Source organism: Piliocolobus tephrosceles, chromosome 21 (assembly GCF_002776525.5).
Source record: "Piliocolobus tephrosceles isolate RC106 chromosome 21, ASM277652v3, whole genome shotgun sequence".
Classification (NCBI taxonomy): Eukaryota; Metazoa; Chordata; class Mammalia; order Primates; family Cercopithecidae; genus Piliocolobus; species Piliocolobus tephrosceles.
The window spans coordinates 30,438,251-30,510,339 of record NC_045454.1 but is presented as its reverse complement, the minus strand read 5'-3'; the positions used below and the strand labels follow the sequence as shown (position 1 = coordinate 30,510,339).

Below are 72,089 nucleotides of genomic sequence, written 5' to 3'. Positions count from 1 at the left end.
CCTCTTGTTACCCAAGCTGGAGTGCAACAGCGTGATCTCAGCTCACTGTGACCTCTGCCTCCCGGGTTTAGGCGATTCTCCTGCATCGGCCTCCCAAGTAGCTGGGATTACAGGCATGTGCCACCACGCCCGACTAATTTTGTATTTTTAGTGGAGATGGGGTTTCTGCATGTTGGTCAGGCTGGTCTCGAACTCCTGACCTCTGCCCACCTTGGCCTTCGAAAGTGCTGGGATTACAGGTGTGAGCCACCAGACCCGGCCTTTTTTCTTCATTCATTTATCTGTCGCTATACATTTGAATTGATTCTATATCTTAGCTTTTATAGATAGTACTGCAATAAACATGGGAATGCAAATATCTTTTTGAAACATAGATTTTCTTTTTTTTTAGATATATACGCAGTAGTGGCCGAGCACAGTGGCTCACACCTGTAATTCCAACACTTTGGGAGACCGAGGCTGGCTGATCATGAGGTCAGGAGTTCGAGACCAGCCCAGCCAATATGGTGACAACCTGCCTCTACTGAAAATACAAAAATTAGCCAGCCGTGGTGGCACATGCCTGTAGTCCCAGCTACTCGGGAGGCTGAGGCAGGAGAACCACTTGAACCCAGGAGGTGGAGGTTGCAGTGAGCCGAGATTGTGCCACTTCACTCCAGCCTGAGGGAAACAACGAGACTCCGTCTCAAAAGAAAGAAAAAAGATATATGCCCAGTAGTAACATTACTGGGTCATATAGTAGCTCTATTTTTAATTATTTGAGGAACCTCCATACTATTTTCTACAATGGTCATAAATATTTACACTCCCGCCAACAGTGTATATGTGTTTCCTCTTTATTACATCCTCATTAGTACTTGTTTTATTTTTTTAATTATGGCCATTCTAATAGGAGTTAGGTTGTATCTTGTAGTTTGGGTTTGTATTTACCTGGTGATTAGTTTATGTTGAGCATCTTTTTATGTACCTGTTAGCCATTCATACGTCTTTTTTTGATAAATGCCTGTTAACATCTACATATTTTTAATAGATTATGTTTTATTTTAGAATTTTAAAGTTTCTAAGATAATTATGAATATTAATTGTCATATGTATAGTTTGTACAGATTTTCTGTCATATGTATAGTTTGTACAGATTTTCCTTCATTTTTTAGATTGTCTCTTCACCCTCATAATTATTTCCTTTTATATGCAAAAGCATTTTAGCTTGATGTAATCTAATTCGCTTAGTTTTGCTTTTGTTTCCTATGCTTTTGAAGTCTTATTTTAAAAATTATTTCCCAGTCTAATGTTTTAAAACATTTTTTCTATGTTTCTGTTTAATAGTTTCATATTTTGTGGTATTACATTTGAGTCTTTAATTCATCTTGAGTTGATTTTTGTATATAATGGGGGTAGGGATCTAGTTATATTCTTCTGTGTATAGATATTTGATTTTTCCTGCCATTTGTTGAAGAGATTGTCTTTTCCCCAAAGTGTGTTCTCACTACCATTGTTAAAAACTAGTGGGCTTTAGGTGCATGAATTTGTTTCTGGGCTTATTGGGCACATTGACTATGTGTTTGTTTTTATGTGAGTACAATGCTGTTTTGGTTACAATAGCCATGTAGCAAATTTTGAAGTCAGATACTGTGATGCCTTCAGCTTTGCGCTTTTTAAAAAATATATAAAAATATTTCCTAGACAAGTGGCAGATTACATTTTATAAACAAAACCGTCTTTGAAAATACTGGCTGATTCTTCTTTAAAACATACAAATAGGTCTTTTACGGCCGGGCGCGGTGGCTCAAGCCTGTAATCCCAGCACTTTGGGAGGCCGAGACGGGCGGATCACGAGGTCAGGAGATAGAGACCATCCTGGCTAATATGGTGAAACCCCGTCTCTACTAAAAAATACAAAAAACTAGCCTAGCGAGGTGGCGGGCCCCTGTAGTCCCAGCTACTTGGGAGGCTGAGGCAGGAGAATGGTGTAAACCCGGGGGGTGGAGCTTGCAGTGAGCTGAGATCCGGCCACTGCACTCCAGCCTGGGCGACAGAGCGAGACTCCGTCTCAAAAAAAAAAAAAAAAAAAAACTTAAGTTCAGGGGTACCAGTGTACGTTTGTTGCATTGGTAAACATGTGTCATGGGGGTTTGTTGTAAAGATTAAGCCTAGTACCCACTAGTTATTTTTCCTGATCCTTTTCCTCCTCCAACCTTCCACCCTCTGAAAAGCCCCAGTGTGTGCTGTTCCCCTCTGTGTGTCCATGTGTTCTCATTATTTACCTCCCACTTGTAAGTGAGAACCCAAGAAGTGGAGGTTGTGGTGAGCCAAGATCGTGCCATTGCACTTCAGCCTGGGTGACAGAGTGAGACTCTGTCTCAAGAAAAAAAAATAAAAGGAAAGTATTGCAATGTATCACTGAGACTGACACCTAGGTTATGATACTCTCTCCTGCCTGAGCCCTGCATAAATTGTATATTTTGATGTATCACTGCATTCAGCATATAGCTGATGCAACTCTAGCACATAGGCCCTGTTCATGGGTATATTAGGACATACATTTTTCTTCATCACCTACGTTATGTGAATCCTCTTCTTCCCAGATCCTGCCAAAAGGAAAGATTGTGACGTATCACTGGAACCAGCACTTAGGCAGTATGACTCTTCTGCTCTGCCTGAGAACCACATTTTTTTGGTATTGTGACATTTCCCTGTGCCAAACACCTAAACAATGGGAGGCCCTGCCTCAGCCCTGTCCACAGGGGTTCTTGTGACATGTATCTGCATCCGTTACATAAAAAATGTGACTCCATTTCTACCTGTTCCCTGCTCGCAGGAAAGATTGTGACATAGTCCAGGGTCCAGCCACCAGGCGATGTGTCTCCTGTGTGTGCATTACTTTTAGGAAGAAATGGTAACATACCATTGATTGAGAACTCTGGTGATGTGACTCTCCTGCCTGGTCAGTGCCCTCAGGGAAAATTTTACATATCATTGGCCCAGCATCCAGGTGATGTGACAGTTCTGGGTACTTTCTGTCAACAAGTAGGTTGGTAACGTATATCTTAGTCCAGCTCACAGGTGTGATGATGACTCTAATACCTTGTACCAGCCAATGGAAGAGATACTGTCTGTCACAGCTGGGCTTAGAAAAAGGAGTAAAATCCTGGGTCTCCTCTCTGTTTGAAGGTTGTAGAGAATTACTGTGCTCTCGCATATTGTGTAAAGCCCTCAGATGGTACAGAGAGTGTCATCATAGGACAAAGCAAACAGATTAGATCATGTTTCTTGTAAGCACACTCTGTCAATGTTTAGAATTACCACTATGACACAGAGACAGAACCCACTGAGGAGTTCATGATTCTCATGTGCAGATGCAGTCCACAGTTAAGATTGTGATATCATATGTGAACATCTGACCACAGTTGAGATGGTGACTCATTTCTAAACCCAGCTCATAGGCAGGTGAGGACTCTCCTCTCTGGACCCAGCCAATTGGAGAATGTTGACTCTCATACTCAGAGCCACATAAGATCGTAGATCCATAGCACCACAAAAATCTCAGAGCAGATTGTGACTCACGCATACCATATAAAGCCCTCAAGTGATACAGAGAGTGTCTTGACAGGGCCAAGCACACAGGTGAGATTGTGACACTCATATTCACACCCAGTCAACAGCAAAGATTGTCATTCGCTTAAATAAACACAACCCTCTTCTGAGGTTCTGAATCTCACATTGGGAGGCAGTTGGAAAATGGACTCTCGTGTGTGGATTCTGTCCACAGTTGGGTTGGTGACTCTTTAACCAAAATTCGGCACACCTTTGTGGCTGTAAGTTCACCAAGGCACAGGGTTTACAAGAGAAATTGAGGCTCTCATGCACAAATCCATTCCACCACTGAGATTGCGACTTCTTGTACTTAGACCCAACTTGCAGGAGATGTTGAGTCTTATTCCTTGACTCAAGACCTTGTCATTTTTAACGTCACCAAAGGACCTTCTTATAGGTGTGATTGTGACATGTGCCTCTACCCAGCATCTGAGTTATTTGACTCTCACCTGGGCCCAGTACCCAGTGACATATTAGGGGACACAGAGCTTTGGTAATGTCACTCTATTCTACCTTGATACAGCCCACAGGAGGTATTGTGACATATCACTGGGCCTTGCCCTCAGGTGATGTGAGTTTCCTCTTCTTGGTGATGCCTGTAGGTGTATTGTGACATATTGTTGGGCCTAAGTTATGTGACTCTCTTGCTTGTGTTCTTCCCACTTAGGCTATTGTGACATATGTCTGAGGCCAACACCCAGATGATGTAAGTCTTCATCCTGGACCCTGTGTACAGAAGTCATTGAAATATATGCCTTCACCAATCACTGAGGTTGAACTCCCAGTGATGTGACTCTCCTTCCTGGTCCATGCTCTCAGGGAAGATTGTGACATACCCCTGGCCCAGTACGGAGTTAATGTCACTCTTGTGCTTGCTCACTACACACGGGTAGGATTGTGACATATATTGTGGCCAAGCACAAAGATGTAATGATGACTGTCATACCTCGAAGAAGGCAGTAGGATAATGTTGCTCCTCGATAGGCTTAGGAAAATGAAGAAGTCTTCTTTCTGTACAAATCTCACTCTCTGACATATATAAAGCCCTAATATGTTACAGAGAACATCATAACAGGGCCCCATCACACAGGTGAGATTGTGTTCTATACACAGCCCACCAATCTTTAAAATTGTCACCCTCACACATGGACAGAGCCCACTGGTGAGGTCCTGAATCACACATGAATGTAGTTCACAATTGGAATTGTGACTGTCATCAGTGAACATCTGGCCACAATTTGGATGGTGATTCTTTTTTTTTTTTTTTTTTTTTTTTGAGACAGCGTCTTGCTCTGTCACCCAGGCTAGAGTGCAGTGATGCAATTTTGGCTCACTGCAACCTCTGCCTCCTGGGTTCAAGCAGTTCTCCTGCCTCAACCCCCTGAGTAGCTGTGATTTCAGGCACCTGCCACCACGCCCAGCTAATTTTTGTATTTTGAGTAGAGACAGGGTTTCACCATGTTGGCCAGGCTGGTCTCGAAATCCTGACCTCGTGATCCACCCACCTCGGCTGGGATTACAGGTGTGAACCACCATGCCCGGCAGTGATTCATTTCTAAACCCACCTTGTTAAAAGGTGAGGACTCTTCTATCTGGAATAAACCAATTGGATAGATGTTGATGCTCATATCTGGGCTTGGAACCACAGGAAAGATTCTGGATCTTCTTGGACAAAGGTCACAGAGGATTGCCACTCTTACATATTGTATAAATCCTTAAGTGAAACTGTATCATAAGAGAACATAGCACATGGGTAAGATTTTGTGTTTTGAATGCACACCCAGGCAACAGTAAAGATTGTCATTCTCCCATAAACACATCTCACTGTTGAGATTCTGAATGTCAGACACAGAGACTGTCAAAAGTTGAATAATTGACTCTCATGTGGATGTGGACTACAGGTGAACTGGTGACTCTCAGAGCAAGATACAGCACACATATGAGTCTGTGACTTCACTGAAAGGACAAACCTGCAGAAGAAATTGTGGCTCTCCTGCTGACATTCTGTCAACCATTTATATATGACTTACATACTTAGACCCAACATACAGAAAGTGTTGACTCATACCTAGAACCTAGACATATATGGAATTTCTACTCTAATTCCTGGACTTTTCTGCAGGTGTGATTGTATGCATCCACTAACCACCTTAGTGATTTCACTTTCCTACTTGGCCCAGCCCACAGATGAGAGTGTGACATATTGCTTGACTCTGCACCTTGATGGTGCAATCTCCACTCACTCCAGCCTCTGCCTCCTGGGTTCAAGCGATTCTTCTGCCCCAACCTGCTGAGGAACTAGGATTACAGGCACGCACCACCACACCCAACTAGTTTTTGTATTTTTAGTAGACGCAGGGTTTCACCATGTTGGTCAGGCTGGTCTCGAACTCCTGACCTCGTGATCCGCCCGCCTCAGTCTCCCAAAGTGCTGGGATTACAGGTATGAGCCACCATGCCTGGCCTAGCTGGGCCTTTCACCAAGGTGATGTGAGTTATTTTTCTTGCCTTGGTACTGCCCAAAGGGTACATTGTGACATATTTCTAAGCCCTTCACTCATGTTATGTGACTCTACATTTTGCCTGTGCCCTATTTATAGGCCCAACACCTATAAAATGAGAGGCTCTAGGGGGCACGCCCAAGATGGCTGAATAGGAACAGCTCCAGCCTCCAGCTCCCAGCGTGAGCAACACAGAAGATGGGTGATTTCTGCATTTTCACCTGAGATACTGGGTTCATCTCACTGGGGTGTGTTGCACAGTTGGCGCTGGTCAATGGGTGCAGCCCGACCAGCGAGAGCTGAAGCAGGGTGAGGCATCGCCTCACCTGGGAAACACAAGGGGGAAGGGAATTCCTTTTCATAGCCAAAGGAAATTGAGACACACAACACCTGGAAAATTGGGTAACTCCCACCCTAATACTACACTTTACCAAGGTTCTTAGCAAATGGCACACCAGGAGGTTATATCCCACACCTGCCCCAGAGGGTCCCATGCCCACGGAGCCTACCTCATTGCTAGCACAGCAGTCTGAGATCTAACACCAAGGCGGCAGCAAGGCTTGGGGAGCGTCTGCCATTGCTGAGGCTTAAGTAGGTAAACAAAGCTGCCGGGAAGCTCGAATTGGGTGGAGTCCACCGCAGCTCAAGCAGACTGGCCTGCCTGTGTAGACTCCTCCCTTGGGGACAGGGCATAGCTAAACCAAAAGCAGCAGAAACCTCCGCAGAGGTAAATCTCTCTGACAGCTTTGAAGAGAGCAGTGGATCTCCCAGCATGGAGATTGAGAGCTGAGAATGGACAGACTGCCTGCTCAAGTAGGTCCCTGACCCTTGAGTAGCCTAACTGGGAGACATCCCCCACTAGGTGCAGACTCACACCTCACACCTCACACGGTGGGGTACACCCCTGAGACAAAGCTTCCAGAGAGAGAATCAGCAACACTCGCTGTTCAGCAATATTCTGTCTTCTGCAGCCTTCGCTGCTGATACCCAGGCAAACAGAGTCTGGAATGGACCTCAAGCAAACTCCAACAGACCTATAGCTGAGAGTCCTGACTGTTAGAAGGAAAACTAGCAAGCAGAAAGGACACCCACACCAAAACCCCATCAGTATGTCACCATCATCAAAGACCAAAGGCAGATAATACCACAAAGATGGGGAAAAAACAGTGCAGAAAAGCTGGAAATTCAAAAAATCAGAGCGCATCTCTCCCTCCAAAAGAATGCAGCTCATTGCCAGTAACGGAACAAAACTGGACAGAGAATGACTTTAATGAGCTGAGAGAAGAAGGCTTCAGTTGATCAAACTTCTCAGTGCTAAAGGAGGAACTACGTACCCAGCACAAAGAAACTAAAAACCTTGAAAAAAGAATGGATGAATGGCTAACTAGAATAATCAATGCAGAGAAGACCTTAAAAGAACTGATAGAGATGAAAACCATAACATGAGAACTACGTGGCAAATTCACAAGCCTCAGTAAAGTAACCAACTCGATCAACTGGAAAAAAGAGTATGAGCGTTTGAAGATCAAATGAATGAAATGAAAGGAGAAGAGAAGTGTAGAGAAAAAAGAGTAAAAGGAAATGAACAAAGCCTCCAAGAAATATGGGATTTTGTGAAAAGACCAAATCTACGTCTGATTGGTGTGCCTGAAAGTGATGGGGAAAATGGAACCAAGTTGGAAAACACTCTTCAGGATATCATCCAGGAGAACTTTCCCAACCTAGTAAGGCAGGCCAACATTCAAATTCAGGAAATACAGAAAATGCCACACAGATATTCCTCGAGAAGAGCAGCTCCAAGACACATAATTGTCAGATTCTCCAAAGTCAAAATGAAGGAAAAAATGTTAAGGGCAGCCAGAGAGAAAGGTCAGGTTACACACAAAGAGAAGCTCATCAGACTAACAGCAGATCTCTCAGCAGAAACTCTCCAAGCCAGAAGAGAGTGGGTGTCAAAGTTCTTTTTTTTTTTTTTTTTTTTTTTTTTTTGAGGTGGAGTCTTGCTCTGTCACCCAGGCTGGAGTGCAGTGACCAGATCTCGGCTCACTACAAGCTCCGCTTCCCGGGTTTACGACATTCTCCTGCCTCAGCCTCCCAACTAGCTGGGACTACAGGCACCCGCCACCTCGCCTGGCTAGTTTTTTTTTTTTTTTTTTTTTTTTTTTGTATTTTTTTAGTAGAGACGGGCTTTCACCATGTTAGCCAGGATGGTCTCGATCTCCTGACCTCGTGATCAGCCCGTCTCGGCCTCCCAAAGTGCAGGGATTACTGGCTTGAGCCACCATGCCCAGCCTATTCAACGTTCTTAAAGGAAAGAATTTTCAACCCAAAATTTCATATCCAGCCAAACTAAGTTTCATAAGTGAAGGAGAAATAAAATCCTTTAGAGTCAAGCAAATGCTTAGAGATTTTGTCACCATCAGGCCTGCCCTACAAGAGATCCTGAAGGAAGCACTAAACATGGAAAGGAACATCAGGTACAAGCCATTGCAAAAACATGTCAAAATGTAAAGTCCATCGATGCTAGGAAGAAACTGCATCAACTAGGGGCAAAATAACCAGGTAATATCATAATGACAGGATCAAGTTCACACATAACAATATTGACCTTAAATGTAAATGGACTAAATGGTCCAATTAAAAGACACAGACTGGCAAATTGGATAAAGAGTCAAGACCCATCAGTTTGCTGTATTCAGGAGACACATCTCACATGTGGAGACATATAAAGGGATGGAGGAAGATCTACCAAGCAAATGGAAAACAAAAAGCAGGGGTAGCAATCCTAGTCTCTGATAAAACAGATTTTAAACCTTCAAAGATCAAAAGAGACAAAGAAGGCCATTACATAATGGTAAAGGGATCAATTTATCAGGAAGAGCTAATTATCCTAAATATATATGCACCCAATACAGGAGCACCCAGATTCATAAAGCAAGTCCTTAGAGACTTACAAAGAGACTTAGACTCCCATACAATAATAATGGGAGACTTTAACACCCCACTGTCAATGTTAGATAGATCAACGAGACAGAAAGTTAACAAGGATATCCAAGAATTGAACTCAACTCTACACCAAGCGGACCTAATAGACATCTACAGAACTCTCCACCCCAAATCAACAGAATATACATTCTTACCAGCACCACATTGCACTTATTCCAAAATTGACCACATAGTTGGAAGTAAAGCACTCCTCAGCAAATGTAAAAGAACAGAAATTGTAACAGACTGTCTCTCAGACCACAGTGCAATCAAACTAGAACTCAGGACTAAAAAACTCAATCAAAACTGCTCAACTACATGGAAACTGAACAACCTGCTCCTGAATGACTACTGGCTATATAACAAAATGAAGGCAGAAATAAAGATACTCTTTGAAACCAATGAGAACAAAGAGACAACATACCATAATCTCTGGGACACATTTAAGCAGTGTGTAGAGGGAAATTTATACCACTAAATGCCCACAAGGGAAAGCAGGAAAGATCTAAAATTGACACCCTAACATCACAATTAAAAGAACTAGAGAAGCAAGATCAAACACATTCAAAAGCTAGCAGAAGGCAAGAAATAACTAAGAACAGTACTGAAGGAGATAGAGACACAAAAACCCTCCAAAAAATCAACGAATTGGGGAGCTGGTTTTTTGAAAAGATCAACAAAATTGATAGACCGCTAGCAAGACTAATAAAGAAGAAAAGAGAAAATAATCAAACAGATGTAATAAAAAATGATAAAGGGGATATCACCACAAACCCCACAGAAATACAAACTACCATCAGAGAATACTATAAGCACCTCTATGCAAATAAACAAGAAAACCTAGAATAAATGGATAATTTCCTGGACACTTAAACACTCTCCCAAGACTAAACCAGGAAGAAGTTGAATCCCTGAATAGACCAATAGCAGGCTCTGAAACTGAGGCAATAATTAATAGCCTACCAACCAAAAAAAGTCCAGGACCAGATGGATTCACAGCCAAATTCTACCAGAGGTACAAGGAGGAGTTGTTACCATTCCTTCTGAAACTATTCTAATCAATAGGAAAAGAGAGACTCCTCCCTAATTCATTTTACGAGGCCAACATCATCCTGATACCAAAGCCTGACAGAGATACAACAAAAAAAGAGAATTTTAGACTGATATTCCTGATGAACATCATGCAAAAATCCTCAATAAAATACTGGCAAACTGAATCCAGCAGCACATCAAAAAGCTTATCCCCCATGATCAACTGGGCTTCATCCCTGGGATGCAAGGCTGGTTCAACATACACAAATCAATAAACATAATCCAGCATACAAACAGAACCAAAGACAAAAACCACATGATTATCTCAATAGAAACAGAAAAGGCCTTTGACAAAATTCAACAGCCCTTCATGCTAAAAACTCTCAATAAATTCAGTATTGATGGAATGTATCTCAATAAGAGCTATTTATGAGAAACCCACAGCCAATGTCATACTGAATGGGCAAAAACTGGAAATATGCCCTTTGAAAACTGGCACAAGACAGGGATGCCCTCTCTCACCACTCCTATTCAATATAGTGTTAGAAGTTCTGCCTAGGGCAATCAGGCAAGAGAAGGAAATAAAGGTTATTCAGTTAGGAAAAGAAGAAGTCAAATTTTCCCTGTTTTCAGATGACATGATTTTATATTTAGAAAACCCCATTGTCTCAGCCCAAAATCTCCTTAAGCTGATAAGCAACTTCAGCAAAGTCTCAGGCTACTAAATCAATGTGTAAAAATCACAAGCATTGTTATACACCAGTAACAGACAAACAGAGAGCCAAATCATGAATGAACTCCCATTCACAATTGTTTCAAAGAGAATAAAATACCTAGGAATCCAACCTACAAGGAATGTAAAGTACCTCTTCAAGGAGAACTACAAACCACTGCTCAGTGAAATAAAAGAGGACACAAACAAATGGAAGAACATACCATGCTCATGGATAGGAAGAATCAATATTGTGAAAATGGCCATACTGCCCAAGGTAATTTATAGATTCAATGCGATCCCCATTAAGCTACCAATGACTTTCTTCACAGAATTGGAAAAAAACTGCTTTAAAGTTCATATGGAACCAAAAAGGAGCCCTCACTGCCTAGACAATCGTAAGCCAAAAGAGCAAAGCTGGAGGCATCATGCTACCTGACTTCAAACTATACTACAAGGCTACAGTAACCAAAACAGCATGGTACTGGTACCAAAACAGAGATATAGACCAATGGAACAGAACAGAGCCCTCAGAAATAATACCACACATCTACAACCATCTGATCTTTGACAAACCTGACAAAAACAAGAAATGGGAAAAGGATTCCCTGTTCAATAAATGGTGCTGGGTAAATTGGCTAACCGTAAGTAGAAAGCTGAAACTGGATCCTTTCCTTACTACTTCTATGAAAATTAACTCAAGATGGATTAGAGACTTAAATGTTAGACCTAAAACCATAAAAATACTAGAAGAAAACCTAGGTAATACCATTCAGGACATAGGCATGGGCAAGGACTTCATGTGTAAAACACCAAAAGCAATGGCAACAAAAGTCAAAATTGACAAATGGGATCTAATTAAACTAAAGAGCTTCTGCACAGCAAAAGAAACTACCATCAGAGTGAACAGGCAACCTAGAGAATGGGAGAAAAATTTTGCAATCTACTCATCTGACAAAGGGCTAATATCCAGATCCTATAAAGAACTCAATCAAATTTACAAGAAAAAAAAACCCCATCAAAAAGTGGGCAAAGGATATGAACAGACACTTCTCAAGACACATACATACAGCCAACAGACACATGAAAAAATGCTCATCAATCATCACTCGCCATCAGAGAAATGCAAATCAAAACCATAATGAGATACCATCTCACACCAGTTAGAATGGCAATCCTTAAAAAATCAGGGAACAACCGGTCCTGGAGAGGATGTGGAGAAATAGGAACACTTTTACACTGTTGGTGGGACTGTAAACTAGTTCAACCATTGTGGAAAACAGTGTGGCAATTCCTCATGGATCTAGAACTAGAAATACCATTTGACCCAGCCATCCCATTACTGGGGATATACCCAAAGGATTATAATCCTATGCAGATGCATGCACACATATATTTATTGCAGCACTATTCACAATAGCAAAGACTTGGAATCAACCCAAATGTCCATCAATGACAGACTGGATTAAGAAAACGTGGCACACATACACCATGGAATACTATACAGCCATAAAAAAGGATGAGTTCATGTCCTTTGTAGGGACATGGATGCAGCTGGAAACCATCATTCTCAGCAAACTATCACCAGAACAGCAAACCAAATACCACATGTTCTCACTCATACGTGGGAATTGAACAATGAGATAACTTGGACAGAGAAAGGGGAACATCACTCACCGGGTCCTATTGTGGGGAGGGGAGGAGGGATAGCATTAGGAGATATACCCAATGTAAATGATGAGTTAATGGGTGCAGCATACCAACATGGCACATGTATACATATATAACAAACCTGCACGTTGTGCACCTGTACCCTAGAACTTAAAGTATAATTTAAAAAATAAATAAATAAATGAGAGGCTCCATCCTGGGCCCTGTCTACAGAGGGCCTTGTGACATATCTCTGCATCAATTACCTCGGAAATGTGACTCCGTTTTTGCCTGCACTCTGTCCACAGGAAAAATTGTGACTTATCACTAGGCCAAGGTACCAGTTGTTGTGTCTCTGGTAATGAGCCTTGACCACAGAGAGAATTGTTACTTATTGCTGGGCTCAGCCCCTATGTGGTGTGACTATACTGTCTGTGTCCTGCTTTCAGGAGAAGGCTGTAACATATTCCTGGTTGAGTATTCAGGTGATGTGACACTCCTGTGTAGTCCCTGCCTTCAGAAAAGATTGTGATGTATTCCTGGCCAAAACCCCAGGTGACGTGACTCTTATCTCTCCCTATTCACAGGTAAGGTTGTAAAATGCCTTGGTCTAGCTCACAAGTGCGATGATGTTGATCTTTTTTTTTTTTTTTTTTGAGACGGAGTCTCTCTGTCACCCAGGCTGGAGTGCAGTAGTGTGATCTCAGCTCACTCCAACTTCTGCCTCCTAGGTTCTAGGGGTTCTCCTGCCTCAGCCTCCTGAGTAGCTGGGATTACAGGTGTACACCACCAATCCTGGCTCATTTTTGTACTTTCAGTAGATACTTGGTTTCACCATGTTGGCCAGCCTGGTCTTGAGCTCCTTACCTCAAGTGATCTGCCCGCCTCAGCCTCTCAAAGTTCTGGGATTACAGCATGAGCCACCGTGCCTGGCCACAAGTGTGGTGATGACTCTCATACTTCAAACCAGCCAGTAGAAGAGATCCTCTTTCTTATAGCTAGGCTTAAAATCATGAGTATGATCATGGGTCTTCTTGTGCGAAGGTCCTAGAGAAATACCACTTTCTTTTATGCTATATAAATCTCTTATTATACAGAGATTGCCATTCCAGGGTTCAGAACACAGGTGAGATTGTGTTTCTCATATGCATACCCCAGCAACCATTAAAATTGTCATCTTCACACACAGACAGAGCCCACTGGTAAGTCCTGAATCTCACACAAGGAAAAAATCCACAGTTGAAATTGTGACTGTCATATATGAACATCCAGGCAGAGCTGAAATGATGAATCATTTCTAAATCCAGTTTATAGGCAAGTGAGAATTTTTCTATCTGAACCCGAGAGAATAAAAGATTGTTTTGAATTAGACAAAATAGAGCTAAAACTTCAAACAAGTGGTGGAAGGATTGTAAAAATCTTGCAAAGAATTCCATGTGTGGATATATTGACTAAATTCAAAAAGGTACTACATGGTTTTTCTGTAAATAAAAAATTGAAATCAAAGCACAACAAGGTACTCGTAATGCACTAATCTGCTTTTCAGCAAAATTTGTTAAAGGTTATGAAAGATTGTTGCTTCTTTAAAATTTCTGAGTCATTGTAACAAAATGAGTAATTTACGATAATCTGAAATTCTATTTTATAATATCAAGTGTTTCAAATCTCTAACACTTAACATGCTTCTCAAAATCAAACTTTAGTTTCAAGCTTGCCTTTCCTGATTCCTGGCTTTTCAATGCTTCAGAGGGTCCCTGGAGTATCCAAAAGAGAGGTAAACAGAATTATTTGACATATATAGGTACATGAGATTGGCAAAATGGTGTTTATTCAATCTTCTTTGGTTTATATTTTGGTGAATAATACTAATATATGTTCCAAAATTATTTGGGATTTCTAAAATTCTAATATATGGTATCAATGATAATAAAGGTTGTAAAGTTACTGTAAACCACAGAGATAGCCAAACTTCTTTGTCAATTGTGTTTCTAACTATAACTAACCTAGACATTTTGTTATTCACTGACAAGTGTTGTCTTGTTTTAATCCTTTTTAAAAGATGGTTTATATTAAGGTATAGAATGTTCACAGGTGCTCTCAAATACAGGTTTCTGATAGCCTTGGAGATTGTGACATTGGAATAAAGGAAAAAAGGACAGGATTCAGGGCCAAGTGTGGTGGCTCAGGCCTGTAATCCCAGCACTTTGGGAGGCTAAGGCAGGTGGATCACAAGTTCAGGAGATCGAGACCATCCTGGTTAACACGGTGAAACCCAGTCTCTACTAAAAATACAAAAAATTAGCTGGGCATGGTGGCTGGCACCTCTAGTCTCCACTGCTCCGGAGGTGAGGCAAACCTGGGAGGCAGAGGTTGCAGTGAGCCGAGATCGTGCCACTGCACTGCAGCCTGAGTGACAGACAGACTGTCTCAAAAAAAAAAAAAAAAAAAAAAAAACACACAGGACTCATGAGGAGCTAAAATGTTCAGGTATATCAAGCAAAACAAGAGTTAACTAAATGAACTGAAGTCAGAAAACTAAAGCAACCTTTTTGACTTTTGCTTGGTATATTGCTGATTCTTGTTTCATTTTTTAGAGTCAAGGAAACTTGTTTTTAACTATTTTTGGCCTTCAATTATTGAGTAAAGTATACTCCTATGAAGAAAATTTGGAATATGTTTGTTTTTCTCTGCCTGTTTCCTCTAGAATTTGGAAACTATCTGTCAGTATTCTTAACTTATGGCAATATAGTTGTTCGTATGAGTGCAGTAAGAATCCATTTTCTTTAGCAACAGGATGAAATTGGAGAAACTGTTTTTTGTTTGTTTGTTTATTTTAACCAAGACTCTGACTGAAAGGGTATGCTTCCCTTTAAAGAGTCAAGCTTGACTTGCAGAGATGATAAAAACCCCTTGAAAAAACTGCCCTCATATCCTAGTCTACACAGTCTCTGTACAGCCTTCCTGATCTGTGATCAGTGAAAAATATCACTTTTTAACAGGCTTAAGAGCTGCAAGTTTATCTTGGGACCTTAAGAGGAAAGGATTACCCAGCCTACAGGTATTTGAGGATACAAACACATGGCTGTGCTCAGCTTTAGAAGGTCTTATTCCTTGTGGAATAGATTTCCATCAAAGCCAATCTAAAAGACCTATGTAGAGATAGTCATTTTTGCTCTACCTTATGCAAATAATCAGGGCAAGTACGGGACTAAAGTCTATGTTGCAAACAACTCAGTCCTGCTATGATTTTTTTTTTTTTTTTTTTTTAGATGGAGTCTCGCTCTGTCGCCCCGGCTGGAGTGCAGTGGCGCAATCTTGGCTCACTGCATCCTCCGCCTCCCAGGTTCAAAGGTTCAAGCAATTCTCTGCCTCAGCCTCTTGAGTAGCTGGGATTACAGGCGTCTGCCACCATGCCCTGCTAATTTTTGTATTTTCAGTAGAGACAGGATTTAGCCATCTTGGCCAGGCTGCTCATGAACTCCTGACCTTGGGATCCACCCACTTTGGCCTCCAAAGTGCTGGGATTACAGGTGGGAGCCACTGTATCCAGCCAGAGCCCAATATATTCTACAACAATATTTTATACATTTATTTCTACATGGATTATATAAATTGGGCTTTCTAGCAGAAAAAGGAAAAAAAAAGCATATGTCTCAATGAGAGCACACAATTATGAGAATGGCAACCATGCAAAGAAAAATTGCAAGGACTTAGTCCTCGTGAGGATTTAGAGCAACTAAAACTAGAAATGTAAAACGATACAGTAACTTTGGAAAACAATTTCGTGGTTTATTGTAATGTTATATATATACATTTAAATGTTACCAGGATGTCCATTCCTAGGTCATTACTAAAGCAAAGTGAAAACTAATGTTGAAGTGAAAACTTTTTGTGGCTATGTATTGCTAACTTTACTTTTAATTGCAAAAAGCTAGATATAAACCAGATGCTTTTCAGCAGTTGAATAAATAAACTGTGGTGCATCCATAAAACAGAATCCTAGTTGTTAATATCAACAACATAAAACAAATTGTTGATCCACATCACAGTATGCATGAGTCAGAAATGCATTTCTTCCAGTGAAGGAAGTAAGATCCAAAAGGCTGCATACTATATGATCCAATTATATGGCATTGTAGAAAAAGAAAGTTACAGAGATTGATTATAATCAAGCTAGGCTTGATGGCTCAAACCTATAATCTCAGCATGTTGGAAGGCTGAGGTGAGAGACTTATTTGAATCAGGGATTTTAAGAGCAGCCTGAGCAATATAGCAAGACCTTCCTGAAAAAGAAGAAGAAGGAGAAGGGGAGAAGGAGAAATAGAAGGAGGAGAAGGAGAAAAGGAAGCAGAAGAAAAAAGAGGAGGAGGAGGGAGAAGCAGGAGGAAGAAAGGAGGAGAAAGAAGAAAAGTAGTAGTAGTTAGGACAATGAAACAGTTCTGTGTGATACTCTGAAGATGGGTATGTGACTCTAGACAGCTGTCAAATCTTATGAAACTGAACATCACAGAGAATAAATTTTCCTCTCTGCAAAACAACACAAAACAAAACAAAAACAAATGATTTGGAGTATGTTTAGATACAATGTAGAAAATTTTAAAAAGAGCTTAACCTAATAGAAATGTATTACCTAACCCTATTAAAAAAGGTTGGAATGAGGCTGGCGCAGTTGCTCATGCCTGTAATCTCAGCACTTTGGTGGGCCGAGGTGGGTGGATCACCTGAGGTCGAGGATTTGAGACCAGCCTGACCAACATGGAGAAACCCTGTCTCTACAAAAAATACAAAATTAGTCAGGTGTGGTGGCGCATGCCTGTATTCCCAGCTCTTCGGGAGACTGAAGCGGGAGAATCACTTGAACCTGGAGGCGGACGTTATGAAGAGCCAAGATCATGCTTTTTCACTCCAGCCTGGGCCACAAGAGTGAGAACTCCATCTCAAAAAAAAAAAAAAAAAAAAAGGTTGGAATGAAAGGTCTTAATTTAAATCACTTTGAAAAACAATGTTTTCATTGAATACTGCAAGAGTCAAAAACTATGTACAAACTGTATTCTTGTTGGTGTTTTTTCATAAGCATATAAGTTAGCAATTTTTAAAACTATATGTTGTCGTATACACGCACACACGTAGTAATTACTGCCTGTTTTTTGAACTTGAAAAATGTTAGCAACAAAGGGAGAATTTTAGAATAAATGATGTGATGCAGGACTGGAGTTGCACATGTTTTTGTTTTTGAGACAGAGTCATTGTCACCCAAGCTGTAGTGCAGTGGTGCATTCCTGGCTCACTGAAGCCTCCACCTCCCAGGTTCAAGCGATGTTCATGTTTGAGCCTCCTGAGTAGCTGGAATTACAGGTGTGTACCAACTTACCTAATTTTTGTATTTTAGTAATGATGGGGTTTCACCATGTTGGCCAGGCTGGTTTCAAAATCTTGGCTTCAAACAATCCACCTGCTTTGGCCTCCCATAGTGCTGGGATTACAGGCATGAGCCACCATCCCCACTAGGAATATTTGGATAAATGCATGTTTCATAATATCTTCATTTAGAGAGACAGAGAAAAAGAGATTTATTCATACATGAGTGTATATTAGTAAGTACATTGCCAAACTCTGTCTGCTGAAAGGTTTCAGAAGCAGTGACACCTCAGTATCAATGAGCATATCCAGCTCTCATATTATGGTTTCTAAGTACTATTCATCAATAAGGGGAATACCACTATTGTAAAAATAGGTAAGTCTAGCACTGGAATGGAAAATCCAAGTTAAGGTAGAGTATCTTGTGATGCCAGAAAGTTAAAAGTACTTTATGAACAACAGAAGAAGACATATCAAATGAAGCCAATCTGAAAGACTTTCTGGCAGCCCAAGCTAGAACAATGTGAGAAACAAAATAAATAATCATAGCCTTGGATTATAACTCTTTGTATAAAAGAAATGTCTGTGAGTCCATTAAACATATTGATTTTTTAAATATTGGATAGGAAAACATGGAAAGAAAAAAATCTACGAATTCCAAGTACTAATCAATGTAGATGGATACTGCAATATAGGAAATCAGTAGGACACCACAGTAATTAGTGTTGACAAGATGTGTTGGGGAATGCAGAAATTATGGGTTAAAATTAAAGGAGAAACAGTATTTACACAGCCTCAAAGTATCTGCATCCAAATATTTATAAATACCATTTATATATATATATATATTTGAGATGGAATCTTGCTCTGTCGCCCTAGGCTGGAGTACAACGACACAGCCTAGGCTCACTACAACCTCCACATCCTGGGTTCAAGTGATTCTCTTATCTCAGTCTCCTGAGTAGCTGGGACCACAGGTGTGTGCCACCATGCCCAGCCAATTTTTGTACTTTTAGTAGAGATGGGGTTTCACCATGTTGGCCAGGCTGGTCTCAAACCTCTGACCTTTTGATCTGCCCACCTTGACCCTCCAAAGTGCTGAGATTACAGGTGTGAGCCGCCACACCCGGCCTGTTTTTTTAATAAGACTTATGACTCCCACCTCAGACTTCCAAGTATCCTGGACCCTCTGGTGAGATCCTCTCTCTACTTTTAAAATCTACCAAAACAACAACAGCAACAACAGCAACAAAAAAAACAAAACAAAAACCACCATAGCTCTGTTTTTTGTTATTTTTTTAAAGTAGAGACATGGTCTTGCCATGTTGCCCAGACTGGTCTCGAATTCTTGAACTCAAGCCATTTGCCCTTTTTGGCCTTCCAAAGTGCTGGGATTACAGACAGTGTATTACTTGGTAAGAATTCATTGGCCGGGCGCGGTGGCTCAAGCCTGTAATCCCAGCACTTTGGGAGGCCGAGTCGGGCGGATCACGAGGTCAGGAGTTCGAGACCATCCTGGCTAACACGGTGAAACCCCATCTCTACTAAAAATACAAAAAACTAGCCGGGTGAGGTGGCGGGCGCCTGTAGTCCCAGCTACTCAGGAGGCTGAGGCAGGAGAATGGCTCAAACCCGGGAGGCGGAGCTTGCAGTGAGCCACTGCACTCCAGCCTCGGCGACAGAGCGAGACTCCGTCTCAAAAAAAAAAAAAAAAAAAAGAATTCATTAAGCTTTGCATGAATGAATTATTTCCACATATATTTCTGTATGCATGTTTTATATCAACAAAAAGTACATAGTACCTATTTGCCCAAAATGCTAACTCTACCTCAGAATAATGGCAACATTTTTTGGTTTGTTTATGGTGGAACACAGGACATGATCGTACAGATTGTAATATTCCAAGGGGAGTATTATAGCCCTACCCCTTGGGTGAAACTGTAGGTCTTTTTATATTTACCTCTGTCTGGTTCATGGTAAGTTTTTTATTTTAAGAGAATGCAATTTTTTTTGTTGTTTGTTTTTTCCAGAAAAATTTCCCCTCACAGCAATGATTGCCAATGCCAAGGCACCTAGCATAGTGCCTTGCTCAGTGGGTACTCAGTATATATGGAACTGGGTTGATTAAGGCACAAAACCAACAGCAAGATTGGTTCAGTGAAGAAGAATAGTTTAGTAATACTGGTTAGACTAAAAGGCCATGACTTAGCAGCAAACATTTTTACATTCATTTGAGAAATAATTTACAATTAGATCACCAAAAAATGTTAATTTACAGTGGTGGCATTTAAGCTTGGCTGCACTCTGTCATCACCTATACAGATTAAAATCACACTGTTGCTCAGGTTCAACTCAAGCAATTCTGATTTAATTAGGGTGTGGTAACGTGTGTTTAGGGGATTTTTTAACACCACCCCACCCCTCTTCACCCTATCGCTAGTGATTTTTACATGCAGTCTGGGATGAAAACAATGTGTTCAGGGTGAGGGATGGATTCACTGTGTGTGATTTCCATATGTGCTGCTGAGATTTGCCCCACGGCTGCTTCTGACTTGGGGATCTTGAAAAACAACACTGCCATTGTAAAAATCAAAAGACAACTTCAAGATGTACTGAAATACTTTGCTAAATTGCAACAGAATAAAATGCCTTCTTAGCAGATCCATCTATAGTCACTTGAATTCCAGGTAAGAGATTGTTTCAGGCACGGTAGTTTTAGTAAGTGTTGAAAATCATAAATAGCCTACACATATCAAGAAACTATTTTAATCCTTTGACATATTTGACAGGCTTTTCTAAATCAAATTTTAGCTTACAAATTGTCTCTTTTTTTTTTCTATTGTCCTGGCTGGAGCACGGTGGTGTGATCTTGGCTCACTGCAACCTCTGCCTCCCAGCTTCAAGCAATTCTTCTGTCTCAGCCTCCCAAGTAGCTGGAATTACAGGTGTGTGCCACCATGCCTGGCTAATTTTTGTATTTTTAGTAGAGACGGGGTTTTGCCATGTTGTCCAGGCTGGTCTCAAAATTCTGACTTCAGGTGATCTACCTGTCTCTGCCTCCCATTAAGTGCTGGGATTATAGGCATGAGCCACAGCAAACAGCTGAAAAAATGTGTCTTTTTTGACCCCTAACTTCTGGATGCTATAAAGAGCCAATGCCAATGCAGCACATAAAAGAATAATAAACAAAATTATTTTTTGTGTTGAGTTACATGGAAAGCATTGTCAAAAATGTTTGATCTTCAACTTAATATTTTAACACATGTTATTAATGTTTATTTCAAAATGTATGAAATTTCTTTCTTTTTTTTTTTTTTTGAGACAGAGTCTTGCTCTGTCACCAGGCTGGAGTGCAGTGGTGCAATCTTGGCTCACCTCTGCCTCCTGAGTTCAAGCGATTCTCCTGCCTCTGTCTCCCAAGTAGCTGGGACTACAGGCACACACCACCACACCCAGCTAATTATTTTTTTCTGTTTTTTTTGAGACGGAGTCTCCATCTGTCACCCAGGCTGGAGTACAGTTGCGAGATCTTGGCTCACTGCAACCTCCGCCTCCAGAGTTCAAGTGATTCTCCTGCCTCAGCCTCCCAAGTAGCTGGGATTACAGGTGTATGGTACCACACCCAGCTAATTTTTGTATTTTTAGTAGAGATGGGGTTTCACCATGTTGGTCAGGCTGATGAACTCCTGTCCTGACCTGGTTTTGAACTCCTGAGCCCACCTTGGGCTCCCCAAGTCCTGTGATTACAGGTTTGAGCCACTGCACCCAGCCTAATTTTTGTATTTTTAGTAGAGATGGGGTTTCACCATGTTGGCCAGGATGATCTTGATATTTTGACCTTGTGATCCACCCGCCTTGGCCTCCCAAAATGCTAGGATCATAGATGTGAGCCACTGCGCCTGGCCAATGTATGAAATTTCTAAAATTCTGATATATGTGAGTATATGCTAATTGTCATAATTATGGTTATTAGAATAAATAATTGTAGGCTGAATATACAATCCATTTATTTGTATTTGTTTCTTTATAACCATTTTTTTTTTTTTTTTTAAGACGGAGTTTCACTGTTGTTGCCCAGTCTGAAGTGCAATGGTGTGATCTTGGCTAAGTGCAACCTCCGCCTCCCAGGTTCAAGTGATTCTTCTGCCTCAGCCTCCCAAGTAACTGACATTACAGGCATGCACCACCATGCCTGGCTACTTTTTGTATTTTTAATAGAGAAGAGGTTTCACCATGTTGATCAGGCTGGATGGTCTCGAACTTCTGACCTAGGGTGATCTACCCACCTTGGCCTCCCAAAGTGTTGGGATTACAGGCATGAGCCACGGCGTCCAGCCTCTTTATAACCATTTTAAATCATTTCCATAGTTAATGGTCTATTTCTAATGTAGTTTCTCAAAACTCCAAAGGCTTGTGAAATTGTAAAGTATTGTGTCTTTAAGGAGGTTTATGAACATTTGAGTAAAGTCAAGTATAGGTTTCTGATCAGTTTGGGATTTTATTGTTTGGATTGGGTAAGGATTGTGAGAATCCTAATGAAGAGATTGATTCTTATAAAACTGCTAACCCAAGCAAAACAAAGATTAATTAAATATTAGAAACATATTCTGCCACATATTATGTTAAATCAGCCAGTACTGAAATTTTTTAGACATACCGTTTGAATTAACTCTGTGGCCTAAGTCAAATTACCTATGAAAACCCCTCAGTCATCAGTGCTATGCACCTAAATTGGAGAAACAAATCTGGTATTTAAGAGGATGGATTTATTGTTAAGTGTGGACTCTTGGAGAATCCAGACAGCCAACAGCCACTTGTTCATTCCTGAGTTCTTAAAGCTTCCATTATTAACAACTCTGCATTCCATTACTCACCACAGAAGAGAGAAAATAATCTAAATTAAATATAAATTAAGTGTGTGTCTGTTTGTGTGTGGTGACCCTTCTAAATTACTAAAATAGGTTAATACCAATTTTTTTTGTGAAACATATAATCCCACATTTCTGTTACCTGATGAGCCATTTAAGCATTTATACAGAAATTTTTTTTTGCCATTTTTAGTGCATGTTTTCTTGTATAAGTTTTCTCATGCAAGAGGATTGATGTTATAACAGTAACTAAAAGGATATTAGGATACTTGTTTTCTCATGGAACATTTCTGAAAATATCTTCAATGATAAAGATACTTATTTCTCTAGACAAGTTCTAAAACTGTTAAACAAGATATTAGTCTCAGCGTGGTGGCTCATGGCTGTAATCCCAGCACATTGGGAGGCCGAGGTGGGTGGAACACTTGAGGTTGGGAGTTCAAGACCAGCCTGACCAACATGGTGAAACCCTGTCTCTACTAAAAAATACAAAAAATTAGCTGGGCATGGTGGCGCATGCCTGTAGTCCCAGCTACTTGGGAGGCTGAGGCAGGAGAATTGCTGGAACCCAGAAGGTGGAGGTTTCAGTGAGCTGACATCGCGCCACTGCACTCCAGCCTGGCAACAGAACAAGACTCTGTCTCAAAAAAAAAAAAAAAAAAATAGATACAGTAGTATTGAGCAAAGCCAACTAAATAGACTGGATTGCTTTTGTAATTGCAGATTGATGACATATCAGATCCATTTAGAGTGGAAAAAATACACTGACCATTTAAAAATAGTAATTGAAATGCCTATGCACCTAAGAGAACTTCATGTATCTTCTGCTACTGAAGTCTAATATTACTAAATTCGACAAGGCTTTAATGCATTATGACAAAGCATATGAAAGCCTTAAGGTGAAGAAAACCTTACTAGTCTACTGACTGAGGACACTAAAACCCCTTTTTATCTAGAACCCAGAGATTGAGTCTGCCTGCCATCTACACTGAAGCAAGACTTCAAGACTTTGAGCACTGGGTTGATAATCTCACAACGGAGAAGGGCCCCTCTAAACTCTTTAATTGTAAACCCATAGGAGATCTTAAAGTAAAGCTAACCAGAAAGGTTTCTCCTAAAAAGCAGATGGACAACTATATGTAGATAGCTTTTTTTATAAGATCAAATATCAAGACACATATGGTATCATGATACTCTTAGTTAAGTCTGTTTATGGCTCTACAAGCAATAGAAATTTAAAAAGCATCTTTTGTGTGCACTCATTGGCTATACTCATATGTAGAGAATTTTGCAGCTGACATATATGGAAAAACATAACATCTTTTATAGGTAAAAAAATGAAACGTAGGCCAGGCACAGTGGCTCACGCCTGTAATCCCCAGCACTTTGGGAGGCTGAGGCCAGCAGATCATGAGGTCAGGAGTTCGAGACCAGCCTGACCAACTAGTGAAACCCCGTATTTACTAAAAATACAAAAATTAGCCAGCGTGGTGGTGCACTCCTGTAATCCCAGCTATTCAGGAGGCTGAGGCACAAGAATCGCTTTAACCCGGGAGGCGGAAGTTGCAGTGAGCTGAAATCACACCACCACTCTCCAGTGTAGGCTACAGAGTGAGACTTTGCCTCAAAAACTAGAAAAAAGAAATAATAATAATGGAAGGCCATTGTGGATGAGAAATTTTAATGGGACATTTGTTGTCTTGTAATATCAGAACCAGAATGTATGTCCACTGCTCTTAACCTGTTTCACAAGTTAAAGAGAACTTATTCAAGATAGGTTAAAGAGCATTGCCAGGGTGCTGTTACTTTTCTAAATGGGCATCCTTTGATAGGTCTTTTTTCCCCCCTGGTTTAGAGTAAATGAGGCAATGGTTAGAAATTTATCCCCTATCATAGGGCTTTATAGCAGATTACACTGTAAATTCTATGGTTACACAGTAGACTTTACATTTTTTACTAAAGTTGTGCTGAATAATAGAATATCTTTGGATTACTTACTATATAAACAGAGAAGTGTCTGCATTTGCTAATACTTGTAGTTGCACATGGAGAAATATATTGGGTATTACAGAGATGTAGTTGCAGGGGATTAATGAACAGGCTGTTTGATTAAAATAAGTAGACTATAACTAATTATTTTATCTCTTTAATGTTGATGGTTCATGAGGACCCTTGCTAAAAAGCATGTTTCAAACTTGGTATTATCCTCCTGATAGTCAAAATAGTAGTCTCTCTGCTGCACTGTATTCTCTCAAAAGTTGTAAATGTTTCCATACAGTCACCTGTAGAATATCAAATTGTCACTCCTTAACTGGAATGACAGAAACTCGAAGACATATGTGACTATGATGAAACCATAACCTGTGAATGATATAAGAACAAAGACCCTAAATAATGGAAACAGAGTGATACTAAGGCCCTGAGTTTTGGTTACACTGTGCACTGTTGACAATTTTTTGAACAAAATTATTAGAGACCGTCATTCTGGACTGAGCTTGTGCACTAGGTCCAAACAGAAAAAAACAAACCAAAATGAGTCACTCATGCTAACTGTGACATAATCAAACTGAAAATTTAAGGAAATAGGTAGATTCTAATACAGGCCAGGTTTTGTTTTTCTTCTGTAAACAGCAAATTTCAACACAAGGAGTTTCCCTCTGCTCAAACCTTTAAAAATAATAATAAAATAATAACCTGAATTTCTTGATTCCACTTTACAAAACCCACAGTTCTGCTGTTTCATGGTGGAATCTCAGATCAGGTGCATTTTTGATTTTAACACAGTGTTATCAATGTCTAAAGTTTTGGTCTATCAAAATTGAGAAGATGACCAAAAAAGGAGAAGTTGCTTAATTATACTCTAAATTAGCTACCCCCTTTCATGTTTAAGTTTGGTCAATATGTTTTGTTGTTTTGTTTTGTTTACATAGTAAACTGAAACTTAACTGAATGTGTAAATAAACTGTACTCATTTTTGTACCAACCACTGTGTTTTGAACAAGAAAAGGATGTCAAATGTTCAAACCATGTTTAAATAAGGGAAATCCCAAGCTGTAATCAATCTAGCTGTTCCTGTATTTCATTTCCATTTTCTGATGTCACGTGGCTTCTTCTGTCCATAAATCTTTCACCATCATGTGGCCATGCCGGAGTCTTTCAGAGCCTACTTTGGATCCACAGCTACTAAATTTGCAAATCTCTCTTTGCCCAATAAAACTCTGTTAAATTTAGTTTATCTGAAGTTGTTTTCCTTTTAGAAGTTTTCAGATTTATTGTCTAATCAAAAATGAATAATCTGTTGTTGGGCTTTGATTTTCGAAACTCATCCCTCGGCTATTTTTCCAAATTATTCTATGTCCTTTCAAAAATGTTTCTACAATGTTTTTGAGATGGGGTCTCACTCTGTCACCCAGGCTGGAGTGTAGTGGTGTAATCAGTTATGGGTTACTGCAGCTTTTGCCTTCCATACTCAAGCCATCCTTCTGCCCTAGTCACTGAGTACCTCGGACTACAGGCATGCAACATCATGCTTGGCTGATTTTTTTTTATGAAGACAGGATCTTACTATGTCGCTCAGGCTGCAGCTGAACTGCTGAGCTCAAGTTATTCTCCCATCTCAGCATCCCAAAGTACTAAAATTACAGGTGTGAGCCACCATGTGCTTCTGCAATTTCTTGACAGGATTATTTCCAATAATAAACAGTACTATTGGACACAAATCTTAAAAAATAAAAAAATCTGTCTTCTATTGCAGAAGTGTCACTTTCCAGAATTTCAAGGGTCTGTAGTTGTTACTCTAGTAATATAGTTTGATCTGTGGAGGTGGGTGAGCTTTGGAGTCAGAATTTATCCTGAGGTTCAGCCCAGTCAATTAGTATTTTTTGGGTCTTTCGACAAGTTCCTTGATGTGAAAGAGTTGTATAAACCACATATGCAAAAAGGCAGAATGATACTAATTGCAGAAATTGCAGCAATTTTTCATCCCTCCTGTATCTTTTGCCAGGTACTTTTACAGCTGTTCCCATTGAGATATGGAATCTGTTTTCCAAACGCTAGATAGGGCTGACCTTATTTCCTCAGTACAGTAGAAACCTGTGAACATGACCGTGTGCTAGTTTGGGGCCTAGGCTCAAATGGTCTTGAAGTCTTCTGTTTTTCTTTCAGAATGCTGCCATCTGGAGGATAACATAACATGGGGCAGTGGGGGAGAGAAGCAAAGTGCCTCTGTTGACAGCCCCAGAAGAAGAAGCTCATCACCAGTAGCAGAAGATCACCCCCCAGAAGCACAGCTGCCTAGTCAACAAGCAGCTGATGATACATGTCTGAAGGAACTCAGCTGGGACCAGAAGAACGGCCCCAGTGAGCCCAGCCTAAATGACTGACCATCTCAGTTATGACCTAATAAGTTTTGGATGGCTGGTTATGCTGCAATAGCTAACAAATACATGCAGCCAATGCAGATATGTGCCATGGTTTAATGACAGGTTGGTTACTAGTTACCTTCTAATAGTGGCCTCCATAAAGGTACTAATATTTTCCCCTGTTTTAAAGTTAGATGTGTTGAAGATAATGTTGAGTAATGCTGCAACACATATAGACATGTATGCATGTGATTGGTCCTTACGAAGTTCCCCACACACAGGAGAAAACGTAAAACCACAGCCTGACACTTAGGGCCTAGTCTAAATAGCAAAATAATTTTGCCTTTAATCTGTTTTCTTCATATCTAATATTGGAAGTCAAGACTGTGGACAGATCTGAAGACACAGAGTTTTCTTCCCTTGTGGCCCCATCATCTTTTATTCAGTGATCTCTGGAAGAAAGGTTGTCAACAGGTAGTGATCTACCTATGGTTATTTGATTCTGCTCCTTCCTTCCTTCCTTCCTTCCTTCCTTCCTTCCTTCCTTCCTTCCTTCCACCTCACTCTGTCACCAGGCTGGAGTGCAGTGTGGCACGATCTCGGCTCATCGCAACCTCCGCCTCCCGGGTTCAAATGATTCTCCTGCCTCAGCCTACGAGTAGCTGGGATTACAGGCGCGGTCCACCACGCCCAGCTACGGTTTTTTATTTTTATTTTTAGTATAGATGGGGTTTCACTTATTGGCCAGGCTGGTCTCAAATTCCTGACCTCAGATGATCCACCCGCCTTGGCCCCTCAAAGTGCTGGGATTACAGGTGTGAGCCACCACGCGCAGTCTATATTCTTTTGATTTGTGAACGTTCATATAGCATACTATTTATAAAGGCATATGATCTTACACAGAAGGTTAAAGCCAATACCCTCTGGGGTGGGCCTGGCTCAGTTCAGGGAGGAAGCTCTGCCTGGAAAGGCTGCAGCCTACCCTCTCGCTCTTCATTCAGCCCAGCATCTCATCACATCTTCTGTCACTCAGGGCCGGAGGGGGCGGGGCCTTAAACGTTATCCAATCAGGGGCGCTGGGCTGGGGACCATCCAATCAGGCACGCAGCTGGAGCAGAGAGGGCGGCTTCCGGGATTTGGCGCGGCCTTTGTCTCTCCCTGAAGCAGAAGCTGCAGGTCTCGTCTGTCCTCTGCTTTGTGCACTCTCCTGCTAGAGGCCCAGCCTCTGTAGCCCTGCGAACTGCGGGTATTGGGAGACCCACAGCTAAGACGCCAGTGCCCCCTGGAAGCCTAGAAATGGTGAGAGTGCCGGTCTGACATCCCGAGAGAGGGAACGGGGCTGGTTGGAACCGGTGGGAAGTGGCTGTGGCGGGACTCAGGCCTCCGCGCAGTCAGCTTCACAATCTGCGCCCCGAGTTCTTGCCCAGCTCGGCCTCAGTCCCCTTCAGCCATAAGATGGCGGCTGCGCTGACAAATGGGCCCGGGCGTCCTGTCTTCCCTGTAATGTGCTCCCTGGCCTGGAGTCCTCTGTGGGCAGCTCTGCACCCGCAGCGCCGCCTCTCTCCCAGATTGTTCAGGGACCAGGGAGGATCGTCAGGGGAGATTGTGCAGGTACCAGGGAGGACCGTCAGGGGAGAATCCTGACTCGGGATGCGGGTTCATGAATGGGAAGAGCTTTGGTCCATGGCATTCCCAATTCCTCTTTCCTTCTGTTAAAAATTTATGGGAGTCAGCGCCAAAATATTAACGAATTTAATTAAAGAGTGATTCTAAAATTGTAGAGCGCGGAGCTATGGGGTGTAGTTGTTATCCATGGGACGGACTTGAAGGAAAGACTTTTAGAAGATGCATGATGCAGAAACCCAAATTCAAAAATCGGTTAGGTACAGTTACATAGTTTCTAAATTAGCACCTATAGGGTACAAATTTTCTGATTATGTAATCAGAGCTTAATAGGCAGTTTATAGTTTGTTACGCCTAAACTTTGTTTTCCCCAATGTAGTAATTTACAAAAAAATACATTTGGGTTGCATTTTTTCTTTTTTAAAGTAGGAATCCAGGCATCGCAGCCACATACCTCGAATTGCCTGTTACGCAGCCACATACCTCGAATTGCCTGTTACTTAACTATATTCACACTCCACAGGGGACTGATCTTCTGCATTTTTTTTTCATGTTTCTCATACGGAGTCTCAAGTCTACCCCTCAACCCCTCCAGCCTAACTCTGACTTGCAGTAAAATATTAAATTTCCAGTTTCTTCTGATTATCCCAAATACCAACTTTCCTTCCCTAATTCACATTATTAACTATTTATCCTTTAGTGTAGACTTTTGGTACTATATTTTATTTTTTGACAAACCATGGGGTGGGACATTTAAAAAGATTTGCTTTCTGTTTGTAACTATTGCCCTAGAAAATAAACCAAAAAATTCCCTGACACTGTATTGTAAAAAAAATCTCTGTGCCTTTTTCTTTTGTCTTCCTGCACAGAGATCTTATGAAAATGTTTTGCAGTCTTTTTTTTTTTGGTTTTTGTTTTTTAATCTTGATGGGATGATGTATCCTCAGCCACCTTTCAGTTTTTTCCTGGTCCTGGTTTTCAGTACTGGCTGTGAATAAACCAGGGTACACACCATGGCTATGTCTGCTAGAGTGTTTGATGATTATTAGCTTCTGGGTCATTTTCTCTCACAGGACAAGAGGTATGAAGTGCAGTCTCTCCGGAGAGCAGGTGGATGCCCTGGGGCTAAGAGGAATCTCCTGGTGTACTCTTGCATTGAAAAGCTAACCACTTGAGACATTAAGATTGTCTTCACCCTATCTAGCTTCCCTTTCTTAGAGACACATTGCAGGTCAGCCAATCTTATGCTGGTATTGAGGGAAAAACAGAAATGATTTCTGCCCCTTGGATTCTCTGAGATTCCTGAAAAAAATAGTATCCTAAAAGACAAAAAATAAAAAACAAAAACAACCTGACCCCAGTGAGATGGTGCAAAAAAACTTGCAAAGTAAAATGCACTTGGGGCACTTAGCGGGGACATACTGCAGTGTCTCCTGAGAGGGCACAAAAGAGGTGAGTTTCGAAAATAATTAATCATACATTTCAGTTGTTTGAAATTCTCATTTATGTTTACCTTTTTCTGTAAGGATTGTTGTTGTTGTTGTTGTTGTTGTTTGTGGGAGGGGTGGGCTGGGTGGTTTCGAATAGGATTTCAAGACAGCTTTTAGAATGCTACCAAATAAAAGAATAGGTAAAATCTCTTTGCCATTTTGGATGTAGAAAGTGCATACATTTTGCTGGGAGCAGTGGCTCACGCCTGTAATCCCAGCACTTTGGGCGGTCGAGGCAGGCAGACCACGAGGTCAGGAGATCGAGAGCATCCTGGCTAACACAGTGAAACCCCCTCTCTACTAAGAATACAAAAAAATTAGCCGGACTTAGTGGCGGGCGTCTGCAGTCCCAGCTACTCCGGAGGCTGAGGCTGAGGCAGGAGAATGGCGTGACCTCGGGAAGCGGAGCTTGCAGTGAGCCAGGATCGCGCCACTGAACTCCAGCCTGGGCGACAGAGCAAGACTCTCTCAAAAAAAAAAAAAGTACATAACTTTTTATAAGAAAATATTGTAGATAATGGGTGAATTACAAGATTTATGAAAACATCGGTTGTTATTTTTGCAGGGCAAATTTGTGACAGTGAATATCTCTGTTCTATATCCTGTTTTCTTAATTTCTGAGTTTAATGCTAAATTTTATAAAAAGAAAAAGAATCATCTGCAAACAGAGATTGTTTGATTTCCTCTCTTCGTGTTTGGATGTATTTTATTTCTTTCTCTTGCCTGAATGCCCTGGTTAGGACTTTCAATTTTACGTTGAATAGTAGGGGTGAGAGAAGGCATTCTTCTCTTGTGCCAGTTTTCAAGAAGGAATGCTTCCAGCTTGTGTCCATTCAGTATGTTGGCTGTGGGTTTGTCATAGATAACTCATTTTGAACTATTTACCTTCGTGCCAAGTTTGTTGAGGGTTTTAAACGTGAAGGATATTAACTTTTATTGAAAACTTTTTCTGTATCTATTGAAATAATTTTGTGGGTTTTTTTCTGTAGTTTGTTTATCTGATTAATCCCACATATTGATTTGTGTCTGTTGAACAAACCTTGCATCCCAGGGATACAACCTACTTGATCATAGTGAATTAGCTTTTTGATGTGCTGCTGGATTTGGTTTGCTAGTATTTTGTTGAAGATTTTTACATCAATGTTCATCAAGGATATTAGCCTGAAGTTTTCTTTTTTTGTTTTATCTCTGCCAGATTTTGGTATTAGAATGATGCTGTTGCTGGGAGCGGTGACTCACGCATGTAATCCCAGCACTTTGGGAGGCTGAGGTGCGTGGATCACGAAGTCAAAAGATGGAGACTATCTTGACCAACATGGTGAAACCCTGTCTCTACTAAAAATACAAAAGGTAGCTGGGTGTGGTGGCACATGCCCATAATCCCAGCTACTCGGGAGGCTGAGGCGGGCGAATTGCTTGAACCTTGGAGGTGGAGGTTGCAGTGAGCCGAGATCGTGCCACTGCACTCCAGCCTGGCAACAGAATGAGACTCCATCTCAATAAATATATAAATAAATAAATAGAATGATGCTATTTTTATATAATGAGTTGGGGAGCAATCTCTTCTCAATTTTTTAAAATAGTTTTCTAAGATATAATACTGGTTTTTCTTTGTACATTTGTTAGAATTCGGCTGTGAATCTGTCTGGTCCTGGATTTTCTTTCTTTTTTTTCCCAGATGGAGTCTCGCTCTGTTGCCCAGGCTGAAATGCAGTGGTGGGATTTCAGCTCACTGCAGCCTCTGCCTCCCAGGTTCAAGCAGTTCTCCTGCCTCAACCTCCTGAGTAGCCAGGACTGCAGGCCAGTGCCACCATGCCTGGCTAAGTTTTGTATTTGTAGTAGAGACAATATTTCACAACATTGGCCAGGCTGGTCTCGAACTCCTAACCTCAGGTGATCCTACCACCTCTGCTTCCCAAAGTGCTGGGATTACAGGTGTGAGCCAGCATACCTGGCCAGTCCTGGGCTTTCTTTTGGTTGGTAGTCTGTTTACTACTATTTCAATTTTGGAGCTTGTTATTGGTCTACTCGCTGATGCGTTTTGTTGTTTTTGTTCAGTTATGGGAAGATGGATTTTTCCAGAAATTTATCCTTTTTTTTTTTTTTTTTTAAGATTTTCTAGTTTGCATAGAGATGTTTATAGTAGACTTCAATACTTATTCATATTTTTGTGGGGTCAGTGGTAATGTCCCTTTTGTCATTTCTAATTGTGTTTATTTGAATCTTATTTTTTCACTAATCTTATTAGTGGTTTATCTTACTAACTTTTTCAAAAGATTTAACTCAATAGATTTCTTATTTGTATGACTTTTCATGTCTAAATCTCCTTCAGTTCAGATCTTCTTGTCTTCTGCTAGCTTAGGAGTTGGTTTTCTCTTGCTTCTTTCATTCTTTTATTTATGATGTTAGGTCATTATATTGACGTTTTTCTAACTTTCTGATGTGAGCGTCAAAAAGTGCTATAGACTTCCCTCTTACCACTGTCTTAGCTGTGTTGCAGAGATTCTAGTATGTTGTATCTTTGTTCCCATTTGTTTCAAAAAACTTCTTAATTTCTACCTTAATTTCATTATTTATTCAAAAGTCATTCACATGCAGATTGTTTAATTTCCATGTAATTGTATAATTTCAAGTAGTTTTCTTGGTGTTGAATTATATATTTATCAAGCTGTGGCCTAAGAATATGTTTGGTATGATATGGGGATTATTAAATTTGCTGATAATTGTTTTATTTCTGATTGTGTGGTCAGTTTTAGAGTATTTGACAGGTGGTGGTGAGAAGAATGTATACTGTGTTGATTTCAGATGGAGAGTGTTGTAGATGTCTATTAGGACTATTTGGTCAAGGGTTTAGTTCTGATATCTCTGTTAATTTTCTGCCTCGATGATCTGTCTAATAGTATATGTGGGGTGTCATAGGAGTCAGAATCTAAGTCTCTTCATAGTTCTCTAATAACTTTTTTTTGTGTGTTTGTGACAGTCTCACTCTGTCACCCAGGCTAAAGTGTAGTGGCGTGATTTCAGCTCACTGCAACCTCTGCCTCCTGAGTTCAAGAGATTCTCCTGCTGCTTCAGCCTCCTGGGCTGCTGGGATGACAGGAATGTGCCACCATGCCCAGCTAATTTTTGTATTTTTAGTAGAGACCAGGTTTCACCATGTTGGTCAGGCTGGTCTTGAACTCCTGACCTCGTGATCCACCTGCCTCAGCCTCTCAAAGTGCTGGGATTACAGGCATGAGCTGCCATGCCCAGCAGAACTCATTTTATTCATTTGCATGCATGGATTTTTAATAACATTTTTTCTGTCTGCTTTTTTTCATAAACATTCTTTCAAGTGCACACAGTATGCCTAAGGCTACATCTTAGATGTCTGCATCCAGTGTCTACTGAAATTCAGATGTCAAGTGTTCAAGAACATGTCCAGACACTTGGCTGTTGTAGAATAAATTATAAATTAAAGATAAGAGGCTTTATTCTCTTACCTGAAAGTAAGGGAGGATATTTCATTCATCTCTCTTTTTTTAAAACATTTAGATTACATGTAGATAGTTTTCTCTGCTTTTTAGAAATATATGTAAATCATAGTAACAGCTATATAAACCTTTTGTTATTCTTTCTGACTCAGAATTGCCTTCATCTAGGACCTCAGAACCATTGCTTTGTTTTTGCTTTGGCAAAGGTTTTTTTGTTTGTTTGTTTTGTTTTTTGTTTGTTTGTTTCTTAGTCTTTTAAAATAGACACAAATTTGTTTAAAGCTTTTTTTTTTAGACAGAGTTTCACTTTTGTCACCCAGGCTGAAATAAAATGGCATGATCTGAGCTCCCTGCAACCTCCACCTCTCAGTTCAAGTGATTTTCCTGCCTCAGCCATTCAAGTAGCTGGGATTAGAGGCTCCTGCCACCACTCCCGACTAATATTTTGTATTTTTAGTAGAGATGGGGTTTTTCCATGCTGGCCAGGCTAGTCCCGAACTCCTGACCTCAGGTAATCCACCCGCCTTGGCCTCCCAAAGTGCTGAGATTACAAGCATGAGCCACCACACCTGGCTGTTTAAAGCTTACTTTAAGAGCATACAAAAGTTGAGCACAAAGATAAGATTAAATTTTGCAACACAAAATGATAAAGAATAAAAAGGATACTGAGTAAATTTTTTTGACACAAAACTGATTATCCAAGGTAATTATCTCATTTGCAGACTGAAATACTTAAACTGCAAAGGCAAGAACAGTTCAGTTTATTCACTAAATAGTGGAGTCTGTAGGTGTACCTTGGTTTCTGTTACTTCAGTACAATTAGTATAGTTAGGTGTAGTGTTTGTAGACAACTTGCATTCACATAAATTAAATAACATTTTGTACAATAGTATGAATAGAAGGCCACAATATTTGAATAAATCCCTTAATTAATCATTTTAATATTGTTATTTATACTCTTGAAATATAAAGTGTTTTAACTGAATTATGGTTATAGATATTTTTAAAGTTCTACATACATTATGACAAGTACTTTAAAATTATTATTATTATTTTTTTTTTTTTTTGAGACGGAGTCTCGCTCTGTCGCCCAGGCTAGAGTGCAGTGGCCAGATCTCAGCTCACTGCAAGCTCCGCCTCCCGGGTTCACGCCAGTCTCCTGCCTCAGCCTCCCGAGTAGCTGGGACTACAAGCGCCCACCACCTCGCCTGGCTAGTTTTTTTTTTTTTTGAGACGGAGTCTCACTCAGTCACCCAGGCTCACTGCAAGCTGCACCTCCCAGGTTCATGCCATTCTCCTGCCTCAGCCTCCCAAGTAGCTGGGACTACAGGTGCCACACCCGGCTAATTTTTTGCATTTTTAGTGGAGACGGTGTTTCACCGTGTTAGCCAGGGTGGTCTCGATCTCCTGACTTTGTGATCCACCCGTCTCGGCCTTCCAAAGTGCTAGGATTACAGGCTTGAGCCACTGCACCCGGCTAAAATTATTTATACTTAGATATTTATAGCTAATATCCAAAGAAAATTCACTACAAAATTGTTACAGTAGATATTAGTTTGACTTTCTTATTAATTTATCCGGTAGGGATAATTATAGGTAAACATGGTTTGTGTCTTTCATTTCACTAAATTCAAATGCTGCTATTACAGGACAAATAAACATGATGGGTGATGTGACGACCCAAAACCATAATAACTCTTCAGTTAGCTATGTTGTAAGCTCAAATATATTCCACTGTATTACAAAGTCAGATTCCAGTTTTTCATGAAAAAGTGCTGGTGAAAATTGTCAGATGTATTCCAGTATAGATTCCCCAATTCACTGGTTAGGAGATGGGAGGGCAGAAGACATGAAAAAGAACCCTTGTAAAATTCTGCTGAGAGCATGCCTTTTTTTTTCATAAGGCTTATGTTTCTCATGCTGACATGCTGAGAGTAGCTGTGTATTTTGAGTGTTTTGAAAAAAATTCCTTTTGGGGGACTATCTTCTGACCAAGTTTATTAGTCTTACATCTAATCTGAGTTTTTCTTGAAGATGCTTTTAACTTATTTTTTCTTTCAATATAATCTTGCTCAGATTGAGAGCTGTTTTTCTCTCCAGTGCTTTGAGTGTCTGTTTCAGAAGCCCTGTTAGTATCCCATGGTCTCTGTGAATGAGATGGGTTGTCATAGGGAGAATTCTTGGAGCTATCTCCATCTGGATTCATGCTGGAAATCTAGCAGTTTTTTTTTTTTTTTTTTATGTCACCATTATAAATAGAAACTAAGGCTGAAATACTGCTCCCATTCCCATTACTGTGAAGGTGCAGTTCTTCTGAGAGTAAATTGTGAAGGAGCCCTGCAGGCTCTTCTCCCTGCAGCCCAAGTTTCACTCTCTGATGTGATACTAGAATGCTGCTGTGGCATCGGGGTTCATGTAAGATGTGAACTAGCAGCTTTGAGCTGTGTGTTGTGGACTGTGTTTCACTGGAAGTTGGTAGGCATAAAGAGAGGACACTGGCCATCAGGAGAACGCAAGCAGTGTGCTCGAACCCATTCCTCAGGGAGTAAAGAGCCATTGCTTTAAAATGAATATAGCCAAAACCAATAACACCCTATTCAACAATTTCAGCAGGAGAGTGAGAGCCTATCTTATCAGCAGGCACCTGGCTTCAAGTTGCAAAATTACCTCCTGTCGTGAAAATGTAAAAAGTTTATTTTGTCATTGCATAACCAGTTAGCATACATGGATGGCCTCCCTAATTACCAGTGAATTTAGGATGAACCTAAATGACATTTAGTGCTGTAAATTCTTCTACTTTTGGACTAGTTATGGTGATTCTCTCTCTGTCTTTCAAATCTCTTAAGCAGATTCACTGTGATGCATGTCCCATTTTGGTTTAATTTTGTAATAAAACAGTATACTTTCTGTTCTAATATTGTGGAGTTTCTCTGGGGCTGGAGAAAGTTTTTATTTTATTATTTCCCACATACTGTCTAGAACTACCAGAATTTCACCACATTGACCAGGCTGGTTATGAACTTGTGACCTCAAGTGATCCACCTGGCTCAGCCTCCCAAAGTGCTGGGATTACAGGTGTAAGCCATCACCCCAGCCACAAATTCACTTGTACCTGTATAGATTTCAGACAACTAGAATCTTTGTTCCCAGGTTAAAATCCTCAAGCTTGGTCCAAATAAACTCTCTACTTATATTCATGTTGTGTCATCTGTTTTTCCATTTCTGTAAACTATTATCTAGAAGAGCAGCTTCTGTGAGGGGACCTCTCTTTCAATTGTACTTTACTTGCTGTAACACCCAAAAATGCAGAGTGAGGTTAATCCCACCCAGAATCTGCACATAAGTTCTGTCCTCTGCCTGGTAGTTACAAGACAGGCCAAGACTTTGGATTGAAAATGTACAGAAAACTAACTGGAGGCATTTTCTGCATTGTGGAATGTCAACAGAGACATCTTTGAAGCCTCCCTTTGAGAGTGTGGCTTTTTGAGCTCTTCATAACTACTTCAGTGACCTGCTACATGTTCTACATTCTGTAGAGGTTCCGAGAGTAAACAGAATCTGATGGCCAAATCTGTAAATGTAAACAAGCATCTTAGGAGTGAAAGATCAAGACCAGAAAGTATCCAGAGCCATAACCACAACTATACCTACCGGTAAAATGCAAGACTTGAGTAGAGTATTCTTGTCCTTCCTGTTACTCAAGAGCTAGAATCTGGACAGGTGATCCAGGTTCTGGAGCTCCACCAAAGCAGTTCCATTTTTTATTTAGAATCAACCTGTCTCTTCTGCCTCGTTTATCATTGGGCAGTCAACCCGGGATAACTGGGAACCCTCTCACAATTACCTAGCCATCTTTGAAACATTTGAGAATATCCAGAGCAGAATTTTATCAGGCTGACAAGAGTGGTTAATTCTACTTCTTTCTCAGTGTAAAAGAAATGAGTCATTCTGTGTTTGTTCCTCCCTCATACAAGAGATAATTTTTGCTGGTACTCAGATGACAGTTTCCCCAGTTTTCTTGTACTTGGGTGAAAAAGAGGTCTGGAAACCAAAACAGAGAAACTGATTGCTTTCATTTCATATTATCATTAGAAAAATAGGTAGAGCAGTTATGGAGTTCTTACCATACAGAAACTTTTAGTCTAGGCTAGTGATATGGCTCGGCTGTGTCACCACCCAAATCTCATCTTAAATTGTAACTCCCACAGTTTCTACATGTTGTGGTAGGAACCCAGAGGGAGGTGATTAAATTATGACAGTAGGTCTTTCCTGCACTGTTCTCATGACAGTGAATGAGTTTCACAAGATCTGATGATTTTGAAAATGGGAGTTTCCCTGTACAAGCTCTGATTTTGCTTGCCACCATCCATGTAAGATATAACTTGCTTCTCCTTGCCTTCTGCCATGATTGTGAGGCCTCCCCAGCCATGTGGTATTGTTTAAGTCCATTAAATCTCTTTTCCTACCAGTCTCTGGTGTGTTTATATCAACAGTGTGAGAACAGACTGATGCAAAAAATTTTTACCAGTAGAGTGGGACATTGATGAAAAGATACCTGAAAATGTGCATGTGACTTTGGAACTGGGTAACAGGCAGAGATTGGAGCAGTTCAGAGGTCTCAGAGGACAGGAAAATGTGGGAAAGTGTGGAACTCCCTAGAGACTTTGTTGAATGGCTTTGACCAAAATGCTGATAATTATATGGAAAATAAAATCCAGGCTGAAATGGTTTCAGATGGACATGAGGAACTCGCTGAGAATTGGAGCAAAGGTGACTTTTCTTGTGTTTTAGCAAAGAGACTGGTGTTATTTTGCCCCTTCCCTAGGGATTTGTGAAACGTCGAACTTGAGAGAGATGATTTAGGTTACCTGGCAGAAGAAATTTCTAAGCAAGACAGGTCTCTGTTGAGCCGTGGATGCCAGTCTGTGTTCTGCAGGATAGGTTTTGTTAAAGTTGTTAAGAATAATGCCTATTTTAAGAGATACCAAATGAAATTTAGAGGACAAGAGGGTAAAACTAATTATTATTCTTGGAAATGCTTGGTGATACAGGATAAAAATAAATACAACACACCCAAATACAGGATGATAGTTTTTTTGTTAGTTGGGTTTTTTAAAGCATAATACAGGAGTAGATTTATTATAGCTACTCCAAATGTTAAAGAGTGATACAATGACCACAGAGTTAAAAACTCTCACTGTTGTTGCTGTTTATTTGACAATAATTAGTTTAGTCTACAAGTTTAAGGCAGACATACTAATGCATTTGCTTTTCTTCAGAATTCACAAAGATTACATAAAATCTGTCCCAAAACTTCTAAGAAATATTCAGTAAAAAATAAGTCTGATTAAGATGCTTTATTAGTATACATGAATGAACTAAGGTGGTATATAATGCTTTTTTAAAACGAAATTTTAAAAAATTCAATAAAGGCAATCTTTATCTTGTTTGAATAATGCATTCTGAAAAGGTTAAACTTCAGAAATTATTTAAAGGTAAATAAGATTGGCATCCATAAGGAATACTATTTATAAACTAAATACAGTTATAGAGGCTACTTTAAAGAAGAATAAAATTTGGACTTTTGAATATGATGAGTGCACAATAATGGACCACTGTCTTGGGGAACACAGTTCAGCATTACACCATACAGACTGGCATTGCCTGTACATGGCATTGCTCAATTTTTCTCAGAAAAAGAGTAGGTCCATTTTATCAGCTGTTTTTTATTTGTTCCCGGGGAGCATAAATGCTTAACATCATTAAGAAAACAAAAATAAAATCTGAAGGAAGGCAGCCCTTTTCAACAGGAAGGCAGAGTGTGGCTTACGTGTCTTTGTTTAGCACTGCCAGGCAGTTTGGCAGCAACTGTAGTTAGCTTTTGCATGATTCAGTTCTAACTCTGCCAGTTCCAATAATTTTTACTGAATGCAGTCATGCTTTTTGTCTTAAAATCTATAAGTTCAGTTTTGCAGACTGAGATTTTTGTTCTCAAATTTCTGACTACATAATTGTTGGAAAGTTTTAGCCAGCAGAACATCATTATTTTTTGCTCTTGCTTTTTCCAGTGCTTTATTAGCATTTTCATAATCCACTAGTGACCTAGACCTTCAATACAGGAGATCCTTAGCAGCTTGAGTTTCTCTTAAGTAATATTTTTAAGGGTCAGAAAGTTCGAGGGCCTCATCAGCAGACACTCACGCTTCTATTTTTCTTGTTTCATCAAACATTTATGAAACTTTGAGAAAAAACTTTCATATATCTGTAGAATCCTAAGTTCCTAAAGCATATAATGAAGAACCAATTCTATTGTAATCATCTGCAACACTTTTGTGGGATCTTGTCATTCTACCAGAGTTAACAGATGCATCCTTAACTCTGTTATGATATTGTAAAAGAAATGTTCATTCATGCTCGAAGAAATTATCTACATCCTTTACTCCTGAAACAATTACTCCATCTGCTGATTTAACCATGTTTTTAAAGACATCTTCAAGTTTCTCTTTTTATTTTTCCTCGCACACTCAAATCTTGATTATATTCCAAGAAGACATGGAAATTTAAATATTTTCTCAAAATAGGATGTGCTGTCACATGACATAGGAACACTTCATGCATCGCCACTGTCTTCTTGAATATTCCCAAATATTCAGCTTCCAGTTCCTGTTCATCTTTGTGAATTCTTCGTTTGTCATTGACCCTTGTTCTCCAAGCTTCTGTACTTTTTCCCTTGAAGCATCAAAATCAGGTCTTGGTGGTGCTGGTGAAATGATGTAACCTGCATAGTCTTCATTTTTAACAAAGGAAGTGCGACGCCAGATAAATTGCTTGTGTTGCTGAACAACAGAAAACTCATTTTGTTTAAAATTTGGAAATAAACTTTTTGTGTGAACAGTGAATTTTACTTTATCCCACTCACTAAGAGCATCAGCGATGTCCACCTGCAGAGGAGGATCACTTTGAAGATCTACATTTATTGCTTTAAGTCCACAATTCTCTTCCCGAGAGGAAGTCAGGGCCATCATCCAGGTCTTCCTTCATGGCTGCTCCCCAGGATGATAGTTTGTGTAACAAACAGAGATATTGTCAGATTGCATACATCCATATAGAATAGGACATGATAGTATGCACAGCATATGCACATAAACTGCCAAAATGTGATGTGAAGGTTGGCCTAAGCAATTACACTACAGCGTATTGTACTGGCCTGCTGCTGGCCTACAGACTCCTCAGTAGGTGAAGATCTGTGACCTATGGCATGGACAAGATCTGTGAAGGCCAAGTGGAGATGACTGGCAATGAATACAATGTGGAAAGCACTGATGGTCAGCCAAGTGCCTTTACCTACTATTTGGGTGTAGGCCTTCCCAGAACTACCACTGGCAATAAAGTTTTTGTTCCTGAAGAGAGCAGTAGATGGAGGCTTGTTTATCCCTCACAGTACCAAACAATTCCCTGGTTATGATTCTGAAAGCAAGAGATTTAATGCAGTACTACACCAGAAGCACATCATAGGCCAGAATGTTGCAGATTACATGCACTACTTAATGAAGGAAGATGAAGATGCTTACAGGAAAACTGTTCTAGCAATACATAAACAAAAGCGTAACTCCAGACATGAAGGAGATGTATAAGAAATCTCATGCTGCTATGTGAGAGAATCCAGTCTATGAGAAGAAGCCCAAGAAAAAAGTTAAAAAGAAGTGGAACCGTCACAAAATGTCCCTTGCTCAAAGCAAGGTCGAGTAAGTCAAAAGAAGGCAAGCTTCCTCAGAGCTTATGAGTGGGCTTCTGAGAACTAAACCAAACAATTTTCAATGAGGCTTTTTCAGATGAAGAAAATAAACTTATTGACAGCAAAATTTAAAAAGAAAAATTAAATTTATAAGCAGCAAAACATTCAAGAGATTACTTGGGTTCTGTTAAAGGCATTCAGTTTTAAAATGGAAACAGAGCATAAAAGTTTGGAAAATTTGCAGCCTGACAATGCAATAGAATAGAAAAGCTCATTTTTTGGAGGAGAAATTTAAGCCAGCTGTGGGAAAAATGTCTCCAGGTCATGACAGACAGAGGTCTTCTCCACAGCGCCTTCCATCACAGGCTCAGAGGCCTAAATGAAAAAGATGGCTTTATGGGTCAGGTCCAGGGCTTCCCTGCTCTGTGAAGCCCTCTGTGAAGAGGGACTTGGTACCCTGTATTCCAGCCACTTCAGTCATGGCTAAAAGGGGCCAAGGTAGAGCTCAGGCTGTTGCTTCAGAGGGTGGAAGCCCCAAGCCTTGGCATCTTCCATATGGTGTTGAGACTGCGGGTTCATGGAAGTCAAGAATTGAGGTTTGGCACCCTCCACCTAGATTTCAGAGATACACAGAAATCCCTGGATGTCCAAGCAGAAGGTTGCTGCAGGGGTGAAGTCCTCATGAGAACTATCTGCTAGGGTTGTACAGAAAAAATTTGGTGTTGGAGCCCCCACACAGAGGCCTTACTGGGGCACTGCCTAGTGGAGCTGTGAGAAGAGGGCCATTGTCCTCCAGACTCCAGAATGGTAGATCCACTGACAGCTTGCTTCATGTGCCCAGAGAAGCCACAGACACTCAACACTAGCCCATGAAGGCAGCCAGGAGAGAGTCTATACCCTGCAGAACCACAGGGGTGAAGCTGCTCAAGATGATGGGAACCTAGCTTTTGCATGATCATGACCCAATGCAAGACATGGAGTCAAAGGAGATCGTTTTGGAGCTTTAAGATTTGACTGCCTTGCTTGATTTTGGACTTGCATGGGGCCAGTAGCCCCTTTGTTTTGGCCAGTTTCTCCCCTATGAAATGACTGTATTTACCCAATGCTTGTACCCCCATTGATCAGGGAAGTGACTAACTTGCTTTTAATTTTACAGGCTCATAGGCAGAAGGGACTTACCTTGTTTCAGATAAGATGTTGAACTGTGGACTTTTGAGTCGATGCTGAAATGAGTTAAGACTTTGGGGTACTGTTGGGAAGGTATGATTGGTTTTGCAATGCAAAGACATTAGATTTGGGACGGGCCGGGGTGGAATGACATGGTTTGGCTGTGTCCCACCCAAATCTCATCTTGAATTGTAATTCTCACAAGTCATGGTAAAAACATGGTGGGAGATGTTTCAATTATGGGTGTGGGTCTTCCCTGCACTGTTTTCGTGATAGTGAATGAATTTCAGAATATATGATGGTTGTAAAAATGGGAGTTTTCCTGCACAAGCTCTCTCTTTGCCTGCCACTATCCATGTAAAATGTGACTTGCTCTTCCTTGTCTTTTGCCATGATTGTGAGGCCTCCCCAGCCACATAGAACTGTAAGTTCATTAGATCTCTTTCTAAACTTCCCAGTCTCCAGTATGTCTTTATCAGCAGCGTGAGAACAGACTAATAAAAACTAGCAACTGAATAAAAGATTGAATTATGCATCATATAGTAGGTAAATAAATGTGTGAAAAAAAACTTGGGCTTTATTTCGGCCACATTCTTTATATTGTTGTGACTTTTGGTGTTTTTACCTGAAGGACTATTTATGTACAGAAGGGTTGTTATTATTATTTGTATTTCTTTTACCTTACTAAAAAAACGTATTCATCTTTTAATAAAATTATCCTAGGAAACCTTAAATGATTTGTTTAAATGGCTTATTAATATATGTTATAAAATTGACAGGGAAGTGGCTATAAAAGGTTTAAATTACACAAACTCTGAGATACAAATTTCTCTTAGGTAAGCTTAGGAAAAACAAAACTGGAAATACCCCCATTGGCATAGAGAACCAAATTCTTGCTAGGGTCCACTCCCTGTCCCAGTGCTGTTCAGATTCACCCCTTTTGAAGGCCTTATTTAGGTCTGGCCCTACCCTGGAGTCTCACTTCACAGAACTGATTAGAAAAGATCAGTTTTGGGTGATGAATCCTGTTCCACTTTTGGAGCTGGTGCTCACAATTTTCTGAAACAGAAAAGCAGATACATGAGAAATATAAAGCATGAATTTTAGCATCTTTTTAAAATTATTAAAACCAGTGCTTGCAGAGACATTTTATTTAGCAACTTGTTTTCCATTCCTGCAGAGCTAGTAGTTGCTCCCCAAGCCACAAGAAGTAAATATAAACACAATAAAAATTCCTGTAAGTTTAAACTCTTCATTTCTCTATTCCTCTCATCTGTTTATGTTTAGCTTTTATTCTACACATTTTTTAAAAAGGTCAATGACAGTGAAACAAAAAAAATCTGGGTCATTTTTCTAAATACTGGGAATTATTGAACACTTGGTATCAATACACAGTGTGTTATTAAGATTAAATCCTGTAATGTGCTATCACAGTGCCCTGCAGCATCTTATTGAGCATGTAGTACTTGAATAATAAACATTGCATTACTACATGTGTACATGTTGTTTTCTAAACGCAGATTTAAACATTGTTGCTTTCTAAATTCAAAAACAAAAAAACAAACATTGTTGCTTTGTTTCTTCTGTAAACTTAAAAAAAGTCGGCAAAGATTATAATACTTTAAGGTGGAGATTGGTTGTCCTTATTTATACCAAAAGTATTTGTGTTGTCACAAGACTGCTGAGTGTAAGGAACTCGGTAGTGTGCCTGCTTGCTCTAACTAATGCTAATAATGACCCCAGGTGGAGAAACATCAGCATTGATAGGAAACTTGTTTATAACACCCATTCAAGTACCCTTTCAAAACCTGCAGAATCACATTTCATAGAATAGGGCCAAAATTACCAAGTGATTTGTAATCTTGTTAAAGCTGGAGAGGCAATGCTTAAATGGTTATAATCCCAGGCTTCTAATTAGAATCATGTGACTCAAAGTTGAGGCCAGAATCAAATATGAGGGTTCAAGATACATTTATGATAATTAATTCTCACCTTTGCATTAACAGGTGGTCCCAGAACCTGTTCTGTTTGGATTTCTTAGGAACCGGGCAGTGTGGCCCACATTTGTATTACTGTAGCAGAAATTGCTGGTGTCTGTGGCAGGGGAGGACACCTGAGGACAGGAAAGGAGAAACTTGTATTTTTACATCTGTGGAGCAGCTTGTTGTTCCTGATTATCTTCTGTTATAAAGGACAGAAATGGGTAGAATTTTTCTGTATTGGTCCTGCCTACGAGTGTGGTGGTAGCAGGTAAAGATGTGGTGCTTACATCTTTCAAGGCATATTCTCCAGATGCAGATGTAATTTTTTTCAAAAATCTCATCTGAGAAGAAATTCCAGAGAAAGAGGAGAAGATAAAAAATGGATTTTTTGCCGGGCGCGGTGGCTCAAGCCTGTAATCCCAGCACTTTGGGAGGCCGAGACGGGCGGATCACGAGGTCAGGAGATCGAGACCATCCTGGCTAACACGGTGAAACCCCGTCTCTACTAAAAATACAAAAACTAGCTGGGCGAGGTGGCGGGCGCCTGTAGTCTCAGCTACTCGGGAGGCTGAGGCAGGAGAATGGCATAAACCCAGGAGGCGGAGCTTGCAGTGAGCTGAGATCCGGCCACTGCACTCCAGTCCGGGGGACAGAGCGAGACTCCGCCTCAAAAAAAAAAAAAAAAAAATGGATTTTTTTTTCAGCTAAACATGCTTCGGAGTAAGAGTTATGTCCATTGTGCCTGCTAGAATGCCATGCCTTTAGTACTTGCGAGACTTTAATTCTCTACTTGTGCTTTTCCTCTTAAATGAGTTTGTTGTAACTACATTTTAAAATTCTTATAATTGTCAAGGATCTCTGAAAAATATTTCTTTCCTATGTACCAGAGCCTTCTCTACATTCTGTATATCATGGCTTCTTATATGCCATGCAGTATTCTCACCATGAATTTATAATCTGCGTCATTAAAAATGTTCCCTTTGTGGCTGTTGAACATGGGACGGTGTGGATGCTCAAGATTCCTATTGGGGAAAAGCTGAGGTTCTTCATAAAAATAAAGACCATGTAATGTTGAGTTTCTCTCTCTGTTCTCCATCAGCTCTGTATAGAAAAGGATGAAGAAAATGCTTATTTAAACAGGATGGCATTTATTACCCAGTAAGTTCTGAAAAAAATTATTAGGAGATACTTGTTCTCCAGAGTGCTAAAGAAAGACTATTTAAAATAACTATTAACTATTAACAATTATAGAACATGGGAGATATCTGTATTTTGAACTTTGCATAAAACTGATGTTTCTTTATAGTTAAATTCAGGCTGTAATTTACTTTTGGAGGGCCAGTATTACTACAGTGATGCTGTGCATCAGCACATCATAAAAATTGTCTTAGTCCAGTTTATATTAATAACTCACTTGATTAATGAAGCTCTCTGACAGATTTCTTCAATATGGAGCTCATTATTTCTCTCTTCATTAGTAAGTTTCTTTATGCAGCTGATGTACAGAAAGCATCACATGTAATCTGGCAGCTGCCCTTCTTTCTCATGTTTTCTTTGTCTTTATCTGCTTTTGGAAAATGAAAGCTCTAATGTTTGTTACAGGCCAGAAAAACTGGAAAAAAAGACCACAGACTCTTCCAATTACTCCAATTTGACAAAATAGCCTTCTTAGGCCATAAATATTGGCATCACCAGTGATCTTGGTTTTTTTGTTTGTTTGTTTTTCAGACAGAGTTTCGCTCTTGTTGCCCAGGCTGTAGTACAAGGGCACAATCTTGGCTCACCACAACCTCTGCTTCCCAGATTCAACCGATTCGCCTGCCTCAGCCTTCCCAGGTACCTGGAAGTTCAGGCATGTGCCACCATGTCTGGCTAATTTTGTGTTTTTAGTAGAGACGGGGTTTCTCCATGTTGGTTAGGCTGGTCCGAACTCCCGACCTCAGGTGATCCGCCTGCCTCAGCCTCCCAAAGTGTTGGGATTACAGGCATGAGCTACCACACCAAGATCCAGAAACTCAGGCTTTATTCCAGACCTTCTGTCACAGACTGCATTAACAAGATCTTCAGTTTATTGTACACATTAAAATTTGTGCAGTACCTTCTAACTCATTATGACTTTTCCATCTGAAAAGTTTATACAACTCTTTCTGTATGATGTAAATATAGCACTCAAATATGTACATGTTACTAGTTCATGTCCTACTTCATCATCTGGAAAAGTATCATATATACACTGATATTTTGGATCTTATGCAACTCTCTTTTCTCGGAGTTAGAGTATACATGAGAGAATATTTCTGTGTTGAAAGTTATTAGATAATTTCAGTCACCCCTATAAGTAAGACCCAGTTATCTTTACTCTTATTTCACCTTGAGTCAAATTTAAAATTCTGCCCCTGGCCACTTGGTAAATATGTGTGTGTGTTTATGTTTTTCAGGGAGCATTGACATTTAGAGATGTGGCCATAGAATTTTCTCTGGAGGAATGGCAATGTCTAGACACTGAGCAGCAGAATTTATATAGACATGTGATGTTAGATAACTACAGAAACCTGGTCTTCCTGGGTGAGGATAACCTTAATACACAATTGCTAATATACCTTATAGGTTTCACTTATTTTTGTAAAAATGTTATGCTTTCAGATCCCGGGTTGTTTGTTTGTTTGTTTGTTTGTTTTTTGTCTTCAGGATTTGTCCATGTAGAAAAGAATTTCAAAATGTTTTATTTTGACCTTTACTTTCCACTTTCCTGAGCTGATTTGTTTCCTTCACTCTAGATTAGGGTTAATTTTAGAAATTTAGTTGCAACTTATTATTGCCCACATCTTAAAATTTCATTACCAATACCAATTTTTGAATTAGTACAAGGTAGTTAAATTAAGAACCTATAAAAGTAAAATATTTTAAAATATTTAGCAATTTTTCTTTATTTTTTAAATTTTTTTATTTTTTTGGAGACAGAGTCTCTGTCATCTAGGCTGGAGCACAATGGCACAGTCTCAGCTCACTGCAACCTCTGCCCCCTGGGTTCAAATGATTCTCCTGCCTCGGCCTCTTGAGTAGCTGGGACTACAGGCATGTGCCACCACACTTGGCTCATTTTTTTATATTTTTAGTAGAGGCAGAGTTTCACTATGTTGGACAGGCTGGTCTTGAACTCCTAACCTCACTCTGATCCACCTGCCTCAGCCTCCCAAAGTGCTGGGATTAAAGGCGTGAGCCACTGTGCCCAATATATTTAGAAATTTGTTATAAATTATTATTTTGGGGTTAATTTACTAGAATATTCCATTGCATTCTCTTTACTGAGAGCATTACTAAGTTGGTAATTGGAGAATATGAGCAAAATTCATGTTATTTTTCATAAAACAGGTATTACTGTCTCAAAGCCAGACCTAATCACATGTCTGGAGCAAGAAAAAGAGCCTTGGAATGTGAAGACACATGATATGGTAGCCAAACCTCCAGGTAGGTGAGAGTAAATACAATAGACAAGACTGATAAGAGATCTACAGTTTAGAAAAAAAAAAAAAGTTTTAAAAATAATTTGGGAAGCTGTTTTACAAAGGAAATTGTTTCTGTTTCTTTTTATTTATTTTGCTTTAAAAAAAATTTTTTTTCCTCTCACATAGAAGCATCTTTTGCTTTATCTTTATTAAATCTCTAAAAATTCTTCTTTCCCTTTGGTAATCTTACTTTAAGTTTACAGTGAGAGTCAAAGTCCATTTCATGGCATATAATAGACTGCACAATCTGACTCCTTTTCCATTGTTTCTGGAAACACACAGATATTTGCATAATTTTGAGAAACTTTATGTCGAACTATTTTTATTTTATTTATTTATTTATTTTTGAGACGGAGTCTCACACTATCACCAGGGCCAGAGCGCATTGGTGCAATCTCGGCTCACTGCAACCTCTGCCTCCCAGATTCATGTGATTCTCCTGCCTCAGGCTCCTGAGTAGCTGGGATTATAGGCATGCACCACCACACCCAGCTAATTAAACTATTTTTTAAGTTCTCTTTTTGCATTATGGCTGAAATGTGTGAGAGTAGTGGTTTCTGTTTCATTTGTTATTTATTTATTGCTAATTTTCTGCACATTCCATGCTGTTTTACTACTATAGTTTTGAAATATAGTTTAAAATTATACAGTATGATGTCCTCTTGCTATTTTATTTCTTTCAAGATAGCTTTAGCTATTTAAAGTTTATTGTAGTTTTATGTAAATTTTAAAATCGTATTTTCTATTACCTTAAATAACTGGAATTCTGATGGGAGTTTATTGAATCTAGAGACACCTTAGATGACAAGGTACTTTGGCCTGGGCACGGTGGCTCACACCTGTAATCCCAACACTTTGGGAGGCCAAGGCGGATGGATCATGAGGTCAGGAGTTCGAGACCAGCCTGGCCAACATAGTGAAACCCTGTCTCTACTAAAACTACAAAAAATTAGCCAGACATTGTGACAGGTGCTTGTAAGCTACTTGGGATGTTGAGACAGGAGATTTGCTTGAATCCAGGAAATGTAGCTGGCAGTGAGCCAAGACTGTGCCACTGCACTTGATCCTGAGCAAGATAGCAAGACTCTTGTCAAAAAGTAAAAATAAAAAATAAGGCACTTTAGCAATATTTATTCTTTCAATTAATAGACAAAATATTTTTAAATTTATTTGTGTCTTCTCTAATTTTTTTAATTGACCTTCAGTGCTATGTTTAAGCTATGTTTAAGTGGAAGCATTGAGAATGGGCACAATATAATTGTGCATTGGTCTCTGTGGATTTTAAGAAGCAAACCCCTCTTCAAGTTTTTATAAACTGGCTTAAAGATGTAAAGATATTATTTTGTTGGGTGCCCAGGGTGATAGAATGCCTTCTGGGCTTGTAGTGGAGAGGGGTTGTAGCTTGGTCACAAGGCTGCTGGGTCTTCACTAGGGTCCAACTTTAGTTGACTTGTTACAAGGGGCTTGGGTAATTGTAATTCCCATTATATTTTTGGCAGAGTGAATATCCTTTAGGACTTTGCTCTGTAGGGTAAACACTAGGGCAGGTTTCTGCAGTTGGTTATACATATATGGTGGGCTTTATATCAAAATGTAGATGAAAATGGCTTTCACTGGGTACCAGAAAGTATTTCCCCAGGTCTCTGTGTGGGTTTCCATGTAGGTAGAACTGACCATGAACTGTGGCTCAAAGAACTGGAACTGAGTCATGGAAGTGCTTCAGGGAAGACAGTAAGGACCAAGGTCTGCAGTCTTGTCTGCGTGGCTATAAATGAGTGTCTTTCTCCAGGCCTCTGAAAAGGCAGGACCTCTTCCAGTCCTTGGCTGGGAAGAGTTTTGGATGGTTTCCTGAGTAGCTGGGATTACAGGCACCTATCACCACGCCCAGCTTATGTTTTTAGTAGAGACGGGGTTTCACCATGTGACCCACGCTGGTCTTGAACTCCAGGGCTCAAGCAATCCACCTGCCTCAGCCTCCCAAAGTGCTGGGATTACAGGTGTGAGCCACTGTGCCCAACAATTGGTTTAATTCTGTAACTTTGTGATGTGTGTTTAAATCAGAAACTATAAATCCTCCAACATTGTCCCCCCCCCCATTTTTTTTTGAAGATTGCTAAGTACTTTATTGTCTGTTGAGATTCTACATAATTGAGGGGTTGCTGTTCAAAAATGCAATGAGAAATTTGAAAAACATTGCAGTAAATCTGTAGATTACATTGAGCAGGATGGACATATTTACAATATTAACTATTTCAGCCTTTCCACAAGAGCACGCTCAAGAATGTGTTGTTTAATTTTTATATATATTTGTGAATTTTTTCATTTTTTTCCTCTTATTATTTATAGTCTCATTCCATTTTGGTCATATAAAGTAATTTATAAAATTTTAGTTTTAAAAAATGTGGTAAACTTTTTTTTGGCCTAGGAAGTTGTCTATCAAGGAAAGTGTTCTATGAGCTACTGATAAAAGTGTGTATCCTAAGGTTGTTGAGGGGTGCCCTCTATACCTTTGTTAGGAATAATTGTTTTATACTCCCTTCAAGTTGTCTGTTTTCTTACTAATATTCTGTCTTGTTTTATTTTTATTACAGAAAGTGCAATATTAAAATATACTGTAATTATATTGCTCTCTATGTGTTTCTGTCAATATTTGCTTTATATGTTTGGAGCCCTAATGTGAGATATATGTATATACACACACACACAGAGAAACAAACACACACACACAGAGACATATGTGTATATACAAGTGTGTCATAGGCTCCCAGTGAATAAATCTATAATTTTTTAAGGTCTTATTTTGTCTCTTTAGAGTTTTGACTTCAAGTACATTTTATAAAATATGACAGTTTTTGACTTAAGATGTAGCTTGCATAATATTATTTTGGCCTCTTCTGCTCTCATTTGATTAATATTTGTGTACTTCCATCTTGTCTGAAGCAGGAGAATGGTGTGAACCCCGGGAGGCGGAGCTTGCAGTAAGCCGAAATAGTGCCACTGCACTCCAGCCTGGGTGACAGAGTGAGAATCCGTCTCAAAAGGAAAAAATATATATATATTTAATGCGGTATATTCATTAACAGATGTTTATAATAATTGCTCTGCTTTTATCTTTCAAATTTTAGAGAATAATTTTAAATGTTTTCTGCACCATTATGATAATGCTACAAATTCCTTTTTTTATGTATGTGCATATTTTTCTCAAAAAGTAATTTATTTTTATTTGATTATGTGGTATTTTCTTGAATCCTTTTATTTTTCATTTAAGGAACTGCTTTCAGCATCTTTTATATGTTTATGCAGTTTTATAAGTGTATGCAGTGCCAATATACCTTTTCAGAATTTGGCTATTTTGGAACATCGTTTTTTCATTTTTCAGGACAGATTTGCTGATGGTATTACCCTCACTTGAAAACTATTTTTTTTTCCAGTACTTTGACTACATCACACAGTTTCTGGCCAGCAAAATTTTTGTTGACAATTCACTGGTTATATCATAAGACCATGTTTGTATATGACACATCAGTTTTATATTGCAGCTCCCAAAAATGCTCTTTCTGTCTGTGAGTTTTGAAATTGTGCTCATATATGTGTTATAAATATCTTTGTATGTATCCTAGTTTGTTTGTTAAGCTTTTTCATGTTTACATTATTTTTCTTACTGAGGGATTTTTCAGTTTTTATTTCTTCTTGTATTTTTTACCCCCATAATTTCTATTTTTCAAATTTTTTCAATATTTTGTTCTTATCTTCATTTTTGATTTTCTGTAGTTGTCTGTGTTCCTGTTTCATTCATTGAATATTCAATTTTGAATCAATTTTTAAAATTAATGTGTACATCTTTTCTGTGGTTTCCTTCTGAAAATTTTATATTTTTGATGGAATTACATTGCCCTGTTTTGTGTACACTGTAATCTTTAATTGAGATTTGGACATTTAAAAAAGCTACCCATCACAGTCTTTATAATGTAGTTCTGTCCTGACATAGTCTAAAAACAATCATTTTGACTACACATTCTGGGAGTCTCTCAAACATGTTCTTACAATGTGTCTTGTCTAAAATTTTGTGTTTGCTTTTAGTTAAAGGAGTTTATTTGTGTTTCTTCTTAAAAATCAGTAGGCCAGGTGTGGTGGCTGGTGTCTGTAAACCCAGCACTTTGGGAGGCTGAGGCGGGCGGATCACAAAGTCAAGAGATCGAGACCATCCTGATCAACATCGTAAAACATCTCTACTAGCAATACAATAAGTTAGCTGGGCGTGGTGGCATGTGCCTGTAGTCCCACCTACTTAGGAGGCTGAGGCAGGAGAATGGCCTGAACCCGGGAGACAAAGGTTTCAGTGAGCTGAGATTATACCACTGCACTCCAGCCTGGGTGACACAGCAAGACTCTGTCTCGAAAAAAAAAAAAAAAAAAATTGGTAATCACTTGCTACATTTGTTCTCTGTGATACCACAGTCTCTCTGATGCTGTAAAACTTAGTTTTTGTCTCAGCAGGCTCATACTGTCATTTTAAAGTATACCACCATTTCTTTCAGAACCTTTTGTCATAAGATACAGAAACCAGTGTCTAGAAAAACCCCTATCAACCAGAAATAAAGATATATGTGCCAGTATTTTACTTGTCTTTTAAAAAGGAAATCAGGAGTTGGCAGTTTACCTCTAAAGTCACTATGTTAAAATGGAGGGGAGGAAGAGCTCTGTTGGGTAAAATGTAACAGACTTTCTTTTTCCTCTATATAGCTCTTTGCATTGTGCTCACCTGGGGCACCGTACACACTCAACTTACTTTTTTACAAATGTACGTTGGATTTTTGTTATATTTATATATTTATGAAGAAATTAGGGCCTGTGGTATTTTGCTATGCCATCTTGTTATGTAGTTTGTGTAACTTTATAGGTTAGGTTTATAAACTATACTCAGTCTAGTACATGGAGTAATTTGTAATTTTTATTTCTTTCAGTTATATGTTCCCATTTTGCCCAAGACCTTTGGTCAGAGCAAGGCATAAAAGATTATTTCCAAGAAGTCATGCTGAGACAATATAAAAGATGTGGACATGAGAATTTACTGTTAAGAAAACGCTGTAAAAGTGTGAATGAGGTTAAGATGTACAAAAAAGGTTATAATAGACATAACCAGTGTTTGGCAACTACCCATAGCAAAATATTTCAATATGTGAAAGTCTTTCATAAAATTTCAAATTCAAACAGACAAAAGATAAGCCATACTTCAAAGAAACCTTTCAAATGTAAAGAATGTGGAAAATTATTTTGCATTCTTTCACACTTAGCTCAACATAAAGAAATTCATACTGGAGAGAAACCCTACAAATGTGAAGAATGTGTCAAAGCCTTTAATGAGTCCTCAAACTGTACTACACATAAGAGAATTATTGAGAGAAAACCCTACAAATGTAAAGAATGTGGCAAAGCCTTTAACTGGTTTTCATATTTTACCACATATAAGAGAATTCATAATGGAGAAAAACCCTACCAATGTGAGAAATGTGGCAAATCTTTTAACCAATCCGCAAACCTTACTACACATAAAAGAATTCATACTGGAGAAAAACCCTACCAATGTGAGAAATGTGGCAAATCTTTTAACCAATCCGCAAACCTTACTACACATAAAAGAATTCATACGGGAGAGAAACCCTATAAATGTGAAGAATGTGGCAAATCATTTAACCAGTCCTCAAACCTTACTGAACATAAGAAAATTCATACTAAAGAGCAACCATACAAATGTGAAAAATGTGGCAAAGCTTTTAAGTGGTCCTCAAACCTTACTAAGCATGAAAGAATTCACACTGGAGAGAAACCCTACAAATGTGAAGAATGTGGCAAAGCTTTCAACCAGTCCTCAAACCTTACTACACATAAAAGAATTCATACTGGAGAGAAACCCTATGAATGTGAAGAATGTGGCAAAACTTTTAACCAATCCTCAACCCTCACTACACATAAGATAATTCATTCTCGGGGAAAAAATCTACAAATGTAAAGATTATGGTAAAGCCTTTAGGTGGTTCTCACACTTTGCTAGGCATAAGACAATTCATACATAAAATTGTAAAGACTGTGGCAAAGCTTTTAAACAATCTTTATACCTTACTACACATAAGATAATTCATGCTGAAGAGAAACCCTACAAATGTGAAGAATGTGGCAAAGCTTTTAACCAGTCCTCAAATCTTAGTAAACATAAGGTAATTCGTACTGGAGAAAAACCTACAAATGTAAAGAATGTGGCAAAGCCTTTAACCAGTCTTCACACCTTACTACACATAAGATAATTCATACTGGAGAGAAACCCTACAAGTGTTAAGAATGTGGCAAAGTGTTTAACAAATCCTGTATTATTAACAGACATAAGATGATTCATATCAGAGAGAAACTCTTAAAACCTGAAAGTTGTAACAATGCTTTTTACAACACCTAAAACTTTTCCAAACATCAAAGACATGCTGGTGAGAAATTCTAGAAATATGAAGAATGTGACAAAACCAGTGCATTGTTGTCACATTTAATTGTAAGGTGATTCATACTGGAGAAAACTTCTACAAGTGTGTAAAAAGTGGCAAAATTTTTAACCAATGCTCACATTTTATTGCACAGGACAACCTTTATACTTGAGAACAAATATACAAATATAAAGAAAGTGAAAACTATTAATATCTGCTCACATCGACTCAACATCAGAGTTCATAATGAAATCATTAAAAGTGCAAAGTTCAAAGATTAAAAGTTCAAAGATTTTTCAGAAAACATAAGCCTTTACACTTCAGAAGATGATTTTGAAGACAAACATTAAAATATAGAGAGTTATAGTAACTTTACCTATATCACAATCTTATTGTACTCATTTTATACTAGAGGCAAACCCTGAAGCCATTGCTCAAACTTTGTTCAACATTAGACAGAGAATTTGTATTAATGAAAAACTTTCCAAATGAAATAGATTTTGAAAACATTTTTTTTTTCAAAAACTACAGCTTAGAAAACTTCAGAGAGTTTATACTAAAATATATTTTTGCAGATGCAATAAATAGAAAAAAATTTAATCCAAAATTAAGTCTATGTAAGTCCAGGCACAGTGGCTCACACCTGTAATCCCAGCACCTTGGGAGGCTGAGGTTTTCATTTCCATAATAATAATTGACAATGATAATTTCTTAATGTATCTACTGGTCATATGTATGTACTTTCTTGAAAAATATTTATGCCTCTTGCTCATTTGTAATAGTTATTTGTTGTTTGTTGTGCAGTCATTTAAGTTTCTTATGTATTTTTGATATTAACCCCTTGACACATGTATGATTTACAAATATTTTGTTCCAATTTTTAGTGGACTTACCTTGTTGATTGTGTCAGATTCTGTGCAACAGCATTTTAATTTGTAGTAATCTGGCTATTGTTTTTCCTTTTTTCCCTGGGATTTTGAGGTTAAATTTAAAAAGTCACTGCCCAACCAATGTTATGGGGCTTTTACTCTATTTTTTGTACTAGTTTCCAGTTTTCAGGCCTTACATTTAAGTAATTTATTTTGAGTGGCCAGGCACGGTGGCTCATGACTGTAATCCCAGCACTTTGGGAGGCCAAGGCAGGCAGATTACCTTAGGTCAGGAACTCGAGACCAGCCTTGCCAACATGATGAAACCCCATCTCTACCAAAAATACAAAAACTGGGCATGGTGGCACCCACCTGTAATCCCAGCTACTCAGGAGGCTGAGGCAGGAGAATCACATGAACCTGGGAGGCAGAGGTTGGAGTGAACTGAGATCACACCACTGCACTCCATCCAGCTTGGATGACAGAGTGAGACTCTGTCTCAAGTATTAATCATAATAATTTATTATGAGTTTTATGAGTTGGTTTTCATATATGGTGTGAAATGATAGTCTCATTTTATTACTCTACCTGTGGCTATAACATCTTCTCCGTGCCATTTATTGAAGACACTGTCCTGTCTCTAAGAAATAGTCACCGTTATTTAAAATCACTTAGCCATAAGTAAATGGATATATTTCTGGTCTTATTTTTTTCCTCCTCCATTGCCCTATGTGTCTGTTTTTATTCAAGTACAATACTGTTTTTGTTACTATAGCTTTACAGTATGTTTCAAAGTCAGGTAGCGTGATATCTTTCCTTTTTTTTTTTTCTTTATTTGGCTATTCAGGGTCTTTTGTGGTACTACATAAATTGTAGATGTATTTTTAAAAATATTATGTCACTGGTATTTTCATTGAGATTGCATTATATCTGTAGATGATTTTCTGTAATACAAATATTTAACAGTATTAATGCCAATTCATGAATAAGTAATATTTTTATTCATATATTAATTTCTTTAGTGTTCTTTAAAGTATGATGTAAGGTGTTTCAAATTTTTGGTTAAATTTATTTCAAAGTATAGTTATAGTTATTGTAGATGGAATTGTTTTTAAATTCATTTTGAGACAGTTGTCACTACATAGAAATTCTGACTTTTGGATGTTGCTTTTGTATGCTGCAAGTTTAATAAATTTGTTCATTCTAATAGGTTTTAGTAAACTCTTAAGCTTTTCTTTACTTATGATTATGTATAGAGATAAAATATTATACAGGAATAATTTAACTTTTTCTTCTCAACTGGGTGCTTTCGATTATATTCTTCAATGTGTCTTTCTTGGACATTTAGTACTGTGTTTAGTAAGACTGAAGAAATGGCACATTGTTGACTTGTTTTAGATCTTAGAGTAAAATCTTACAACATTTCCCTGTTTAGTATGTTATTAGCTCTGCATATTTTGTTATACGTGACATTTATTGACTTGAGGTGCCTTTTTCCTATACCTAAATTTTTCAGAGATTTATTATGAGGAAATGTTGAATTTTGTCAAGCATTTATTCTGCATTTATTTAATTTTTAAAATGTAAGATCACAATGAATTCTATATAAATTCAAAAATTTTCAAAAACTACTATGAACATCTCTATGCATGCAAACTGAAAAATTTAGAGAAAACTGATAAAGTTTTAACTACGCCCAGCTTTCTAACATTGAACCAGTAAAAAACAGAAGCCATGACCAGAGCAAAAATGTATAAAATACATGATGACATTGAATAATAAAAAAACTATCAATCATAAAAAGCCCTGTGTGATATAAAATTATAGCCAAATTTTACCATATATACAATGATGAGTTGGTACTAAGCCTACTAAATATATTACAAAATATCAAGATGGGATTCCACCCTAACTTGTTATATAAAATCAGTATCATCTTGATAGCAAAATATAGTGAAGACACAACAAAAAAGAAAACTACAAGCCAGTATTTTTATAAATGTTGAAAAATATTATTCGTGAACTAATAGTAAACTGAGTTTATAAGTAAATCCAAAAGTTATTTTGCCACAATCATGTGAGCTTCATTCCATGTAAGGATGTTTTTTCACATGCAAGTCATTAAGTTTTCTTCACCGTGTAAAGATAAGCCAAAAATTAAATGATTGACACAATAGATGCAGAAAAAAAATTCAAGAAAATTTAATATTGATTCATGAAAATATTCTCAACAAACTAGACATTGTTGAAACATACTTCAAAATAATAAAAGCCATCCATCACAAATCTTCAAGCCACGTCATACTGAACAAGCAAAATCTGGATGTATTCTCCATAAAAATAAGACAAGTATTTCCACTCTAAATAGTTCTATTGAACATAGTTCTGACAGTTCTAGGCCGGGTGTGATGGCTCTTGCCTGTATTCCCAACACTTTGGAAGGCCAAGGTGGGCAGATCATCTGAGGTCAGGAGTTCAATACCAGGCTGGCCAAGATGGTGAAACCCTGTCTCTACCAAAAATACAAAAGTTAATCGAGTGTGGTGATGCATGGCTGTAGACAGGTATTTGGGAGACTGAGAAGGGGAAATGCTTGAACCTGGGAGGAGTAGGTTGCAGTGAGCTGAGATCATGCTACTGCACTCCAGCCTGGGTGACAAAGCAAGTAAAATTCATAGAGAAGAACAGGAAAACTCAAATAGCCAAGGCAACTTTAGACATTAAAAAAAAAGAAAAAGAAACCCTGAAGGCCTCCCACTACCAGACTTTAAACTGTACTAAAAGCTACTGTAACAGTATAACATGTTTCTGGTACAAAAACATACATATAGACCAATGGAAAAGAAGAGAGAGAGACTTGAAAAAAAGCTACACTTTTACAATCAACTTATTTTTGACAAAATCAACAGAAATAAAGGAGAAATAACTCCTATTCAATAAATTGTACTACTGGGAAAACTAGTTAGTCATGCAGAAAAAAAATGGACCCCTGTCTCTTCCCATATAAAAATTATAACTCAAGATGGATTAAAGACTTATCTATGAGTCTTGGAGCTACAAAAATTCTAGAAGAATACGTAGAAAATACTCTTTTAGACACTGGCCTCTGGTAAGAAATTTATGAATAACACCTTAAAAGTGAGTGCAAATAAAAATCAAAAGGCTGTGCACCGTGGCGCATACTTGTAATCCTAGCACTTTGGGACACCAAGGCGGGTGGATCACCTGAGGTCAGGTGTTCAAGACCAGCCTGGCTCACATGGCAAAATCCTCTCTCTACTAAAAGTACAAAAAAATTAGCCAGGCATGGTGCCTTGTACCTGTAATCCCACCTACTTGGGAGGCTGATGCAGGAGAATCACTTGAACCAGGGAGACAGAGGTTGTGGTGAGCTGAGATTGCACCACTGCCCTCCAGGCTGGGCAACAGAGCAAGACTCCATCTCAAAACACTAAAATAAAAATAAAAAATGGCATCTAATTAAACTAAAGACCTTCGGCACAGCAGAAGTAATTCAACAAAGTAAACAGACACCATACAATATGAAGTAAGATATTTGCAAACTACATACAACAAATAATATATAGAATTTATTTAAAAATTAATGTAAAAACAAATGATATGAATAGATACTTCTCAAAGGAAGACATAAGTGTTTCCAGTAAACATGCCCAAAATGTTCAACACTCCTAATCATCTTAGAGATGTAAATCAAAATGAAAATGTGATACCATTTCATACCAGTTAGAATAGCTATTATTAAAAACCAGAAAATAACAGATTTGAAGTTGTAGAGAAATGCCTATCTTTATAGATTGTTGGTGGGAATGCAATAAAATTTAACCACTGTGGAAAGTAGTTTGGAGATTTCTCAAAGAACTATAAATAGAATTGCCATTTGACCCATCAGTGCCATTATTCCCAAAAAGAATAAATTTTCTTTGCCAAAAAGGCATCTGTACCCACATGTTTATTCTAGCATGATTCACAATAGCAAAGACAAAGAATTAAATCTGGTACCTATAAACCTTAGATTGGATATGAAAAATGAGGTACTTATACACCCTGCAATACCATGCAGCCACAGAAATGAATGAAGTAATGTCCTTTGCAGCAACATGAATGCAGCAGATGGCCATTAATCTAAGCAAATTAACACAGATCAGTAAAACAAATACCACATGTTCTCACTTAGATGTGGAAGGTGAACATTGGATGCACGTGGAAACACAGATAAAATCAATAAACACTGGGAATTCTAAAAAGATGGAAGAAGAAAGGGAGACAAGCATCAAAAAACTACTTTCTGGTGTGATGTACACTACTTGGGCAATGGGATTATTAAGTATCCAAACCTCAACACCATGCAGTGTACCTATGCTACAAATCTGCACGTGTACTCCCTAAATCTAAAACAGAAATAAGATGTTTTGTAGTATAATATTATGTTTCTTTAGCTCCAAGTTAATGATCGGAATTAGCAGTGTAAGACAGAAGTATTTACCTCCTAAGGCATGGGGTAAATGTTTTTATACCAGGTCTCCCACGTTTTGTAAGCTATCCTCTCTGAAAGCTCTTTGCTTATAGCTCAAGAAGTGTTTTATTCCCAAGTGTGCAGCTGAAATAAATGACTATCTCTATTTTTTTATGTATTAAGTGTAGACAAGAATATATTGTTAGTTACTCTCCTCTTTTGGGGGGAAAGTGGTATGTGGTTTAATCACTTTTATTTTTAGAATGAATCGTTTTTTTAAAATGTGAGGCTATGAAAATAATGTTAAATTCTTGAATAAGGAAAATAAAACATTTTTCTTAAGCATAAAAGTCTTACGGCCAAACCCCAAGAATGATGAAACCGAGAGTGTGGATTAAGACCACACTGCTGCAACCATTTCATCACACTCATTCTGGTAAAAACAAAATAATAATGGGTCAGAAGGAATTTTTAGAATACTTTTTTGATTCTATCGCAGTGTTAAATTTTTATTTGTCTTTATTTGCTATATAGAAGTCTGTACTTCAGCAAAGGATGCCATGAATTTCTAGCTAACATGCTCACACATATATTCTCCCTAGAAAAGTTCTGCTGTGTTTACAAAAAATGTGGAGCATTGATAATCTTCCTTGTGCTGCTATGTTTGTATAAAATAAAAAGATTTATTCAAGTCTGACTCTGCAAGTAAAGCAGAGTCAACCATGAGTTTTCTAGTTTCAACAGCCACAGCCTCTGAAATTTAGTGTAATGTCCAGTATGAATAATGATGGCATTTCAAAACTGAGAAAAAGAAATTGATAACTTTATATTTTTAGTTTATCATTTAGTTGATAAAAATTTAGTTTCTAAATTATATGTTAAACAACTTGAACATGCAGATACCTAAAAGATTCATTTAGATGATAGTACTACTATTTAATAGCCTATAATTGTGTATCACATTTGCCGCTTTGGGCTTCCTGGAAAGCAGTTATTTAGCTTCTACATGTAAATGGAGAAAAGGCTTTCTATAATCCTAATCATACAGATCTTTTAAGATACTATGTGTAGATTTGAATAAAATTCATAGGTTTTTAAGTAAGATAAATGTTAATAGATTTTTTTCTGAAACCAACATTTTAAGTGACTGATCGGTAATTTCAATCTATTTCATTTTATTAACTGAGAAGACAAATTATTTAATCAAAATAAGTATTCTTATATTACTCTTCCTGAAACTTTCAGAAACTAGACAACTCAATGGATTATAATGTACATGAGGACCACAAATATTGTATATAATAATAGGCTCATTCTTGCTCTCTTTTTTTGCCCAGGCTGTTGTGCAGTGGCACAATCTCAGCTCACGGCAACTTCCACCTCCTGGGTTCAGGTGATTCTCCTGCCTCATCCTCCCGAGTAGCTGAAACTACAGGTGCATGCCACCACACCCAGCTAGTTTTTTTGTATTTTTAGTAGAGACAGGGTTTCACCATGTTGGTCAGGCTGGTCTCAAACTCCTGACTTCATGATCCACCCCCATCAGCCTTGCAAAGTGTTGGGATTACAGGCATTAGCCACCACGCCCGACCCATTCTAGATTTTAATATAAAAAACATAACATATTTCAAAAGTAAAATTGGTGTCTGGCTTTTTCAAGTCATGAGAGGAATACCATTATTAGAATCCATTTACCAAAGTGCGTTAGGCTTAGTGATAAGTACTTTAAACCAAAAATCAAGTTCTACCTACTATCTAAGGGTAAAAAGAAGTAGTTTAAAAATTCCTATGTATTTCTACGACATTAAAAAATTAAAAGCCAAAATGTTAGGTTAGGAATAAAAACAAGCATTGTGTGAAATGATGGTAAGCATAATGATTAAAATTTAAACTCAATATTAGGTGGTGCTGTAGCAGGATAAGCTGCAGACAAAACCCCTCAGACACCGAGTTAAAGAAGGAAGGGCTGTATTCAGCCAGGAGCTTTGGTAAGACTCATGTCTCCAAAAATGGAGCTCCCTGAGTGAGCAATTCCTGTCTCTTTTAAGGGCTTACAACTCTAAGGAGATCTGCATAAGAGGGTCGTGATCCATTGAGCAAGCAGGGGGTACATGACTGGGGGCTGCATGCACCCGTAATCAGAACGGAACAGAACGGGACAGGCATTTTCACAATGCTTTTCCATACAATGTCTGGAATCTATAGCTAACATAACCAGTTAGGTCAGGGGTTGATCTTCAACCAGGCCCAGGGCGTGGTGCCGGGCTGAGTGCCTGTGGATTTCATTTCTGCTTTTTAGTTTTTACTTCTTTCTTTAGAGGCAGAAATTGGGCATAAGACAATATAAGAGATGGTCTCCTCTCTTACTTCTCCCCTTTGAGAAGCTCACTCAATAGTGGGGGTTCTCACTTTTATTCTGACCACCCATGTCTTCTTGCAAGATAGATTGATAGTGATTTATATCATACACTTGTGCTGAAGCATTTTGGTGAACTAAGGTAGTGATGAAACCTTCTATCATTTGAAGAAGTACAGGTAGAAAACAAGGGAGCAGTATGCAGGTTTCCATTACTGTTATAACTCCTATTATAAGAGTTTTAAATCTTTTTAGTGCTGGGAACCACTTTCCAAACATGGCCCCAGGATTAAATCCATGCTGCACTTGCACAGGCACATGTGCCAGTTTTGTCATTTCTAACTATGTCTTCAACTACTTGACCTTGATCATCTATGGGTAGACAGCTATTAGTAAGGTTAAATTTTCTACAGACCCCCTCCTTCAGCTGCTAGCAAGTAGTCAAGAGCCAATCTATTTTGATAGACAGCATTTCTCATCAAGTTTCTTGCCAGGCCAGAATAGTCAAGGCTCTGCTGGTCTTATTAGTGATTATTTTTAAGAGAGCTTGTAACTGTATGATTTGGATGAGCATGTAAATAGGTGTCGGGTATCCCCACAAGCCATCTTGTGCCCAAGTACCAGGCCCATAATATTGTACAATTCTCTCAGGGTGCCATTCATTATCTTTCCTATTTTCTGTAACTGCGTCTCTTTTTGCGGGAAGCATAGACCGGGAAGCCCAGGAGTTCCCCTGTCTGTATGGGCAGTAGGAATAAAGATAGTTTAATAGTGCCAATAACACAACTACCTGCCCACTATTTGGGTAATTTGGCATAAGGTCTTTGCCCACATATCCAATATAATCCAGTGGGGGCTGTCCAGTCCTGGTGGGACTCTGGGTGGGTCCACACAGTTTGCAACTTTGGGAATTTTTTAAATGGATTTTTCTTAATATGGTTTGAACTATACTAGGTGACACTTTTTGTAGTACTATTATACAGTTTTTGCCCAAGGCAGCTGAGTCTTCCCACAGGAAGGGTGAAGTCCTTCCCCACTCTTGCTATACAGTATTGTCTAATGATTGAGGCTTTTAGGACCCAGAAGTTATCAGGGTGATTCTTTTGAGCTGGGAATTTATCAGGAACTGGGTCTGTAGGTACTAATTCTCAGGCTTCCCATGGCCATTGATCTCCCATTACAGTTCCTCCACATATGTAACGTGAAGTGACATTGAGAGACTGGGCTACATGCTCGGCTATTGGCAAAAACAAAATTCTTGTTTTTCCTGGAATTTCTGGTGCTGGCACATTCAGTTCATCATAGAAAGTTTGAAATACTGGCTCAGGAGAGCGTTTATAAACTCCTCAAACCAAGATATTTACTTGAGGATCCAGTTCAGCTCCATCAGGTTCTAGGGTTACACATTCCTCTTTTTACCAGCGAGGATTAAGGGGTTGGTTATTACTAGTTCTAAGGGGTTACACTGACCACTGGTACAAGAAGGGCCACTTTTCCCTTTCTGAAGGTGGACAGGATTCTTTCCATTTTTTACCCAAGTAGCGTAAATGGCACAAGACCAGTATCCACATATATTTCCACACAGTCCTAATTCATGGCAGATGTACTTATTTTCTGCCATATAGCCTCTTTTTTTAAATTAAGAGAACCATATCCTATTCCTAACATTACTATTAATGACAGCACAGACATCAAATTTCAGGGTGACTTGTTTGGGCACCCCTTTTTCTTCTGTTTTGGCTAACAGTTTACTCGTATCATTCATGAGCCCTCACCAGTCCTCAGTCTTATTTTTAAAACTGTAGTCATGGAAGGCTCAGATGGGTCATAACACACATCAGGTTGGTCATTTCCCGGGCTACATACCTTGTATAGAATAACATTACACAAACAAGTTCTTTTTAGAGTTTCTTTTTAGAGTTCCAGTACACTTATAATAACCATAAAATAATAGGATCATGGCAACCTTTTGTCCTACCTAAGTGACTTGATGTATACACTGGGAAGAGTCCTCAGTATGAGGAAGGTCAGTTGAAGTCCTTACTGTAAACGTGCAAATTTTAAGGAGAATGAGTCCTGTAATGTGATTTCTCATGCTTCAGCTGTGCTTGGACCAGTCAGCTTCTGGGTGTGACTGGAGCAGGGCTTGTTGTCTTCTTCAGAGTCACTTTGCAGGGGTTGGAGAAGCTGCTCCCATCCACGTATAGCTCCCAGTCTACTGATGTTCAAGGATGGTCTCGGTGGTTAGGCATGCTAGAATAAACTGAGTCCAACACGTCTACATCGTTATGTTCACCTGGGCTCTCTGATACCGAGAGCAAGGGGGCGGGGTTTAGGGTGTTGTAGACTTCAATAGTTATGCAGGAATTTTCACATAGCAAGCTTTGGTACACGGTTAATGTAACATTTGTTAACCAATGATGTCCTGTGATAGTTATTAAAGTTACCACAGCATGGGGGTCTTTATATTCAGATTTTGCCCAAGGGTTAGTTTATCTGCTTCTTGTGCTAACAGGGGCGTTTCTGCCAGAGCCCTCAGACATGGGGGCCAGCCTTTGGAAACCCTGTCTAGTTGTTTTGAGAGATAGGCCACTGGCCTTCACCAGGGCCCCATAGTCTGGGTTAAAACTCCAACTGTCATTTTTTTCTCTTTCTGACACATAGGGTATGAAGGGTTTTGTTAGGTCAGGTCACCCCAGGGCTGGGGTTGACATGAGATTTTCTTTTAACTCCTGAAAAGCTTGTTGCTGTTGGCTGTAATACATGTAGTTTATTCAATCTACATTTTTATTAACTGTCACCCACCAAAATGTTGATGCAAATCCTGCAGTTATTTGATTTTAAGCTTTAAATTGATCCGGTATACCCCGTGGGACTCCAATTGCATCTAAATGGATATGAGAGTCAAAAGACCCATAGGGGCTTTTCTTGCTTTACGATGTCTTATTTTTCCTCCTTCTGGTTGATGAAATGCCAGGGTGAAAGGGACAGCGAATTGGATTAAAGTATATGTGCCACTCCAGTTATTTGGCAGAGTGCCCAGTAAAGGTCCACCACAATACCACCACACATCCACTCAGAGATGAACAAGGGCTGACTGGTTGATAAGCTCTTGAAAATTCTTAAGCTCACTGCATCCCTTCAGGTCTCCAAGGAACACTAAGTTTCCTCCCTGTCATGAGAGACATGAAGTGAACTTAGTGTTGGGAGATGGAAGCTAAGTGTCCCTCAGGGGTTGACCCACAGGGTACTGGACTTTGGGATATAGCAGAGAGAGAGCTTGGCATGACTTGTTACTCCAGGCTGTAGAATCCTGGGAAAGAGCTACCATGCAGCCCATGCCTGGTCGGCTGGAGGACCACCCTAGTGGAAAGGGGACAATCTGGGCCTCTGGCCTGCCCTGCATACAAGCATAACAATTGCTTTAGTTTAACATGCAGATGGAATACTTGATCCATTCCAACCAGTCATTTGCATCTTGGTATCCTGTCTTAATTGCTGCCAAAGTTTGTTTTAAGTCTTTAACTTCTATGATCCTCTAGTAAAATGAATGTATGATTTTAGGAAATTATAAATACACTTAGGGCATTCCATACTTGCTCTTTAGTGGTCCACAGAATGGTGGACCAACTACAGTATAAAATCCCTACATTGGGGGGGCAAGAATCCTGGATGATACTGGAGTCTTTATAGAAATTTCCCCAGATTAAATGATCCTAATTTACTAATGCCCAGTCTTAGGAGAGTCAGGATTGACAGAGGTACTTTTCTGAAGTAGAGAGCTGTCTTTGACTTGGAAAGTCCCCACAGGGTATAACAAGGCAAGCACTAAATGCAACAGTTTGAGGCAAAATTGACTTGGTTATGTTAACAACTAGATGGTCAGCAATAGAGTGAGGAAAGAAGCAAGAGTAAGAGAATAGATGAAAGAGTTAAATGTTTCTTAGCTTTAGTTTGGTAGGGTTTTCCCCTGGGACTATGGAGGGGGTGGTGCTTTCTTGACTTGGGTGTGATGAACCCATCCTTTTTTCACTATATGAACAACAGTCTTGGTGGTTAGCAGCACAAGGTAGGGTCCTTCCTAGGTTGGCTCGAGTTTCCTTTTTTTTTTCACCCTTCTTCCTCTGCCTCCCGTGTTGCTGGTGCGTCTGGCGCCCCCCCCCTTGCCCGGGTGGTTTTTTGCATTTTTGTATTTTTTTTTTTTTTTTTTGAGACGGAGTCTCACTCTGTCCCCGGGGCTGGAGTGCAGTGGCCGGATCTCAGCTCACTGTGCAAGCTCCGCCTCCCGGGTTCACGCCATTCTCCTGCCTCAGCCTCCTGAGTAGCTGGGACTACAGGCGCCCACCACCTCGCCCGGCTAGTTTTTTGTAATTTTTAGTAGAGACGGGGTTTCACAGTGTTAGCCAGGATGATCTCGATCTCCTGACCTCGTGATCCACCCGTCTCGGCCTCCCAAAGTGCTGGAATTACAGGCTTGAGCCACCGCGCCCGGCCTGAAACAAGGGACCTGTACAGGCTTCCTTCTGATGGCCAACCCACCTCTAATGCTAACCAGTCTATTTCACACAATGTTCTAAGATTTTCCTTACATGCTTTCTTGTAATTTTTCAACATAGTTCCTAGTGCATGGGCTTACTTTGTGCCTGACTCATGCTTCTTTGAGACAAAACACCATGCTCACACCACATGCACACCACAAAACAAAGAACAGTTAAAAAGGGCACACACACACTTTTAAAGTTTACACCAAACCAGAATCAAAACCAAAATCAGAGCATGCAGAAATCCAAGCCAGACAAAACCAAAAACAAAGCATCAGGCAATCCAAGTCAAGTCAAAAACAAAAACCAAAGTGCCAGTACAGGCACGCCATGGGTGATCAGGCCACGCTTCCACTCAAATGGAGTGGGCAAGTTCTGAAGACTGCTCTTAACAAGTTTCAGATGTCTGGACTCCAAGTGCCAGTTCCTTCCCAGTGTTCAGTCACTGCATTGATCCTCAATGGAGGCCTGCCACACACTGCTCTGGAGAAGCATTCCACCGGGGCAATTGCCTACCTGGGAGCCCCTCAGGATCCGCGTCACTTAACCTGGCCAGAGTCCCCAGCAGGGATGCTCCACAGGGCAGGCCTACGCTGCCTAAGGGGCTGCCTCAACCATCCATTAATCACTTCACTTCCCAGTCAGTGAACCAAGAAATGTAGCAAGACAAGCTGCAGACAAAACCCTCAGACACCGAGTTAAAGAAGGAAGGGCTTTTTTCAGCCAGGAGCTTTAGCAAGAGTCATGTCTCCAACAACCAAGCCCCACAAGTGAGCCATTTCTGTCCCTTTTAAGGGCTTACAACTCTAAGGGGGTCCATATGAGAGGGTCATAATCCATTGAGCAAGCAGAGGGTACATGACTGGGGGCTGCATGCCCTGGTAATCAGAAGAATGGAACAGAACAGGACAGGGATTTTCACAATGCTTTGACATACAATGTCTGGAATCTATAGCTATCATGACTGGTTAGGTCATGGATTGATCTTCATCCAGGCCCAGGGCATGGCAATGGGCTGTCTGCCTGTGGATTTCATTTCTGCCTTTTAGTTTTTACTTCTTTCTTTGGAGGCAGAAATTGAGCATAAGACAATATGAGGGGTGGCCTCCTCCCTTGGTGCCAGCTCTCTCACTTATGGGCTGTATGACCTAAATATAGTTTCTTGCCTCTCTGTGCTTGGCCCTAAAGCAGTACTGTGAGAATAAAAGTGCCTAAATCGTAAGGTTTTGGTTAAATTAAAGCAATTAATGCAAATACAGGTGTTAGAAAAAATGCCCAGCACATAACAAGTGTACAGGATATTTAGTAGCTTTTATTTATTGATTGTTAGATCCCTGATTGGATAACGTTCAAGGCCCCGCCCCCTCCAGCCCTGAGTGACAGAAGATGTGACCAGATGCTGGGCTGAATGAAGAGCCAGAGGGTAGGCTGCAGCCTTTCCAGGCAGAGCTTCCTCCCTGAACTGAGCCAGGCCCACCCCATTTCTTCTGGGATGAATGCTTCTGGGGATGAGCTTCTGTTTCTGGGGCTGTCAACAGAGGCACTTTGCTTCTCTCCCCGACTCCCCCATGTTATGTTATCCTCCAGCTGGCTAACATGTGCATTCTGAAAGAAATGAATATGACAGCATTCTGAAAGAAAAACAGAAGCATTCAAGATCATTTGAGCCTAGGCCCAAAACTGGCACGTGGTCATGTTCACAAGTTTCTACTGTCCTGAGGAAACAAGGACTGCCGTATCTAGGGTTTGGAAAACAGATTCCATATATCAATGGGAGCAGCTGTAAAAGCACCTGGCAAAGGATATAGGAGGGATGAAAAAATGCTACAATTTCTGCAATTAGTATCATTCTGCCTTTTTTGCATATGCGGTTTATACAACTCTTTCACATCAAGGAAGTTGTCCAAAGACCCAAAAATACTAATTGGCTGGGCTGAACCTCAGGATAAATTCTGACTCCAAAGCTCACCTACCTCCACAGATCAAATTATATTACTAGAGTAACTGCCACAGACCCTTGAAATTCTGGAAAGTGGCACTTCTGCAATAGAAGACAGATTTTTTTTTTTTTTTTTTAAGATTTGTGCCCACATAGTACTGCTTATTATTGGAAATAATCCTGTCAACAAATTGCAGAAGCACATGGTGGCTCACACCTGTAATTTTAGCACTTTGGGATGCTGAGATGGGAGAATAACTTGAGCTCAGCAGTTCAACTACAGCCTGGGCAACATAGTAAGATCCTGTCTTCATGAAAAAAAATCAGCCAAGCATGATGTTGCATGCCTGTAGTCCGAGGTACTCAGTGACTAGGGCAGAAGGATGGCTTGAGTATGGAAGGCAAAAGCTGCAGTAAGCCATAACTGATTACACCACTACACTCCAGCCTGGGTGACAGAGTGAGACACCATCTCAAAAACATTGTAGAAACATTTTGAAAGGACACAGAATAATTTGGAAAAATAGCTGAGGGATGAGTTTTGAAAATCAAAGCCCACAACAGATTATTCATGTTTGATTAGAGAATAAATCTGAAAACTTCTAAAAGAAAAACAGCTTTAGATAAACTAAAATGAAGAGAGTTTTATTGGGCAAAGAGAGATTTGCAAACTGAGTAGCCTGTGGATCCAAAGTAGGCTCTGAAAGACTCCAGCACGGCCACATGATGGTGAAAGATTTATGGACAGAAGAAGCCACGTGACATCAGAAAATGGAAATGAAATACAGGAACAGATAGATTGATTACAGCTTGGAATTTTAATTATTTAAACATGGTTTGAACATTTGACATCCTTTTGCTGGTCAAAACACAGTGGTTGGTACAAAAATCAGGACAGTTTATTTACACATTCAGTTAAGTTTCAGTTTACTATGTAAACAAAACAAAACAATGAAATATATTGACCAAACTTAAACATGAAAGGGGGTAGCTAATTTAGAGTATATATATATATATATATATTTTTTTTTTTTTTTGAGATAGAGTCTCGCTTTGTCGCCCAGGCTGGAGTGCGGTGGCGCGATCTCGGCTCACTGCAAGCTCCGCCTCCCGGGTTCATGCCATTCTCCTGCCTCAGCCTCCCAGTAGCTGGGACTACAGGCGCCCACCACCACGCCCAGCTAATTTTTTGTATTTTTAGTAGAGACGGGGTTTCACCATGTTAGCCAGGATGGTCTCGATCTCCTGACCTCGTGATCCACCCACCTCAGCCTCCCAAAGTGCTGGGATTACAGGCGTGAGCCACTGCGCCTGACCAATTTAGAGTATAATTAAACAACTTCTCCTTTTCTGGTCATCTTCTCAATTTTGATAGACCAAAACTTTAGACATTGATAACACTGTGTCAAAATCAAAAATGCACCTGGTCTCAGATTCCACGGTTTGATTATGTCACAGTTAGCATGAGTGACTCATTTTGGTTTGTTTTTTTCTGTTTGGACCTAGTGCACAAGCTCAGTCGAGAATAATGGCCTCTAATAATTTTGTTCAAAAAATTTTCAACAGTGCACAGTGTAACCAAAACTCAGGGCCTTAGTATCACTCTGTTTCCATTATTTAGGGTCTTTGTTCTTATATCATTCACAGGTTATGGTTTCATCATAGTCACATATGTCTTCAAGTTTCTGTCATTCCAGTTAAGGAGCGACAATTTGATATTCTACAGGTGACTGCATGCAAACATATACAACTTTTGAGAGAATACAGTGCAGCAGAGAGACTACTATTTTGACTATCAGGAGGATAATACCAAGTTTGAAGCATGCTTTTTAGCAAGGGTTCTCATGAACCATCAACATTAAATAGATCAAATAATTAGTTATAGTCTACTTATTTTAATCAAACAGCCTGTTCATTAATCCCCTGCAACTGCATCTCTGTAATACCCAATATATTTCTCCATGTGCAACTACAAGTATTAGCAAATGCAGACACTTCTCTGTTTATACAGTAAGTAATCCAAAGAAATTCTATTATTCAGCACAACTTTAGTAAAAAACATAAAGTCTGTTGTGTAACCATAGCCTTTACAGTGTAATCTGCTATAAAGCCCTATGATAGGGGATAAATTTCTAACCATTGCCTCATTTACTCTAAACCAGGGGGAAAAAAAAACCTATCAAAGGTTGCCCGTTTAGAAAAGTAACAGCATCCTGGCAATGCTCTTTAACCTATTTTGAATAAGTTCTCCTTAACTTGTGAAACAGGTTAAGAGCAGTGGACATATATTCTGGTTCTGATATTATGAGACAACAAATGTCCCATTAAAATTTCTCATCCACAATGGCCTTCCATTTTTTTATTTTTTTCTGTTTTTTGAGAAAAAGTCTCACTCTGTAGCCCAGGCTAGAGTGTGCTGGTGGGATTTCAGCTCACTGCAACTTCCGTCTCCTGGGTTAAAGTTATTCTCGTGCCTCAGCCTCCTGAATAGCTGGGATTACAGGAGTGCACCACCACGCTGGCTAATTTTTGTATTTTTAGTAAAGATGGGGTTTCACTATGTTGGTTAGGCTGGTCTTGAACTCCTGGTCCCATGATCTGCCCATCTCAGCCTCCCAAAGTGCTGGGGATTACAGGCGTGAGCCACCATGCCTGGCCTGCCTTTCATTTTTTTACCTATAAAAGATGTATTTTTTTCATATATGTTGGCTGCAAAATTCTTTACATATAAGTATAGCCAAAGAGTGCACACAAAAGATGCTTTTTTAATTTCTATTGCTTGTAGAGCCATAAACAGACTTAACTAAGAGTATCATGATAGCAGATGTGTCTTGATTTTTGATCTTATTAAAAAAAGCTATCTACATAAAGGTGTCCATCTGCTTTTTAGGAGAAACCTTTCTGGTTACCTTTACTTTAAGATCTCCTATGGGTTTAAAATTAAAAAGTTTACAGGGGCCCTTCTAAGTTGTGAGATTATCAACCCAGTGTTCAAAGTCTTGAAATCTTGCTTCAGTATAGATGACAGGCAGACTCAATCTCTGGGTTCTAGATAATAAAGGGTTTTAGTGTCCTCAGTCAGTAGACTGTTAAGGTTTTCTTAACCTTAAGGCTTTCATATGCTTTGTCATAATGCATTAAAGCCTTGTTGAATTTAGCAATATTAGACTTCAGTAGCAGAAGATATATAAGGTTCTCTTAGCTGCACAGCTAGCTGCACAGGCCTTCCAATGACTATTTTAAAATGGCCAACATACTTTTTCCACTCTAAATGGATCTGATATGTCATCAATCTGCAATTACAAAAACAATCCAGTCAATGTAGTTGGCTTTGCTCAATACTACTGTATCTATAATGTCTTCTTTTTTGGGGGGGGGGGGTGGACAGAGTCTTGTTCTGTTG

The 72,089-nt window shown here is 39.4% G+C and overlaps 1 protein-coding gene and 1 pseudogene across 1 annotated transcript; one reads left to right on the top strand and one right to left on the bottom strand.

The window, feature by feature from the left end:
• Window positions 1–39,473: 39,473 nt before the first annotated feature.
• LOC111529533 lies at window positions 39,474–40,691 on the bottom strand (annotated as a pseudogene).
• Window positions 40,692–46,975: 6,284 nt separating this feature from the next.
• Window positions 46,976–54,527, top strand: LOC111529519 (putative zinc finger protein 730). The gene is given in 6 exon segments (XM_031934717.1): window positions 46,976–47,096; window positions 47,904–47,999; window positions 53,002–54,023; window positions 54,025–54,055; window positions 54,122–54,271; window positions 54,274–54,527. Coding segments are annotated over 6 exon segments (1,587 nt in total). The 5' UTR covers window positions 46,976–47,062.
• Window positions 54,528–72,089: the final 17,562 nt, after the last annotated feature.